Source organism: Letharia columbiana, assembly GCF_014066305.1.
Source record: "Letharia columbiana isolate WasteWater2 chromosome Unknown Sc0000042_s0, whole genome shotgun sequence".
NCBI classification, from domain to species: domain Eukaryota; kingdom Fungi; phylum Ascomycota; class Lecanoromycetes; order Lecanorales; family Parmeliaceae; genus Letharia; species Letharia columbiana.
The window spans coordinates 1-53,240 of NW_023501086.1; the positions used below are offsets into that span (position 1 = coordinate 1).

General features: G+C 38.5%; 14 protein-coding genes across 14 annotated transcripts in view; 7 read left to right on the forward strand and 7 right to left on the reverse strand.

Moving 5' to 3' along the window:
- Positions 1–1,652: 1,652 nt before the first annotated feature.
- Positions 1,653–4,064, reverse strand: HO173_009652 (uncharacterized protein; the record flags this gene model as incomplete). Its single annotated transcript, XM_037311541.1, has 4 exons — positions 1,653–2,535; positions 2,595–3,114; positions 3,448–3,950; positions 4,024–4,064. The coding sequence occupies 4 exons, from the start codon at positions 4,062–4,064 to the stop codon at positions 1,653–1,655; spliced, it is 1,947 nt and encodes a 648-aa protein (XP_037161488.1).
- Positions 4,065–5,232: 1,168 nt separating this feature from the next.
- On the forward strand, positions 5,233–6,170 carry HO173_009653 (uncharacterized protein; the record flags this gene model as incomplete). The annotated part of the gene is made up of 3 exons (XM_037311542.1): positions 5,233–5,592; positions 5,646–5,743; positions 5,798–6,170. 3 exons carry the CDS (start codon positions 5,233–5,235, stop codon positions 6,168–6,170), a joined length of 831 nt encoding a protein of 276 aa, XP_037161489.1.
- Positions 6,171–8,415: 2,245 nt separating this feature from the next.
- HO173_009654 (uncharacterized protein) lies at positions 8,416–9,174 on the forward strand (the record flags this gene model as incomplete). The annotated part of the gene is made up of 1 exon (XM_037311543.1): positions 8,416–9,174. One exon carries the CDS (start codon positions 8,416–8,418, stop codon positions 9,172–9,174), a length of 759 nt encoding a protein of 252 aa, XP_037161490.1.
- Positions 9,175–12,379: 3,205 nt separating this feature from the next.
- Positions 12,380–15,768, forward strand: HO173_009655 (uncharacterized protein; the record flags this gene model as incomplete). Its single annotated transcript, XM_037311544.1, has 3 exons — positions 12,380–12,682; positions 12,738–13,139; positions 13,198–15,768. The coding sequence occupies 3 exons, from the start codon at positions 12,380–12,382 to the stop codon at positions 15,766–15,768; spliced, it is 3,276 nt and encodes a 1,091-aa protein (XP_037161491.1).
- A 1,293-nt stretch (positions 15,769–17,061) lies between these two features.
- HO173_009656 (uncharacterized protein) lies at positions 17,062–17,633 on the forward strand (the record flags this gene model as incomplete). Its single annotated transcript, XM_037311545.1, has 2 exons — positions 17,062–17,068; positions 17,206–17,633. The coding sequence occupies 2 exons, from the start codon at positions 17,062–17,064 to the stop codon at positions 17,631–17,633; spliced, it is 435 nt and encodes a 144-aa protein (XP_037161492.1).
- A 1,173-nt stretch (positions 17,634–18,806) lies between these two features.
- On the reverse strand, positions 18,807–19,280 carry HO173_009657 (uncharacterized protein; the record flags this gene model as incomplete). The annotated part of the gene is made up of 2 exons (XM_037311546.1): positions 18,807–18,952; positions 19,025–19,280. 2 exons carry the CDS (start codon positions 19,278–19,280, stop codon positions 18,807–18,809), a joined length of 402 nt encoding a protein of 133 aa, XP_037161493.1.
- A 715-nt stretch (positions 19,281–19,995) lies between these two features.
- Positions 19,996–21,784, reverse strand: HO173_009658 (uncharacterized protein; the record flags this gene model as incomplete). Its single annotated transcript, XM_037311547.1, has 5 exons — positions 19,996–20,499; positions 20,566–20,733; positions 20,796–21,251; positions 21,307–21,546; positions 21,614–21,784. The coding sequence occupies 5 exons, from the start codon at positions 21,782–21,784 to the stop codon at positions 19,996–19,998; spliced, it is 1,539 nt and encodes a 512-aa protein (XP_037161494.1).
- Positions 21,785–22,345: 561 nt separating this feature from the next.
- HO173_009659 (uncharacterized protein) lies at positions 22,346–23,909 on the forward strand (the record flags this gene model as incomplete). Its single annotated transcript, XM_037311548.1, has 3 exons — positions 22,346–22,646; positions 22,788–22,949; positions 22,996–23,909. 3 exons carry the CDS (start codon positions 22,346–22,348, stop codon positions 23,907–23,909), a joined length of 1,377 nt encoding a protein of 458 aa, XP_037161495.1.
- Positions 23,910–24,011: 102 nt separating this feature from the next.
- HO173_009660 (uncharacterized protein) lies at positions 24,012–24,167 on the reverse strand (the record flags this gene model as incomplete). The annotated part of the gene is made up of 1 exon (XM_037311549.1): positions 24,012–24,167. One exon carries the CDS (start codon positions 24,165–24,167, stop codon positions 24,012–24,014), a length of 156 nt encoding a protein of 51 aa, XP_037161496.1.
- Positions 24,168–24,215: 48 nt separating this feature from the next.
- On the reverse strand, positions 24,216–25,129 carry HO173_009661 (uncharacterized protein; the record flags this gene model as incomplete). Its single annotated transcript, XM_037311550.1, has 4 exons — positions 24,216–24,293; positions 24,377–24,765; positions 24,857–24,961; positions 25,126–25,129. The coding sequence occupies 4 exons, from the start codon at positions 25,127–25,129 to the stop codon at positions 24,216–24,218; spliced, it is 576 nt and encodes a 191-aa protein (XP_037161497.1).
- A 555-nt stretch (positions 25,130–25,684) lies between these two features.
- On the reverse strand, positions 25,685–26,904 carry HO173_009662 (uncharacterized protein; the record flags this gene model as incomplete). The annotated part of the gene is made up of 3 exons (XM_037311551.1): positions 25,685–26,101; positions 26,152–26,427; positions 26,512–26,904. The coding sequence occupies 3 exons, from the start codon at positions 26,902–26,904 to the stop codon at positions 25,685–25,687; spliced, it is 1,086 nt and encodes a 361-aa protein (XP_037161498.1).
- A 652-nt stretch (positions 26,905–27,556) lies between these two features.
- Positions 27,557–28,481, forward strand: HO173_009663 (uncharacterized protein; the record flags this gene model as incomplete). The annotated part of the gene is made up of 4 exons (XM_037311552.1): positions 27,557–27,642; positions 27,796–27,852; positions 27,919–28,018; positions 28,074–28,481. 4 exons carry the CDS (start codon positions 27,557–27,559, stop codon positions 28,479–28,481), a joined length of 651 nt encoding a protein of 216 aa, XP_037161499.1.
- Positions 28,482–29,671: 1,190 nt separating this feature from the next.
- On the reverse strand, positions 29,672–31,193 carry HO173_009664 (uncharacterized protein; the record flags this gene model as incomplete). The annotated part of the gene is made up of 2 exons (XM_037311553.1): positions 29,672–31,054; positions 31,107–31,193. 2 exons carry the CDS (start codon positions 31,191–31,193, stop codon positions 29,672–29,674), a joined length of 1,470 nt encoding a protein of 489 aa, XP_037161500.1.
- A 21,035-nt stretch (positions 31,194–52,228) lies between these two features.
- HO173_009665 (uncharacterized protein) overlaps positions 52,229–53,240 on the forward strand; it is a gene marked incomplete at both ends in the record, with an annotated part of 1,516 nt that continues 504 nt past the window's right edge. Inside the window, one exon of the mRNA XM_037311554.1 lies at positions 52,229–53,206. Within this exon, the coding sequence (XP_037161501.1) occupies positions 52,229–53,206 (978 nt within the window). The remainder of the gene's footprint in view (positions 53,207–53,240) is intronic.

Genomic DNA, 53,240 nt, shown 5'->3' on the forward strand with positions numbered 1-53,240 from the left:
CTCTCAAACGGAACTCCTGCACTGGAGGATCCACCGGCTCAGCCCAAGGAACCTGAACTGACATTCCATATCCGCCTATAGACGGCACGGTGTCAGTACCGGAGCTGTCGTCGCGGTCGTCCTCCCCGCCGTCTTCGTCTTCATGGTACAAGTGCTCGTCGCCGTGATTCTCCATATCGTCATCCTGGGCCTCGCCGTGGCTCCTATTCTCAGCACCATGGGACACTTCTGTGTTGGAACCCCGAGAAGGACTGCGTGTTCTCCCTTTGCCACTTGATGCTGAATATGCAATCTCACTATCTTCCCTGTTGTTATACTCGCTTCCGCCAGAATCATCGTCACCGTGCTCATGATCTGCGGAGGGGGAGGTGATAGCATCTCCCACGTCTTCCTCGATGGTTTCCAGTACTCTACTCCTGTCATGAAGTGGTGGCGCTTCGTCTTTACCTTTCGAATCTGAGTCGTCCACGGCATCATGGTTCAAGACGCCGTTGGCTCTGCGCCTAGAGAGAGGATCTTGCGCCGCGGAAGGATGGATGCTGTCAACGTGAGATGAAGTGCTGAGCCGGTCATGCGGCATCGGTGGGGGTACTGGCTGGACATTGGGGCGAGAATTTGATGTGGTGGCTGATGGGGTGAAGCTACCTCCTATCTCTTCTGCGGTCTTGAATCTTTTGTCTCTATGTCTGTCTTCGTCTGGTGCCATGGGTGAAGATGTGCCGAGTGCGAAGTGGTGAGGAGTTCGATTTTGAAAAGCTAGTAAATAGCAGTTTTAAGTGTTTACCAAGGAAGCTAGCTGATGGGAGATGATTATAAAAGTGGGTTTTGTGTGGAGCTAGGCAACGGCAGAGATCTGTAAACAAAGAAAGTCAGAAGGACAAAGACAGAGACCCCAGAGAAGAAGAGAAGACTCACGAAGTCCACTGCACTGCGAAGGAATAACAAGAGAACAGAAGCAAGTGTATGGGTAGCTACGCGACGCCTAGGCGAGGTTCCTCACGTAGAAGCTTCATTGTTGGATAGTGACGAATAGGTCATGTGCTGCTGTCAACAATGGGAAGGCAGGAAGGAGACAGCCCTTCCCCGAGCAGCTGTGGTAAGAAAGCAATCCTTTGTATCAGATTCAAAACTCTGCATGACTGTGTAATACTCTGCACGTGTGACCTTAGTGGTTTAGGGCTAGCATGCTCGGAGTTCGCAATGCTATCGAAAAATTATCTAAAACAATTGAGTATACGTAATCACACAAATCACGTGTATGATCCTTTAACAACATTAAGACTAGGCTAAGAGCATTTACGAGATAGTTGATAACCTGCCCGCCGAGGATGCGACCATCCAATTCGGTAGACCCAGGGCTCCTGCGACCAGGAGACCTCCCTACGAGTCTCCGAATATGATTTCTCCTATGATATACGCTCACTTGTATCGAATGCGAATGTTGAAAATTTCAAGAGATTGTTTAGGGGCCAAGTGATATTCAATGGTAGGTCAGGAGCGTGTTATACGAGAAGCTGCGGCGATGTGATAGATCAGAACTAAGTTGCATCTAATCTAGACCCTCCTCTCGAAACCATCGAAAGGCTCGACTTGTTGGCCATCAATTGACCTGAAGGGACTATCTACAGTGTCCAGACCCGTCAACAAAACACTCACAGGAAGACGCTGGTTTTAAAGGCTGTCGCCGGATAGGTCATGACAGGCATTTCTGGAGACACAAAAGCAGATACAGTGCCGTGGGCGTTGGCAGAGGGAAGATCGTCGGTTGATTCTGCCAGAACGGGCGATACCTGCGGGCTCTCCGAAATTGGAGTTGGTGGCAACGACCTATTCAGATCGAACGGCTTTCGTATATATAAGGAATATATTTCTGCCTTTAGATTTGAAGTGGCGATTGAAGCTCTATCCATTTCAATCTCCTTTCGCAGAGCCGAGGCAGATATCACGGTTTCATTGCAGAGTGCGCCATCAGATGACGCAAAGCTTGGCCAACTTTTCCTCGCGGATTTCGTCGAGGCGAAGATTAGGTAATTGTTAGCGTTGCGCGTCTGTACCATGACATGTGAGCTCCGGTTGATTCTCAATTCGTGGGGAACGGTCGGAAGAGCCTCCGGCATCTCGGGGATCTCATTGCCTGATCCCGAGGGAGCCTGCTCGTTCAGCAATTCCACTCTGGCTTGCGCGCTATCAGGGAGCTCCCGAATTGGCTCATCTGTGCTGTTGTGACCGATTTCCTGCGCAAAACTAACGATGGGCTCTCTCGGCTCCTGGAAGAGCGTACGGAGCTGTGTGGCTTCGCTACTAGGTCGGGTGTTCGCTTTTTGTCGCCATCTTCGGATGGCGAAGATAGCTGCAAGGGTAGCTAGTAGAAGAAACAAAGCTGTTCCAACGCTGGTCCCTATGGCGACATTGCGACGTAGGTGACTGGGTGTTTCAGTGGCTGACGGAATGGCAACTAAGTCTGCAGGAATACCATCTTCAAATCGACATTGCGAAACAGAGAAGTTGGAGCGCTCATAGTCGACGATGATGCATCTGAAGATAACCTGATTAGTAATCGAAATACAGTCGAGACGAGACTGGAGAGCACTTACGCTTCCTGTAGAAAGGTTCGACCTAGAGTAAACTGGGACTCGTTGACAGCCCTTTTTAAGGGAAAATATCGAAGGGTATCTAAATCGGCAGGATAATCCACCTCTAGGTCGAAGCTTGCATATGGCAAGGTAATCTGTAATGTATGGTCGCCAGCTATGGCATCTCCGATTGTGAAACTGAAACTGAGGTTTTTTGATAACAGACTCTGGTGGAGAGTATCATTCACCAAATACATTTCCGCTGTACTATTCCATGCTAGCCCGAGTGTCTTTTCAAATTCTTGACATGCTTCGATGGGGAGGTATATATGTGGTAGGGTTGAGTCAATAAAAGTCAAGATTGGGTTCGGTAGTAACGACTGTTGATCAAAAGTGAGATCATTCATACTCGTTGAAGATATCGACTGTAGTCCAACCACGAGATCACGCGAGATATCGGCGGCGAGGAAAAGAGGGACATTATTGGGGACAAATCGTGAACGATCGTAGCCGCCAAACGTCAAGCTTCCAAGTACATATCCTGCTGGCCGTAAGCGTTCATGTCATCCCAAAGTTCTTGATTTACTGCTGAGCAACGAAGGATGAAATGTTTAGCAAGGGCAACTTTTCACAAACGAGTGCCTTGCAAAAAGATTGTACGCCCTAAATGCCCATTTTTGAAGTTACGACTTGCAATTCTTGTAAGCCATACGGACAACGGAAGACAGATCGAAGCGGAGGCATATGAAGACACCAAGTAGGGACTCGCGGCCACTTTGGCTAGCAACAAGTGTGAGGCTGATAGTTGTAGTGGCAGCAATATTGGTCATTGATGACGGTGTGCGCAGGTTGCTGAGCTAGGAAACTGACTCACGATATTGTGCCCCCGCAGTATATGCCCACGATAGGCTTGGAATCAAGCTCTCATTGTGCATTGCCGTTAAGAAAGTCGGATGTGGCTCGCTCAAACTGCTAATATTTGTCCCTTGGTGACCCAAACCGAAGACACCCATTTGAAAGTCTTCGGTCGCAAGAGCTGAGATGACCTGTGAGTTCAGTGTGGGTCCACCGATAGAATTGTCGAGCCCCAACGCTATCATGTCGAGCCCGTATGGAGCGCTCACATCATATCCAAGGTTTAGTTCGAGTCCTAGAGAATAGTTACCTAAGACTTGCCAGGAGCTCGACTGTGTTGAATCGAATAGACCGCCGCGAGATGCATTACAGGATGAATAGGCTAAATTCCAGTCAGGTGGACATCCTTGAGGGCTTACAACCCACGTCGCCTGGCCCGCGGTCGATGGCAGGACACGGACAATCTGCTCGGGGCTCCCAAGTCGCAAGGCGAACGAGGACCAAGGGCCATCATCACCATCCCTTTCACGAGTGTCAGCATCGTTGTTGATGAGCAGGCAATGGACGGGAAGAAGGAAAGAAATATCGGAGGTACCAGTATTTCGATGGGGGCCAACTGATAGGCGCCGGCGCCATTCCTGATAACTTAAATAAGGCTGAGCCGCGATTGGGGGTTTGTGGCTTCTATTCTTTCAGGTTAAAAACTGCAACTTGTTCTTGTCTTTGAGAACATAGCGGCTCTTCTTGTCTTTTACAGTAAATCTCAAAACATCTCGCGAAAGTCAGCAGTGCTGCACCCAAAGTGGTCACGTTGCTTTCTCTTCTTATCAGCTTCCACCCCACGCAGGTCCGTCTCTGCCGCGAGCACTGCCCTTTTTAACGAGCCCCTGCACTTTCGTTCCATCTTCGATACCTCCACATGCATCTAGATGTTGGTCCTGTTCTCACATTTTCTGCACATGTGGGGCATGAAATTCTGCGGGGGCCCATCTTCAAGTTGAGAGGAACGCATAGATGCCTGCTTCGCTAGCTCCAAAGGTGGGGCGTTCGTTCAGTGCTTGCAACTATGGTTCCACAAATGATATCGTCGGAGCATGCATAGCCTCCTCGCATTGCGCTGTGCCACTTTTCGGCCTTCGGAACGGCATTAAGGTAGATTCGTACATAAATGGAAGCACTCCGGGACCATGGTGACACTGTGCACACCCTGCAATCATAGTTTCTGCATATCATTTCGAGTTCTACGTGTCTCCCACACCTTTGAAACCTCCTCCAACCGGTCTAGCATGATCCGTTGAGAAACGAGTGACCGAGAGGGGGGGTAAGGCGCCGTCAGCCTCATGCAAAGGGTGTTTCAGAGACGGAAATTGGTTGTTTCCTTTCTCGACATGCCCCTATATGCACTACCTCACCCTCTGCTAAAGTTCCACAACGCTCAGAGATTGTCCTCGCTCACTCAAGATGCGTGGCAACTGTACAGCGTGTGAACGCACAACTCCAAGATGATCAAATCTGCAGGATCTATGGCCTTCTTCCATCATGCGCATCCATATTTCTGCATGCGAGCGGTTGACAATCTATACGGGCTCTTAATACCGCATCTACTCAGTATTGCGAATCTAACGACCCTTTCTCATTTCACTAGTTTCACAAGATGTCCCAGCAATGGGGTGTTACGTGTCTTCTTTCCTCGGTGTCCGCGGAAAGGGTATATGGCCTCACCCACTCATCAAGTATTGATGTCTCGTTGAACCTGCGGTCTTGACTTCTACGCTATTTCCATCCAGCCCGACCAGACTCAGCCATGTGCTGTCGGAAGTTCTTTCTCCTGTTGCTCGCGACCATCTTCGCCTTGATATGTCCTCCTATTAACGGAGCGAGTCTTGAAAAGAGGCCATACGACATGCTCGACAATCCTGGCGCTGTTCGTCCTGGCGCTGCTTCTCCGCCGGACCTGAACAGCACTTCAGTAATGTCTAATGAGACGACAGCTGCGGCTCCAGCGGCAGCTGCTACTCCAGAAACAGCAGCTACATCAGCAAACTCAGCCTTACTTGCGACACCCGCGACATTTACAGGGCAATCACAAATTACAGCGGCACCTCCACCTCCTTCAGGATCAGCGGGCTGTGTGCCATGGGCGACATGCAATTTGTTTTATCCAGTCAGCAATGCCCCTGTTGAACCTAAAAACAATGCAGACCTAATCAATCACAGTACGTCAACGTGTATTACTGGCCCGAAGACCCCCAAAATACCGCTTGTCTTTCAAAAGGTCCACAGATCACGACCTCTTCTCCTGATGTAACAAACATGTACGACTCAAACATCTGCCCCGCTAGACATGCCAACCTACTTACTCCATACAGTCAATCTCCAAGCGTATATGTCAATTTCCCCTCGATCCGCGCTCATGATGGGTGCAGCCAAATTGGCGCAACATTCACCAACTTGATTACTTCTTTCGCTTCTGGTGCGTTGTCAACTATTGGAGGCGATTCCAAAACATACAGCTTCAACTTCGGCGATCTTCCCTGTCCACCGGCCATTATAGGATGGAATTCTTCGCAAGGTCCATACGCGCCCTTACTTGCCCCTCCCGATTTCCTTTTCCACTTAGACCCAGCGTTCTCGAAGTGTATTCATGGTGCTTCTCAGGGGATTGATCCTTACACGGCTTTGGTAACTACCAATGCAGCCTCGGGTCCTGGAAAAGCCGGCTGTCGTAGACCCTGTAATTGAGCCAAGGGGGCATTGGAGCGGGCGCACCCGGTCCCATGAGCTCCACAGAAGACGGCCCAGCCAACAGCATGAGCGGAATCTTGGCAGGCACGGGTTGCAATCTCTTGGCAGACAAACATGTCGTTGGTATAGCGCAGTAGCATAAGCAGATAGGCATTCTCATGTATGCCGCTTGGTAGATTCAGATATAATATCACGGGTTCCTTCGAGCATTGGATGTTGGCTAACGAACGTTGGTATAAACTCGCAAATTTCCATCAAACCTGCCAAGCCTTTGCGTTGAGAGTTTGCAGCCACTCTCATTGCTGTTGGTGATCACGGTCTCCTAAGAATGGTCGATTCATACGGAGCACGATTGCGTATCCTCACCACACCATCAGCGCTCGTTCACTATGTCCTCTTCTATCACAACAGCCCTCCCAAAAATCTCTGCCGGAGCGGGATGTCTGGTTTGAAGACTTTATCTCACGCCGAGTTGAGAACATATAAATATCTTATCCTTACTATGACCTTGAAATGTAGCACTTGCCTCCATTGAGCCTCAGCTGTCATACAGAGCTAGCTCGCGTAGGTCACAGAGTTACGCATAAATTTAATCAATCTACCGATACTGCCAAGACCTCAAACTGGGATGTAACAGGTTTGATTAGGCGAAGAGCGCGGAGTGGGCGGGAGGAGGACGGTGAGAATAAGCTAATGGGAGGATTGAAGAGGATGAATCCTCGGATGACACGTTTGAGATGAGGGTATATTCTTGGTGGGTGAGGTTGTCTACCATCTGTCCAGACCTGTTCTACTTTCCACCTTTCCTGTACCGAGCTCGACACTAGAATTTTGCGCAACTCGACAGTCTCAAGGTTCCAAAAACCTCCTCCACCTAAGCGGTATGAGCGTGCGGCTTTCCCTCGGTACCCTCGGGTTTACGAAAATCAACACGTCGCGGAGGTTTTCAAAGATTTGCTAATTCAATTTGCCCGAACCTCAAGCGGGACTAGCGGTTTTCCTAAAGTTTTGCGTAATTCAACGGTCGCGGGGTGCCCAAAACCTCAAGTGGGACTAGCGGCTTTCCTAAAGATTTGCGTAATTCAACGGTCGCGGGGTGCCCAAAACCTCAAGTGGGACTAGCGGTTTTCCTAAAGATTTGCGTAATTCAACGGTCGCGGGGTGCCCAAAACCTCAAACGGGACTAGCTGATGGCTTTTCCTTCCATGCCAGCAAACTCACTCGGAGCGGGCCGTTGTCCGAGTGGACGCAAGAGTCTTGGCAAAGCGGACGTTCACGACCATCCGTAAGTACTGTACAGGGGCTCCGCAAGTGCCTTTGCTTCTCAAGGAGAGCGACTAGAGCGCGAGCAGTCTTGCGGTTGAGATGCCGTCAAGGGGAGACTGCCGGATCAAAGCTACATACCAGCCCGAATCTAATCTCCTCAATTTCCGCTGGAGAGAACGGCGCAACCCGATTGCGCTACCACTGTACCGGGTACAGAACTAGATGATGTACCTAACGCCGACACAATACACCTTGCGCTAGTACGCCATCAGCGTTGTCATCATCCTGGTTCTAAAAATCCGCGATCCGATGCGTGTCCACCCCCTCAGATCGAATCAGTGTTCGCGGTTTTGGCACACTTCGAGGAAGTACGAAGGACAATCTTTCGCACCCTTATCTATTATCAATGAAGCGGTTGGATCGGAATTTTGCGGAACTCCTTTGAAAAATTGGAGATTTTGATTCGCATTTCAGAAGATCCCCAGCAGTCGAATTGGGTTCCTGCAGAAGTGCATTAACCTGCACATTGGAAAATCTCTCCCACCTTTGCGTATGTACGAATTCCCATACGCGTGAGAAGTCTCTCGTCAAGCCTTATAAAAACAGTGAGTGTGATGGGGCAATCGAGTAAAGCATAGGACTACCCTACGGGAGAAGTGAAAAGATCTGCACCTAGTCACGTGTACATTCGATAAATACATGTTACTTTATTCCGTATCGCGTTTCCCGCGCGCATAAATTACTCCGAGAGTCGCGGACACTAACCCGATTCCGAGGGGTGGTACATATAACGAAAACCGGTGTACACGCATGAGATCGCATTGTCTGTCATCGAAAAAGTCGCAGATCGGCTCTGCAGTCGTATTAGCGATCATCACTCCATCGAAGAAAAAGTCGGCAACAAACCTTGAACCCTTTCCTACCCAGCACAACCCCTCCTCGAGCATACCACGATTAATCCACCCACGCAGCCCCAATGACTCCCGATAGAGCAACAATAGTCTGGGTGCCCGGCCTCCTCTACACCCCCGCGCACTACACCCCCATCATCGCCGCCCTCGCCGCCCTCCCCGTCCCCATCCCGAGCCTCAGCATCCCCATGCCCAACTACGGCCCCGGCGCCCCCTCCGCCCTCCCCTACGACGACCTCACCCTCGTCCGCGCCACCTGCTCCGACCTCGTCGACGCCGGCAAAGACGTCATCCTCATCGGGCATTCCTACAGCGGCGTGCCCGTCTGCCAGGCCGTGCGCGGCCTCGAGCGCAGTCTGAGGCAGAAGGAGGGCAAGGCCGGCGGCATCGTCCGCGTCGTCTTCATCGCCGCCTTTCTCCTCCCCGACGGCATGAGCACGATGCAGTATTCCGGCGGCCGCCTGCCGCCGCCGTGGGTGACGGTCGATGAGGGCGGGGTCCTTTGGCGCCCCAAGCGGGACCTGTGCATGAAGTTGTTCTTTCAGGATCTGCCCCCCGCGGAGCAGGAGCGCTGGGCCGACGAGCTGGTCGTTGCGAATCGCAACAATTGCACGACGCCGGTTCGGAGGGCGTGTTGGGATGTGGACGTCGCGAAGACGTATGTGGTCACGACGAAGGATTTGGGGATGCCGCTGGAGCGGCAGCGGACGATGATGAAGGACGTGTGGGATGAGAGTTGGAGTGCGGATGAGATTGGGAGCGGTCACGCGCCGTTTTTGAGCAAGGTTGCAGAGTTGGTGGAGATTTTGGAGAGGTATGCGTAAGGAACATAGTTCTCGTATGGCGGGGGAACTTTTCTCTTGGGTGAGAAACATGTCACTTCGTGCTTTGAACCATCTCGCAAGTTCTGAGACCACTCCACCTTTGCTACATGCAATGTTTCTGTACATTCTCCCCGTCGACATCCATCTTCCTGCCGATGCCACTCCACAAGTTTCCCCGTATCATATCGTCCATCTTGTTTAGAGCTCGCACTCGCTAGGGTTTCATGACCGCTCCTGTCATCCGGCGGTCAGCGATGGCTACTCGAATCTTTGGGATTGTGAGACCGATGGCCGAGCCGATCCTGTCTCAACGGTAAGCTTTTCCGCGAGGCTGGCGGGGCTGCTCAGATACCGAATGGTTACAGGCGAAAGGATAAGATTTCGCCTGAATAACAGCGATACTCGATCGCGTACACGGCAAAACGATCTTATACCAAGTAAGACGGCATGGTCTAATTATGTTATTTCCGAAGTCAAACGACAGTGACAAAAGAAGTCGGCGAGTCATCTTATCTTCGAACACGCTCCTACAATCGGATGACGGTGATCAGAGTAAACCAAGGGGCCATCTCTTCTTCAAACCTAAATACACACCCTCAGTTCGGGTCAGTATCCACGGTTTTGGCTCAGCAACTTCAATCCGCATTGAAAAGAATTCTCAGCTATTGTGTTAGTCGGATTCGCTTTCTTTAGAAATCTCAAAATATGATAGTTCTGACATGCATCAAAGTAATGTCTTACATTTCTGTGTATGTCCGGTCAATGTAATTGAAAAAGGAAGAAGAAAAAAGAAAAAACATATAATAATCGAAGCAATGCATCATAATACTCTACTGATAAACAAAGAGACCCTCATCCACTTAAGTGTGTTTTCCAATAGATGGAATTCAGATCAGGTCACCGTTCCCTACCTCCTTCTCAGAGCGTGTACTAGTAATCTCATCCGGCCGCATAAGCGCTAAAGAGTAAGCACCAAACCTTAACTCGTGACTCAAAACCAAAATCTCGCCATTATCCGGTGCCAGGGCCAATTGCTTGCGAAATGGATCGAGTCAACGGTCGCCGGTCCTCCGAGTGCTCCACCACTCCAAATGACAACTAGCAGTATGGTAGTACGATTGCGCTGGGGTATACGGCTGTGTTTGGAGCTGTGTTGTTGTCGATAGATATTGGAGTTAACGCTGTGAGTCGGATATTGACTGGGGTTCTGGCGGATGCTTTTGGAAGGCAGAACATACTTATCCTCTCGGTGGTAGGTAGTACTATTAGTGTGTTGGCGCTTTGGTTGGGTGCGGCAGTTTATGAAACGGAGGAGTTTGTGGTGCTCTATGGGATTCTTGCTGGTGGTAAGCGTTGCCGATGGAAGAAGACCTCAGTAGGCTTACTTTCCAACCTTTGGCTAGTTCAAGCCAGGGTACATGGCTCTCTGGCCTGTGACTGTATCCGACATCTTGGGTATACAGGCGTATGCCTCTGTTAATGGCTTTGTATTCTTCGTCCGAGGTTGTGGAGCAGCATTCGGCTCACCCGTTGGAGGGCCAATTTTGGGTGAATCGAGAGGCTTGAGCACGACTGGGGAGGGATGATGTCTTACAAGTTATTTGGTATGATGGGTTTTGATTGGGTTTTTATTGGGTGTCAGGGGTTTCGATGCACTACCAAAGAAACGGTGGACGTGGAAAGCCTGAGCGGACGAGATAGTCACGACAGGGAATGGGAAAGTAAAAGAAACAGTGCACCAAAGATCAATAGAGACAGCAGTGCTCGCAAACGTTAGCTTGAAAACCACTTGAGGAGATGATCAATGGATCGAATGGAGCCGAGAGCCAGAGCACAGAGCACGAAGAGATGAGAGACAGACGACGGCAAAGTTGGCTGAGCATCTGTTCAATTGCACAATCTTCAGCAATGCACATATATTATTGTACGGCAAATTCTTATTAGGACCGGCATAGAGCGAGTTGTATTGGCGTAGCAAGGAGGAAACTGCTGTTAAGCAGAAGTGTGTACAGTGGTGGTGGGCTAAAATATGTGAAGGCTGTGGTTCCCTTACCATACGCTCATACATAGTACATTTGCGATTTCTGCGCAGTAATTGTTATCCATGAGTCCTCATGTTCTACCCAACGATGTTCAACACTTCGCGCAACGATCATGCACTGTCAGTAGTTGGCGGAGATCTTTTGGTCTTTGCCCGAAGTTATTTACGCACCTCTTTCCGGATCCGAGATCTGGCTACTTTTTTCTTCAATGGATATTGGTATGACGGCTTCGGACCCGCACTCATGTTCGTAAAGTGGCATTTCAGAGAACCATCAGGCTCATCTTGTTATTCATGGAGCATGCTAATCCCAACGTTCATCAGTCAGGAACATGGGGGCGTGTTAAAGGTATGTCAAGTGTGGCAATTGGTCATAGGGCCATGCTTTGTGTCATAGATTATCCAGCCCACACACACACCTACTCCATAGTATAGTCAATCAGCAGTTACACCTTTCAACAGACCTGATATAGTTGGGGATTGGAGGGATAATGAGCGCTTTCATGATGTTAACACTCTGTAATGGAAAGCTCTAGACATTGAGCTCTTTATCTTCTGCGAGTTGGTTGGACGCCTCGATGGCAATGCAGACGTCGCCAGCGCCTGGACGGGTGACGAGTCCATCAGAAACGTGATCGGCGAGCCCGGGTAGGCTATCGAGGTTGAGGATGTAGCGAAGGCTGCAATGCAATGCATGCTGGCACATGGTGACGGATCCATAGATGAAACCTCGGAACTCGAAGAATATAACCCGCTGTTGGTAGAGCAGATTGGGTTGGTTCCACAAAATGGAGGGATTCCTAGAGTCTGGGACTGGGAGACCAATGGATCCATGACTCGTAAAGTACCTATAGGCTTACAAGACACTAGCCTTCTCGGCTCCAAGGTACTCCGTCAAGGTAATATTGACTCGAATGCTTTCAGTAATACGGTTCGGCTGGCACCCACTTATGATTTCAGCGTGATTTACTCCCCCTTAGACACACATTACACAAGGTATCGATAAAAAATACACTTTTCATACGTAATTTAGTGCTGCTCTCGATCTAGACTCAGCAGAAGCACTGCTTTGATCACCTTGTCGCCAACGGCATCAAGCACGACATTTGCTCACCTTTCCAAAGAGATCATCATAGGCTTCCGGTGCCGCTACTAGTGGTGACTATGGAGAGCACGAAAGCTCCCCCTCTCCAGTTCACTGGAGACTTGCTTCCACACCTCGTTGACAAGCGCGCCGCATTGACACCTGATACTATCTATTCAGAGTATCCAGTCTCGACGTTGACTTATGATGAGGGCTACCGCAAAATCACATACAAAGACTTCGCGAATGCTATCAACGCCGCAGCCGTATGGCTGGTCGATACCCTCGGTCCTGGCAAGGACTTCGAAACTCTCGCATACATAGGACCCAATGATATAAGATATCCTGCCCTCATCCTCGGGGCTGTCAGGGCTGGGTATAAGGTGTGACTGACCATTACTCACGAACTCATTCAAGCTGGCGGTGCTGACCCAACAGTTGTTTCTCACATCACCCCGCAACAGCTTAGCCGCTCAATTCGCTCTCTTCGGCACACTGAAGTGCAAAACCCTGCTCTCACCGGACCCGCGACCGCCAGCTGTTACTGCTATTAGTGACCATCAGGACTTTCACATCGTTGAAGTTCCTAGCGTCTCGCACCTCCTCAATATCCAGCACCAACACTTCGCATTTGACAAGGCTTGGCCAGAAGCTCAATCGGAGCCTTTGTTTGTTGTACACACATCTGGCTCCACTGGCATGCCTAAACCTCTAGTCTTCACTCATGCCTCGGCAGCTGCTAATACTAAGATGATGTCACTGGATCCGCCAGTTGACTACGAAAGCCAAGACCGGGTGTATCAGGGCAAGAGAGTCTTCATTGCTTTCCCACCTTTCCACGTAAGTCCACGAACATTAGCGAGAGCCTTGTGGGTCTTGGCTAAGGTTAATATTCAAGGGAGCATACCTTGCCAGTCATCTCTTCAACTCCGTCACCTTTGGGACAGTGATGATAGCTCCTACATCGGGCGCTATTCTTTCAGGTGAAGGGCTTGTCGAAAGTTTGAAAAAAACACCTGCAGACGTCGCCTTTCTCGTTCCCTCGATCGTCCAAGACCTAGCTCAGAATCCCGAACTTCTCGACTACTGCTCAAGACATCTAAGAGCAATCATCTACTGCGGAGGCGACCTTCCACAGATCATTGGCGATGTCGTAGCTTCAAGAATCTGGCTATTGAACCAATTTGGGGCGTCGGAGCTGGGTTTGACGCCTGCTATCATATCCTTGACTGATAGAGGGTCGGAGGACTGGAAGTATACTCAGTTCCATCCACAACTCGGTCTGGAGTTCCGTCCAGTTTCAGATGAGATCTATGAGCTATATGCGGTCCGTAACCCGGAAAAGATAGACAAGCAGCCAACTTTTACTATCTTCCCTAACGCGCAAGAGTACACCAGCCGCGATCTTTTCGTTCGTCATCCATCAAGATCAGAGCTTTGGAAGTGGCAGTCAAGGGCTGACGATATTATCGTCTTTCTGAATGGCGAAAAAACGAACCCGATCTCGATGGAGCAGCATATCGTATCACGTAATTCGGACATCTCCGCAGCGTTAGTTGTCGGTGCACGACGTTTACAGGCGTCTTTGCTAATTGAACCAATCGCTACTACCAAATCACTGGAACCAGCTGAGCGCGCTGCTTTCATCGAGAAAATCTGGCCTACCGTTGAGGAGTCCAACAAGGATGCTCCATCTCATGCTCGCCTTATGAAGTCCCATGTCTTGTTTACGCAGCCGCAAAAACCAATGTTGCGCGCCAAGAAGGGCACAGTCCAAAGATCTGGAACGCTTGTATTGTATGCGAGCGAGATTGACGCCCTTTACAGAGATGCAGACATGATGTCTACCAACTCGGAAGGCGAAATTGAAGACCCAAGAGGGACCCTGAATGAAGTGACCGTATCGAAGTGCGTCAGACAGAGTGTCCTATCGACCGTGGAGTGGCCCAGCCTTGATGAAGCAGCAAATTTCTTCGCACTTGGTATGGACTCATTACAGGCCCTGGTTTTGGTTCGTAAGTTGAGGCAAAGCCTGGCCATGCGCATTATTGCACTCAGTACTGTATATACCAATCCTTCAGTCCTGACCCTCACGGCTGCAATCTTGCACCTCTTGGATCAACACCAGACCTCAGAGGCCTCCCAAGAACAGGCGCGAACAAAGAAGCGCAATGATATGATTCAGGAATACAAGACACTGATCGACAAACGATTGCTGCCTAAATTCGATGTCAAATCCAACGTCCCTCCGAATCAAGAACAGGAGACTGTAATTCTCACAGGCTCCACAGGGACCTTGGGTTCGTACATTCTGGATGCACTACTACAAATTCCGACCGTTGCGCACATATACTGCTTGAATAGAGCGGAGGATGGCTTGTCAGTACAGATGAAAAAGAACCGGCTTCTTGGGCTGCAGCATCCTCCGAGTAATGAACGAATTTCTTTCTTGACGGTAGATCTAAGCCAAAAGAATTTCAACCTGACAAAAGCACAATACGACGAAATAGAATCGACAGCCACGCTCGTGATCCATAATGCGTGGACGGTGAACTTCAACCTTTCTCTTTCCTTTTTCAACCTTCAGCTTGACAATCTCGTTAGTCTCCTTGCTTTTGCCAACACCTCTGCAAGATCGGCACGATTTTTCTACATATCATCAATCAGTTCAGTGATATCATATCGCTCAACGTCTGGAAAAGCTCTGGAGAAGCCTATCACAGCAGACACTGCACCCGGTCCGAATGGGTACTCAGAGAGCAAGTATGTCGCTGAGCAGATTATCGACTACGCAGCGCAAACGGTATCCTCTGGCCCCTCGATCGCTTTCAGCCGTGTGGGGCAGATAGCTGGAGCTGCAAACCACTCTGGCATGTGGAACAAGGATGAATGGTTTCCAAGCATGATTACCAGCTCCGTCCAAATAGGTGGCCTCCCGGACTCACTTGGCTCAACCTTCGATCGGATCGACTGGATACCAATCGATTTACTCGCGGGTATTCTCGTAGAATTGGCACTAGTAAGAGGCCAGTCAGCGGCAAGTTGCACTGCGCCTGCACACCATACGGACGTCTATCATCCTCTAAATCCACACACGACTACTTGGACAGAGCTCCGAACCACCATCCTTCACGAGCTCGGCTCTCAGACGAAGAAACCGATGGAAATCGTACCGTTGCGTACGTGGATCGCTGAAGTGCGCAAGGCAGCGGAGTCCACAGTCGACCGCAGCGAGCACGCTGACGACGTGAGCCTCGAGGCCGCGCTACGGAGTAACCCTGCAACCAAACTCCTGGACTTCTTCGAACACCTCGTCGCGTCGGAGAGAGTCCCGACCAATCGGTTGGACTTCTCAGAGACTTTGAAGCTGAGCAAAGCGATGCGAGGACTGGAGCCGATCAAGGATGAATGGGTGCGGAAATGGATTCGTGAGTGGTTTGCGCCTGCGACGGACGGTGGCAGGGCATAAGCTAGAACACCACCAACCCGTGTGATCTCTCCCAGTTTTACCGCTCTTCGGTTGACGTACAGAAGCGTCTTGACGATAGCGCTAATATAGGTCTTTGGAGAATTTCCTTTATCCTCCCTCCCCGTGTTTCTGGTGGAATGCGCACTTTCGTACCTTCTCTCCATGCAATGGATTGCGATTATCAAAACTTCATGAGCGAGCGGCCTCAATTCACACGATTCCGAGCTTTTCGTATGTTGTCAGGACCTCGATTTGGGACAGCCCAGAGGCGCTAAAGGCATTGGTTTGTAAAGGAGGGTTGAGAGAATGGCGAGACATGCCTTGCTTGTTACAGCATCCGTCTGCTGTTTCAAATCTAGGGGCAAGGGCGCCGTGGTCGGATCTGAGCCGAGGCTTTCAATTTTTCAAGCCGGTGACTTGGGCGGCAGGGGATGCTCGAAGATGACACTCATCAATGGGGTTTTTGATTAAAGCGGAAAAACACAAAAAAAAAAAACCTTTTTAAAAAAAAAAAAAAAAAAATTTTTTTTTCAGTCATCAAGTTATGGGGCTTTTATTGATTGTAATCTCGTCACACCAGCATAATGCGCCTCGACGTCGTGTTGAGGGTGGGGAAGTAATTAGTTTTTGGGACCAATTAGGTCGGGTTAGGCGTCCCCAAGGTCGACCCAATCAGACTGAACCCAAAATTTAAGGTATGTTCTGAAAACGAGGGACGTGCTGGTGCCGGGAATTTGATTATTGGTTATCCGTTGGGGTTCTGTGAGGTGTGAGGTAGAGAGAGTAGGCTGAATGAAGTGGGTTGTGTGGACCATCTTGAGGCTTTTGGATTATGTTGTTGTAGTTCGCACAGGCTTGCTGGAGGTTGTAACGCTGACGTGTGTGGGGGGGGCTGTTTGGGAAGGTGGGTTGCAAGGTCAATGCAACAGCTGAAAAGCATAGCAAAGGAGAAAATCTTCCATGCTAGCATTCTGTGAAAGCAGATCCCTTTGATGATACTGACCTTCGTGAATCCCAAGACTCAGAATTGCAAAAACACGGTACCGTAAGGCAGGGGAATATTGTGGCGCGACTTTGAATATCTTCAGTGCTTGATAAATGTAGCTTTTCTGGCTTGTTTTTGGCGGTTTAGGTGGGCTTGGGTTGATGTGTTCGCGTGAGCTTCCCTGTATTCCTGTTACGCAGCCGATAGCGGGATCGCTGGACCGGAGGAAGAAATCAGTACGTATCACGTGACTGTCTCGATTTTCCGAGCTGGTCGCTTTTGGGGGGGGTCCGGTCTGGCTTGGCAGAATGAGAGGTTGGGTGTGTTGGGATCATCGGGCCTTGATCACATCATCAAATACCCTCTGAAAGCTGATCCTGTTGCACAAAACATTTAGGTCCCTTGTCGGGCCATAATCCAGTGAACGCTTCAATGACCAGAACTCTCTCCAGTTGGCACCATGGCTGCGGCACCAGCTCAGCTCCTGCCACGAAGGCAACGAGATGCTCCATGGCTGAGAGACTCAAATGCTGAAACCACCATGGACGTCTCCGCAGACCACACCGTCGACCGAGATACACCCTCATTCTCATCCTTTTCCAGTCATGCCCGCTCTGGAGCAGCAACAGCCCGCACCTACTACGACTCCCACGACGCGGACACCTTCTACCGCACCATCTGGGGCAGCTCCACCATCAAAATCGGCCTCTACGACTCCCCCAACGATCCCATCCACGCGGTGTTCACCCGCACAATCGAACGCATGGCTGCCCTCCTTGCGCCCATAACCAGCGCAACGCGCATACTCGACCTGGGCTCCGGCTACGGCGGCGCCGCGCGCTACCTTGCCCGGACGTACGGGTGCAAGGTGTGCTGGTGAACGTTAGTGGGGTGGAGAATGAGCGGAGTAGGAAAATGGTAGAGGAGGAGGGGTTGGGGCGGTTGGTCGGTGTGCGTGAGGGGTGTTTTGAGGATTTGGGGATGGTGCCTGAGGGGGGTTTGATGTCGTGTGGAGCCAGGATGCGTTTCTGCACTCTGGGGATAGGGAAGCTGTGGTGAGAGAGGTTGATCGGGTATTGGTGAAGGATGGAGGGTTGGTCGTGTTTACGGATCTGATGGTCGCTGTAGGTGTAGATCAGAGAGAGATAGGTTCGATATTGAAACGCCTGAAGTTTCAGAGTCTGGGCGATGTGGAGTCTTATAGGCGGTGGTTTGAGGAGGCTGGGTTTGTGGATGTAGGGTTTGTCGATTTGACTCGGGATATGGAGGTGCATTATGTGAGGGTTTTGAGGGAGATGGAGAGCAGGGAAAGGGAGTTGAAGGGCCAGATTTCGGATGAGTATACAGGGAATATGGAGGTTGGGTTGAGGAACTGGGTCGAGGGTGCTAGGAGTGGGAGGCTTTGTTGGGGTATACTGCAATTCCGCCGATGAACAGGTCTTGTGACTTGTGTTCTCCTGTGGATATCTCGCCATCCTTCATGAAGGCGTGAAGTGGCGATATTACCCATCATAAAGCCTTGTCCGGACGTTTTGCCCCGGTCCCTGAGGCCTTGTCCTTACGGACTAATATATGAACGAGATGTGCCTTTTCTGCCGACGGGAAGAGATTCCTAGTAGCATATCACGGGCTTACAGAAGCAGATGTGGTATGCATGCTGCCGGGGGTGTTGCATCGTATGGTGTGTTGTATGAGAGTTTTGCATCGACATGTCCTGCGGGAGGAGAGTCTGGATGTCGGGCAGAGATCGAGGTATAGGATTTTGAGATAAAGTATATAGCAGTCGATGTCACATTGAGACTTGTCAGCAAGTAGCTCGGACAGGCAAACATCACTCTTGGGGGCTTTCCCTGGGCGATTGATTCAATGGCAGCGACAAGGCTTCAAAGAACATAATGATATTTTGAACTACCAACCAACGCCTGCCAAACCATCGCTTCCCATATCAGATGATAAGCCCTGACTGTTCCTGTACCATATCAACTTTCGATTCCTTGGCCATCAAGGCGGTCCGACCATGTCACAGCGTCCTCGATTCCTCATGGCTCTCCACTCAAGCCGCAGCCACCTGCTCCACCTCGACCTTCGGCATCGCAGCCGCGGTGCCTCCAAGGTCGGTGCTCTTGGCCTTGGGGTTCTTGGTGTAGTAATTTGAGATGGCCGATTTGATTGCGTCTTCAGCCAGCATAGAGCAGTGCACTGTATCCCCAAGTCAGCCTTATCATTCTTGAGACTTCCAATTGTCTTTCCGATGACAACCGGTGAACGTACGCTTCACAGGCGGCAAACACAACTCCCTAGCGATTTCCGTATTCCTGACCTTCCCGGCATCCTCCAACGTCATTCCCCTCACCAGTTCCGTAAGGTAACTAGAACTCGCAATCGCTGATCCACACCCGAATGTCTTGAACTTTACGTCGGATATGGTATTGGTGGTGGGATCGACTTGAATCTGGAGCTTCATCACGTCCCCGCAGGCTGGTGCGCCAACAAGGCCTGTACCCACGTCCTGGGCATTCTTGTCCATTTTCCCGACATTGCGGGGCGCGGAGTAGTGGTCTAGGAGTAAGTGGATGTTAGCTGAGTGTGTGGATATTGTGGTGGTAGAGGCGGGGTAGGAGAATGGTTGTAGGTTTCTGGGGCGGCGCAGGTGGTGCATAAGCGGCAGAGCAGATGAAAGAAGGGTGGCTTATCTTTCTCATGGTAGCTTCGTTTCGCTGTTATTGATGCTGGTGCAGCGATGCGTGCTTGTGAATTGATGGCTGGTCGAATGGATGATGAGAGCGCTCTGCTGGCGCGAGGCGCGGTTGCAATGACTCTTTTGAGCATTGCGACTGTAGGTGTGAGGATGCAGCGAATGTGGACTGAATCAGGATTGAGGATTGAGAATCGTGGTACGTAGTATGGTGGTTGATGAAGCTCAAGTAGAGCGATGAACTCATAATTTGAAGGAAGATCCGTGATTTTGCCACTAATTAAATGTCACGTGATTGAAGGATTGGAGAGCCAACCAGGATATTCATATGGGAGAGTCATTTCCATAGCATTCTTCGCAAACATCTTCTGCATTCGTCTTCTTGTCTAATCTATGCAACTGCGAGCATAGATCGCAATACGCCAATGCTATGCATTTCGCTCGAAACATCGCTCATGCACGCTCATAAAGACATTATCCGCCATTTTCATTAACCCTCGAGATGATTGTGTAAACATCGGCAGTGACTGAGGGGAGCTTCGAGCGCTCACAGATCAGCCATCATATCCTCATCATGCTCATAAGCATCACCGCTATGCGCCATCCAGGGGCCCTCGTCCATGCCACCCTCTAGATCGTTCAGGCGTGTCTTTTTCGCTTTCTTGGCCTCCGCAATGTAGTCTTTGTTGAGACTCAGCTTTCGGTCAGCTTCACGAATGTGCTCCATGAGTGACTTGATCTTTCGGGTTTGTTTCTCCAGGTGTTGGTGCTGCTGCTCTTCTGTACGAGACAGTGGCCCGCTTGCAGAATCCGAAAATCGTAAGATCCAGGAAGCTGGATCATTCGATGGTTGAGTTATGGTAGCGTTCAAAACGCCAGTAGAAATGAGGTGGATCACGTAGTCTCCAGTGCCAGCATAATCGTTGGGATCGGGTGACGTGCGACGTGCGATGTCAGCTACCGTCAATGCGGCAAAGGTCTTTCCAAGCTGTACAACGGAAAATTGGCGGAAGGCATCGATCACTTGTACTATGAGGCCACGGTTGAAGTCCTGGTGATTGTCAGTGAGCAGTCGAGAAAGGAGCTCAGTGCTCGCGTGGGGTACAAGATGACTGACTGGAGCCCACCACGCTTCACCAGCAGTAGCTTCAGCGATGAGTCTCTGGTCAGACTCCTCGTTGAGGATACCATCTTTGAAAACCTCGGCCAGTCCATCATAAGCCTTGCAAATTGCGTGATACTGCTTTGTAGCCTGTTGACTTAATGTTTTCGGCAAGTCCAATGGCTGCGGATGAAACTATCAGAAAGAGCTTTGGTAATGCTTTTCAGGTACAATGTATCACTTACATGTCCTTTGTAAAGTAGGCTGACGAGCACCCATTTCTTGTAGGCATCCACTTGGATCTTGCTGACATTACTGACCACAGGCGACATAATGACGATTTCGAGGAAAAGAAGTGCTCGCTTCCATTTCTTCAAGCCCATGAATATCAGGGCACCGTAAAGGAAGTAGAGTAGGTGATGTCGGTACTCCAACTTAGCTGATAAGCCCGAGTCTGGTGTGATGAAGGTCGAACTGGAGTCGTGATGTGAAGAGAGGTGAGGAAACATGCTGTTCTCAGCTAGTTTGTTTGTGGTAGGTGGGAAGTGGAAGATGTTGTGGTCTAGTACGGGCAACGCTGCGGTGTAAGCACGTGCTTCGAGGCATAAGCGGGCAAAGGTGGTATGTGACGATGTGAAGGTGGAGCTTGACTCGTCCACGCGCAGTATGGCGGACCTAATAGGAGGGATAGCTGCCCAAGGCTTGAAAATGTCATTAGGCGCATATTCAGTTATGTTTGGCAGACTGAGAGCTTACTTGTGACACTCGCTCCGCTTTTATTGCCGTAACATCTATGAGCCGCCGAAGCTCAGTGCCTGCGTATCTTATTTGACGCTCATCAAAGCGTTCCATGAAGTCCAACATCTTCTGCCATAGTGCTGATCCTGGATGGAATGTATCTGATATTGAGCCCGACTTCTGCTTGCCAGCGGAGCCACCGATGTGAGCGAGTAATGTGTAGAGATAGGGGAGCGTGTTTTTCGAGGGATCGATGATCTGTGCACCAGTATGATGTCAGTCAGAACTCCAGGCAAGCTCTCATCCCCGACGATGTTATACGTACATCTAGAAGATCGCCGCCTCCAGGGACTCCCGAGATGAGCTTGCTTGCAGGTATTGTGTTGATGTGCTGAACCAAGTTCTTGATGTGTTTGTCGTATTCTGAATCTGATATTGGTTTGGCAGGTTCTGGATGAGGAGGGAAGGAGAGAAGCTGAGGGAGGAGTGCGTCCATGTTGAGTAGTAGTTGCCTTTGTGCCCTGGATCTTTAAAGTCTTGCGGGGACAAATTGTTTGGGCAATGCTGAAGCACCATTAGGAACTACCTAAGGGATGATGTGCCAAGTTATTCTTCTGATGAGTAGTAAGATGAAGATCACCCAAAGCGCGAAGAAAAAGCGGGAGTAAGCGAGACTTAGGTCACTTTGATCTAGGGCATAGAGGAATAACCCTGTCGACAGTTGAATAATGGATCCAAGCAGCCAAACCACTACCAAGTCGTGCGAACCAGGATTGCTGTCTGGTCCCATTTTGTTGTTGTGAAGTTGTGAAGTTGTGAAGTTGTGTTTTCAATTGTGAAGGGCCTCACAAGGACATTCTTTTGTACTAGGCAACGGTGCTAGCGAGGATTGTTACTTGCAAAAGGACCCTAGTAGTCGACTGCTCTAGTTCAACAGTACACCCAGTGTTTCTCCAATTCTCTAAGGCAGACTCTCTTTCCTTGCACGCTGCATTTGTTGTATGTCTTTCAGTGATCGGTGTTTCTCTAGTATTCTAGGCTGGTGTCCTCCGTGAAAATGTCGTTGACAGACTCATCTCCGCTGGAAGTCGCTAAAGCAGCCTCAATCTCTTCTCGAAACCTAGCCATACTATCAACCGAAGCTCGGAATGATGCCTTGACAGCTATACATGGGGCTTTGCAAGAGACAAAAGATATAATTCTAGCAGCCAACGCAAAGGACCTGGAGCTGGCAACGAAGGCAGCCGAAGAAGGGGAACTGAGTCAGAGCGTGCTGAAGAGGCTGGACCTGGGGAGGAAAGGCAAATGGGAAGACATGCTGCAGGGCATACTGGACGTTCGAGACCTTGAAGATCCTGGTGAGGGGTTTCTATGAAGTGCGATATACGGAGGCTGATGGATCGTACGGAGGGTCTTACAGAACCATGCACCACAATAGACGGCGGAGAAGATTCTCTGATTCTGTGACGCATGTGTTCTGTGAGATGTGTACGACACAGTCAATAAGATCACTCTAAGAACAAGATTGGATGACGGCCTTGAGTTGCAAAGATTTACATGCCCGATTGGAGTTCTGTTGATCATTTTTGAGGCACGTCCGGAAGTCATCGCCAATATAGCTTCTCTAGCTATCAAATCTGGAAACGCAGCTGTTCTCAAAGGTACTTACATACATGAAAGCACCTGGTACCAGCACTGACAACTCAGGCGGCAAGGAAACCACTCTCTCCTTCCGCGCCATCTCTACGACCATCTCCAACGCCTTGACCAACACCCTAGTCCCTAACGCCTCGATCCAACTCGTCACTGCTCGAGACGTTATAGCTTCCCTTCTTGACCTCGACAAGCATATCGATCTGGTCATACCGCGTGGTTCCAACGAGCTGGTCCGGTACATCAAGGACAACACCCGCATTCCCGTCCTTGGTCATGCGGATGGCATTTGCAGTACTTACATTCACAAGGATGCGGACCCGGAGATGGCAGTTAAGATTCTAGTTGATGCTAAGCTGGGCTATCCAGCAGCTTGTAACGCAGTCGAGACACTACTTGTCGACGAGGCCGCCCTATCCACCATTCTCCCGGCCGTAGCATCAGCTCTTCTCGAAAAAGGCGTCTCTCTTCGCTGCGATGCCGAATCCAAAAGCGCACTCGCAGCTTCTCTCCCGAAGAACGAATCAACAATCCTTCAAGACGCTACGGAAGAAGACTACACAACCGAGTTCCTCGCTCCAATCCTCGCCATCAAAACCATCCCCACGCCCCCAGACGCTTCCGCCAGCACCTCCTGCAGTCTCGCAATCGCCCACATCAACGCCCACTCCTCAAAGCACACCGACGCCATTCTGACCTCTTCCCCAGAGATAGCAAATCAGTTCCAATCCGGCGTGGATTCGGCCTGCGTTTTCTGGAATACGAGCACGAGGATGGCGGATGGTATGAGATTTGGTTTCGGCACCGAGGTGGGCATTAGCACGAATAAAATCCACGCGAGGGGACCGGTGGGGCTGGAGGGTTTGATGATTTATAAGTATCGCATCAATGGGTGTGGGCAGGTTGCGGGTGATTATGGGGAGGGGGGAAAGAGGTGGAGGCATGAGCGGTTGCCGTTGGATGGGTGAAGGAATCAGCATCAAAGTGTTTTACGAATTAGGAGTTCCGGCTCCGGAAAAGTGCTAAACGAAATATTGAAATCGTCCTTTTCAGCTTCCGTAGCCCTTGTCTCACAGCTCAACGTTGCGATTTGGAACATAGAGGGTTGGAATTTGTCCATTGCTAGCTGGGAAGCCATGACCTTTTGCGATTGCACTGACTGCTCCACTCGACCTTCCATCCCCAGCGAGGCCCGTAGCAAGCTGTCCACTCGTCCACCCATCCATTTGCAATCGAGCCTAGAGCACAGATAGCTGTCAGATAGTAGCCACCATCTAGACCTTGAAACCCCTGGATCGTCTCCTTCCACGAGCACGCTCGAACTTCCTGCCCTTGCTCTCAACGTAGGGTTTCTGCATTGTTGCACAAGTCAGCCAACACGTTCTCAAGTCTCTGAGCGATTCCAAAGCCATCCGTAGGCCAGAGCAAAACTCACCTTCCCTTTGTGCGGCCCAAACCCAAAATGCTTCACCGCCTCCCGCGCATTCTTCGGTCCCCGCAACAGCAACGTGTTACTCCCCGTCGGCGCCCTGAGCGCCAACTGATCCATCGTCAAGCACTCCCCACCCGCCTTCTCGATCCTTGCTCTCGCGGTAGCCGTAAAGTGGAGGGCCGCAATGGTAAGTTTCTCGGGCACTTTCAGCAGGCGGGTGTCGTCAGTGATGGTACCGATGACGACGATGGTTTTCTCCGTTGGGGCGAGTTTCTCGCGGGTGCCGCGGGAGGCGAGCATGCAGAGCCGGCTGAGGGAGAGTGGGGGACGGTTGGTGCGGGACATGAAGAGGCGGCGGAGAACGACTTTGTTGAAATTTGAGTCGGTTTTGCCTGAATTGTTAGTGTCAGAAAAAGTGCATGAGGTTGTTGCATCTAGGGTATAGAAGTGAATGGGATGGAAGTATGGTAGGATAGGACGTACGAGCTAGGAAGCGGTAGAGTTTGACAAGCAGCTTAAGGTAGACATTGTCGCTCTTTGGCGCTTTGCGATGCGTGCTGCGCACATGATGCCTGTCGAGGTCAATACCTGTAGGATTGCAACTTGGTCAGCTTTCTTGTCTCCCATTTCAGTTGCAGGCCTAGAGATGGGCATCGTTGAAGCTCCCTTGGTTGCGTCCGAGATCAGGAGAGCATAAGCACTTGAAGCTGAAACGTTGAACAGAACTGATGGTATCGGAATGAGGGACTCACCCATCTTTGCAGTTGTTGATTGTGGATGGTTGTTGTCAATGCTGAAGATGAGCTCGAAGTGCGGATTTGTTACGCTTTCTGCTAGCGCGATATCTTTGCGTGGGCTCGCTTATTTGGCCCGCGGTAGGGCTGAATGTTCAGTGGTGATATGGAAAACACTTGATTTGCGATGCACGGCAGTCTAACGTTGATATCAGAGCGGCTACTTACTATTCATCTTGGTTATAGTTCAAATCTTCAATTCTGTGTTGTCTTTTCAAGGTTTTGCTGAAGAGCCCTATTTTACATGTATACCGGACCTATCTACTCTAGCATTACCTCTCCAAATGCAGGGGCCCTCATGAACAAAAGGCTTCCTGATCGTTTTAGACCAACACAACAAGCATGCTCCCAATGCCGCTTGATATCAATCCCAGATGCTGCCAGCCATGCTCGATAAAGTGCGCGAGATATTCGCAAAAAAATCAGATCCTGAGTATCTTTATTGGGTATCTTCCCTCCGTAACGTGCATGATCGTATATCGATGACGTTCGCTATATTGGTGTAGCTGTAAATCCTTTAAGCATCGTCGTCTTCTCCCATGCGAACAAAGAAATCTCTAGTCACTTCAAAGCTCAAGAAGCTGCTGGCCATGCTTGGGGCGACCTTGAGCAGGTTTGGTACGATGCCCTTGTAGAAACCACGGAAGCCTTCTTGAGAAGCGATAATTCTAATGGCGTCGAAGATCCCTTTGTATTTGTAGCCCATGCTCTTCATCTTGTTGATTTGAAACCTGCGGCGGAGAACATCACTGCCAAGGTCAGTCATCATCTTAAGGAGCGCGAAGAGAATGTCATACAGAGGGTACGTGCAAGTCTGAGCGATGGCTCCTGAAACGGCGCCTGCAAGGAGCTTTCGCCAATTTGATGGATTCTTGTCACCTTCAGGTGTCAAGTACTGCCTCAACCACTCGTAGGTCATGAAGTTCAGTCCGACCTAGATACGTCAGCCGAAGATACAATGAATTGTAACGGGGCGTAACCCACATATGGTGCAACACCAGCTACGGTCGGAATGTAGCCACCATATAAGGCCAGAATGCCCCCTTCGGTCTTATATACGTTGACCATTATCTTCCACATCCCAGGCATATTCTTCTTTTCGGCCTCTGAGAGCCCACTGAAATCTGCGGTCTGCACAGAAAGCCGAGTTCTCACGAGATCGAGCGGGTAGGTGAAGGTCACGGAGGTTATCCCTGCGAGCCCTCCGCACAAGAGGTTCTTCCACGGCGCTGTAGGGACACCTTGCTGAATTCCCGCGAACTGTTTCGCACATTGATTAACATGGCTCTGATACAGAAAATTTGGGCCGCAACGACAAATTTTGCCCTAGCTTGGCCTGCTTACCTTCTTGTAGAAATTGTAGCTCGAAAATTGCACAGCAGAATAGGGTATTATCCGTATGCAATTGGCGCCGTTACCTCGCATAAACCCTCTCCAGCCTTCGTCTCTCCACATCTTCATGAGACCTTGCCCAACAGGCAACTTGTATTCCATCCTCCCAGCACTCTGTATTTGGAACAGAATCTTGAGGCGCTCGAGTGGTGACACAACCGTTCTGGAGACGGCTCCGGCTACACCCCCGGCCAGAAAAGCAGCGAGAACGGGCTGAGCGATTGTATGCCGTAACTGTATCATTCTTGACAGTGGAGGAGGACGGTGGGACTCCTGCCCTTCTACCCAAACCTTCTCGCCTTCTACCCTTGCCACGGGCGAAGGCGCTTTCCGATCGACACTCATCGCGAAAGACTCCCGAGTCCCAAACCCCTCTCAACCTCGATGTGAAGCAAGGAATGTATGTATTATGCGGTGGTTCGATGAACTTTGAGGTTGTGACAAACTGCAGCGCAGACCTTGGGAGCTTCTCGCCAGGAAGTCATACAGGTGTGGCCGACGCGGCGAATATACAAACGACACTACCTCTTCGCGATCGAAAGCTGATTCCATGAAATGCAACTTGGTTTAAGCGTGTTTGAGTTGTTTTCAGTTCGTCCGTACGGAGCAGAAAGTACTTTAAGGTAGCCTTATTTTTGGTTCTGGGCCCCTTGAAAAGCTTGGTCCGTTTCGGGCTGTGCCCACGGATTGCAGCGATAGAAGAGAACGTCTTGAATTTCAAGCTGACTGTTGGGTAAGATATCAACCTATTAAGTCAGTGCGTGCCTATCACTTGGAAGACACTGGGCGGATTCATAGGATTTTTTTCCTTGCAAAACGCAAGTATTCCACGTAATTGAATTTTCTGGAACGCTAACTCATCGTGCGCTAGCGTAGCGGAGCAACCTGTCGAGTGTTCGACGCCGATTTCTGACTTCAATCTCTTCCATTGCACAGGCATCTAGAACATTGTTCAATCTTTCTCTGGCCAGCACTAAAAACGCACCTCACCCTCATCATGTCGCGAGGAGGTGGTACAACCCTCTACGTCACTGGCTTCGGTCATGGGACGCGAGCCCGTGATCTGGCCTACGAATTCGAACGGTACGCCTATAGTCCATACGAATCTCCCTTCCCTCGTCCTAGCCTACCCTCCAAAACCATCGATAGATCAGCACGATGCCCACTCATGTCTTCCCGTCTCCGTCTTGCGGCCGTCCCGTCGCCTCAGCCGCCCCGAGTTTAACACGCCTTTAGCTATGGACGCCTTGTGCGCTGCGACATCCCCGCTCCACGAAGCGCTGCAAGCAGACTGTATGTCCCCCAGGCATGGCACTGTGGCTGCCGCGAAGGTCATGTGCATACTCACACGGCCAGCAGATTCGCTTTCGTCGAATACGAGAGTCGCCGTGATGCAGATGATGCCTATCATGAGATGCACAACAAGCGTCTCGGGCGTGACGATGTCTTGAAAATTGAGGTACGAAGCATCTAATCAATCCCCCTCTTTCGAGCAAAGCTAATCAGTAACTCAGTGGGCCCGTACGCCTCCTTCCGCATCCTGGCGGTTTGACTCCGGCCGTGACGCACGGGGTGGTGACCGTGGTCCAGGCAGTCGTCGTGATCGCTCTCCTCGTCGCCGATCGGCATCTCCACCTCGTCGTGGCCGAGGCGACTACTCTCCTCGCAAAGACGAGCGTCGTGAGCGCGACTACGATAGGCGTGACCGAGACCGCTCTCGAAGCCCAGACGATAGAGACCGCGAAATGAAGGATGTAGATCGTCGTCGCGACATTGAGGACGACCGTGACAATACCAATGGAGATGACCGCAAAGGTAGCTTTACCCGAAGTGAAGGAATTGGAAAGTACACTGATCAATCTCTTCCAGTCGACGTGGGATCTCCCGTCCCTGCTCATGACGAGCTCGATACCGCCGAGTAGACAGCTTTCACAGACATGCGCTCAGAGATTCTTCAGTAGTGGTTTCGATCGCACCAAAGGTGTTCGGATCTAAGGCTTGTATGGCAACAAAAGCGTAGGCATGGGGTCTATACATAGGTCAAGTATTGGGCTCTCATCTCCTTTTGCGTGGACCCCTCTGTCTTTTAACTCAAAAGCAAAGTATGCCGGAGTTTGGGTAGATTAAGAAGGCTTAATGGTTAGCAGCTCGATTCTACCTCTCGATCCGACGGCGGAGCTTCCGTATCCTGTACCATCGAGACGAACCCTTCCATAGACCCAGATCACCTCAACATAAGTTTGCTATACACTCCTGCCGCCGAACCTCCTCCCTTCCACCTACCGTAACCTCGCCGTCTACCTCCGCTCCTCGTCCTCGTCTTAACCCGCGTCCCTCCTTCTCTCTTACCTCCGCCCTTCCCTTCCGATCAAGACTTCCTCCTGCAATCGCCCTCTTCGGTCATCCTACAGTCGCCTCAGAGTATACTGGGTGGTCATGGGGAAACGCGGTAGTGTTCTGACTTTTATATTGCAGCAATATGTAGATAGCTTGGTCTGAATCTCTGGACTATATGTTTCGGTAGCCCATTGAGTCTGGTTTGTCAAATTGGTTTAGTACTATCCCTGTGTCCCACATGCCGTATCATGGAATCGCTGTCCTAGATCTCTCAGCACTTGACGGAGGCAATGTCTCCACCTTTGGCCGAGCCACCATGCCTTCTACAGAACTCCCGCAGCCTAATGATCACGGAACGCCAACTCGTGCGCAGGACATACCTTCGCTTTGCAGCCAAGCTAGTTGGTCTGATCTATGAGGGTCTCACAACACACCCCTTGAGTAGCACTTGATAGTGTATCAGAGTAAAGCAGTAAACTGGTTCAGATAGAAATAAATAGATCGCCGTTCCAAAACTCATGGTCTCTACTGGGCCTACCTTGACCTGCCCGCCTGGCGAGCTGGTAGGATCGTCGAGACTGTAAACCCACTGCAAATATAACGTATGGACAAAAAGTTCTTTAGACGAATCCAGTTGAGGTTTCTTGAAAGGGAAATCTGACATCATGGGATCCTGGGCCTTGAATGCAGTAGGTGTGTTACATTGATTATCAGATAAATGTGAAAGTCTCCTTTCAATGATGAAATGGTATTATGTAGAAGGGCAGACTTGGTTCTAGCGTACATCCTCCATCTCGACATCGTCGGCTGCTGCCATGCCAGAACCTTCCAAAGGAGCAGTTGCCGTTTCCGGCGCCGGTGTGCCCTGTTCTGCAATCACATCCTGCGCCTGCTTCTGCTGCAAGGGTTCGGTATCTGGTACTCCGGAAGCAGGTATAACGCTCTTTTCCATCAACCCCGCTGGTTGTAGCCCCAATGCCAGCGCTAGAGAAGGGCTCGGAGCGGCCAATGCATAGGAAGAGCTAGGATCGCCATGTATTGATTGTACTGGCCGAAATGAAGGTATGGGGGAAGCATTAGCGCTAGCAGACGCAGAGAGCGACCTGGTGCTTCTGTTCGCCGCTTGCGCTGGTTGATCAGCGGGTAACGGAGACGCATTGGCAATCCTGGATGCTGCCGTCTGGAAACCATCGCTTGCTCCACCCTCTAATTGATCCCAGCTGTCTGGCGTTGACGAGGGACCAGCTCTGATATCTGCTCCCGGCGTATCCCACAATTGCGGCCGATAGTCCCTGAATAAACCCCCTTTCGCTGTCCGTGGCCCTCTAGTCCGCTTGCTACCCCTTGGTCTTCCGCCCGTGTCCCTCCCTCTTTGACTTTGCGTTGGTGTAATCTCATCTTCTCCATCTCCAATAGCCTCGCTGGCTTTTCGCTGACTCCGCCACCCGGTTCCTTGGTTCACTTGCTGGGCGTGGATCGTTACGCTGTCTTTTTCGCCTTTCCTGGCTTTGATGGCAATGAGGCGTTCGAGGAAGTTGGCTTGGGTTTGTCGAGCGCGGCTGGGTGTTGGGCCGAGGGAGATCTTAACCGGCGCAGCCTTTTCTGAGCTAGCAGTGTTGGCTGAGGCGATTGAACTCTCAGGTGCTGGCGTCGATGATTGACCACCCTGTTCAGCACCATGGCGACTAGCTATTTGCGCTGGTCTGCCCATGAGCTTGATGCTTGACGTTGCCAGAACGGACACATTTGGCTTTTCTCGAAGAACGGGATGAGAGGAGTCGGGCGTGGGAGCAGTAAGTAGGATATCTGTACCGAGGGTTGATGTCCAATCGCAGGAGTACATCTGATTTTGGTATGAGATAAGAGGATTTTGGGTGTGGAAATCGAGGATTTGGATGCGGTCTTTGGGCTCGAAATGCGATGGATATTCTTTGAGCTGGCCCAGGGTTGGATCGATATCCATAGGCGCTGGTGTCTCTGGTATTGGAATTTCGGGTGGTTCTGACCGGCCTGCATTGTCTTGGGCTACGGGAGTTGTAGGTGCGATCGACGTAGCTGGCTGAGGAGACTTTGGCGGCGACGTTTCTGGCTTTCTCTTTCTGGTGCGAAGTTTGTTGTAGTCCGCAGCTGAGGAGATGTCTAGGGTTACATAGAAGCTCTGGCGGCCGCCGTCAGCTATAAGAACGGCGCTGGGGGCAAGATTCGCTAACCTCTGTCTCCGTCTCATGGTACTCGTAATCCCAATCCGAGTCGTCCTCCTCCGCTGCAAAAGCACTTGTTGATTGGATTCCCGCCATATTAATTGAATCAGAAGAAAGATAGGGATTTGTTCTCCTTTCCGAAAAGAATAATGTCGGACGGAAAGTGAATTAACGAGGTATGGTCCCATACGATTAAGTAGGAAAGCTGCCACCACCATCCAACACAGTGAGTCTTCTTACACTTCGGATGTCCATCTTGTAGAGACCAATCTTTGCCGTAGATCCTAGGCAGAGCCCATGTTGACCACATTTACAAGAGTAACAGCCCAACCTCGCCTCACAAATGACAGTCGAAAATAGTCTCAGTAATTCAGACTCACGGCTAGCCGGGGTACCCAAGCCCACCCCCCCCCCCCCCCCCCCTCCCGGGGCAAAAAAAAAAAAAAAAATAAAAAAAAAAACCCCCCCCCCCAAAAAAAAAAAAAAAAAAAAAAAAAAAAAAAAAATAAATTTTAATTTAAAAAAAAAAAAAAAAAAAAAAAAAAAAAAAAAAAAAAAAAAAATTTTTAAAAAATTTTTATAAAATTTTTTTTAAATTTTAAAATAAAAAACCAAGGGAGAAAAGAATAAAAAAAAAAAAAAATAAATATTTAAAAAAAATATATAAAAAAAAAAAAAAATTTTATTTTTAAAAAAAAAAAAAAAAAAATAATCTCCGCTAACGCTTATAGCACTTATCTTTAATTAATTAATCTCTATTAAGAAAATCTTAGACGATAGTATATTATCTTTAGTATTATTAGAAGATTATATTACGAATTAAATTAAGAAATCTCTAAGATAAATTCGTTATATTACTTTTAATTAGAAAGTTAGATATTTAAGATACTTTCTCTATAGAAATATATATTAACTTAAATACGCTTTACTTAAGAGTTAGAGGAATTATAGTATATATATCTTAAATAATATTAATACGATTAGCGCGTCTAGAACGAGCTTATATAGATATAGAATATATTAAGAATATTTAGATATTTAACTTTCTTTATAGCGATAATAGCGAGATATCTTCGAATTATAGATATTAATCTCTTTATAACTTATAGTAATATTCTTTCTCTATATAATAATAAAGTCTAAAAACTTTTAATAATTTAGATCGAAAGAAATTTAAAAATTTATATATTTAATTTCTCTATACGAAAGTAAAGCGGATATTACTTTAACAATTTTATAAAATTTCAAAAAACGAGTAACGGGTTAGACTCTTCCTCGCTCTTATTAAGGCGATATTCTAGATATCGCGAAAGTACGAAGAAGTAAAGTGGTTACTGTGATTTTAATAGTATCTTATATACTATTAATAATATTAATATCTTCTCTTATACTACTTTTAAATTTAATATTTAATATTTTACTTCTAATACGACGATAGCGACTAGCTATAAGATCGTCGATATTTTAGAATATCTAGATAATATGAATATCTAGTAATATTATATTTTAATCGAGTTATAAAGTTAATAATAATATATAAATCTAAGCGAGGTTAAAAATAGACTTAAATTAAAATAGATATAAGTAATCTACTATTTATTTAACGGTAAAGACGTTATTTTAATAGCAAGAACGGGCTTTAGAAAGAGTCTTATCTTTTACTCTCTTTCTCTATTAAAATTAAACGGCGTAGCGATAATCGTTTATCTATTTAATATATTATAGCTAGATTAATAAAGAAAGATTAATATACTATTTAATATTAGAGCTTTTATTCTAAACGATAAGAGTAATAATAAAAATAATCTATATAATATCGCTAAAGGATTTTATATATACGTGCTTATTAGCTCTAAAATCTTTATAAATAATAATATATTCAAAATTATTATAATAAAGAATATCGATTTTATCTCGCGATTTAGCTTTATTACTATTAACGAGATATATATAATTTATTAATAAGGCGATAACTTTTATTCTAAATATAGTAAGCTTTATAGTATAAAAGTATTAACTTTAAATATATCTTAGTTCGAAATCTCGACGATATTAGATAATTAGTTATTAGATATCTATCGATATCTAGTTAATTTCGAAGACGATAAACTTATCGAGATTATAAAGACTTCTATTAATTATAAGAATATTACACTTAGTATTAAGACCTTATAAAAATCGAAGAATTCTTTTAAAAATCTTTATTTCTTAATATAAAGATCGATTTATATATCTAATAAGATTATTATTTACGTCGATACTATTTATCTTAACTATAAGATTATTAATTAGTTAATTTAATAATATATAAATATAGATTAAATAGTAAAAGAGACGAAAAGACTCTTTTAGGCTTATAATAGCGAAATAAATAAAGAGGAACTAAAAATTATAGCTACCGAATTTGAGATATTAATCTTTAGAATTCGATTTCTTATTATCATCGACGCGTTCGAAATAGATATCGATAACTCGAATATATATCTCGTCGTATAGTAACTATTATCTAGAAGTATCTATTCTCTATTAAGTATATAATAACGAGCTAATTATATAACTCGTATATTAAATATATATAATAATTTTATCTAATTTATCGAGAAGAATTTAATTAGCCTACTATCTATAGACTTAGCTATCTCTTTAATAAACGAATAAAGAATAAATATTAAACGGCTTATAAGGATATTAAGGGAATAATATATCGTTATTAATCGATCTTAATCTAAGTATATTCGAGAGATCTTTCTAGAATATTTCGATGAGACTAAATTAATAATAACGATCTATTTTATCGAATACTATAATTACTATAAAAATGTTATTTTTATAAAAACTCTAGTCGTATAACTTAAAGAAAGAGTTATATTATATATATTACTCGGAGATTAGATAATATATAAAAGGGTTTTTTTTTTAAAATTAAAAAAAATATATAAAAATATATTATAAAAAAAATAAATTATTTTTTTTAAAAAAAATTAAAAAAAAAAAAATAAAAAAATTTTAAAAAAAATTTATAAATATAATTTAAAAAAAAATTTTTTAAAAAAAAAAAAAAAAAAAAAAAAAAATAAATTTATTAATATAATTAATTAAAAAAAAAAAAAAAAAAAAAAAAAAAAAAAAAAAAAAAAATTTTTTATTAAAAAAAAAAAAAAAAAAAAAAAAAAAAAAAATTATACTCTAATATAATATAAGTTATTAAGATTTATAGAATTTCATATCTAATATAATATGAAATCTTAGCGATATATACTACGATATAATATATCTATAAGATTATATTATAATATAATATATATATAAGATATTTTAATTAAGATTTCTATATTTAGAAGTAGCTATTCTAATTATTATTCTAATTAATAACTACGCTAAATTAATAAGATATAGAATTAAATATAATTATATTTTATTACTCTATATATATAAAAGAAAGCGAGCTATATCTACTAGTAATAAGAAAAGCTTATCTTTCTCTAATATTAGTCGCGCGAAATCCGCCGACACTTCGTAATTAAAGTCGTCGACGATAATTTTATATATCTATTACGTATTTTCGATATCGCTATCTAATATAAAATTATATATATTATAATTATAGCCTTTTTATTAAATCGCTAATTTAGAAAAGTTAATATATTTCTTAGTATTCTCTTAAAAGTATCGTAGCTTAATATAATAAGCTATATTTCTTTAAGCTATCTTCTCGCGATATATAAAAAAAAGATTAAATATAGAAAGTATATAAAAGTATATTTAATAATTCTAGAATAAATTAATAATATCTATAATAATAATTAGAATTAAGAATTAGATATACTTAAATAAGAGATAGCTTTATATTACTCGTATAATAGCGATAATAATAATTAAGATTAAAATATTAATTTAGATAGCGTAGCTTTTGTAGTAAACTTTTTATTACTATATATTAGATTAATTATATATAAATAAAGATTTATAATTTTATCTTTTAGGCGTAATTATATTTAATATTTTAAGATTTTTATAATAGCTCGATATTTATTAGCTAGCGCGTTAATATTATTATATCTAAACTATAATAGCGCTTATTATTAAATTCTATATTACACTCTTAAGTAGCTTAAAAGATAAAATCTATTTAATTATTAGCGCGTATAATAAAATTATTCTTAATACTTATATCTTATTTAGCTTCGATATTATTTATTTCCTCTTAATTCGAGCTTTTATCTTTATTTATATATACGATAGTTCGCGTAATAAGTAAAACTTTAGACTTCTTCGTAATTACGCTCGCGTATTTTTTTTATATAATATTATTAAAATATAAGTTTACTAGAATAATAACTAGAACTAGAAATTACTTATTATTTATCTATTATATCTTATCTAATTTACTTAAAAGCTTACTTCTATTATAATAACGATATATTAATATATTTAATTTTATACTTTTTAATAATTATAGCGTAGTTAATAGCTAAGATATTAACTTTCTTTATTTTTTTAATTAGCTTCTTCTTAAATATAAATATATTTATTCGCTATCGCGATCTCTTAATATTTTTATTTTAACTAAGTTTATTCTTCCGTTTTTTATTTTAATTAAGAGTCTAATTATCGTCTAATTAACTTATATTAAAACTCTTTAATATCGCTATTATTATTAGTATTTAATATTTATTATAATAAATTATTAAACTTAATCTCTTCTACTTTAATTACTATAAAAAGATAAATTAGTAAATATATATAAAAGAATTAAAGGGCTTATACGAATATCTACAAATATTAAGCTATTCTTAATTTTAATTAAAGCTCGTTTTATTAAAAAGTGCGTTAATTCTAGTAAGTATCGATATTAGAAATAAAGAGAATATATATTACGCGTTATTATAAGTATATTATTATAGAGTTTAATTTAAAGAATAATTATTTCTATAAAGATAGTAAGACTTAAAAATAAGAAAGTAAGAATAAAATATACGAAAATTTTAATAAGTTATAGTAGTTTAATATTAGCTAAATTAGATAAAAATAATTACTTACTAGCTCGCTCTTTTAAATCTTTTATCTTTTAATCTATATAAGCTATAATAATAATTATAATTATTATAGAAGTAGCTAAGATTATATTAGATAATAGCGCTTAATAAGCGTAATTCGCTTAAAGCTTAAATCTTTAAAATTAAAGAGAAAGCGCTTTATTAATATCTAATTTAAGCTAGATAATATAAAGTAATCTAAAAATTTAATATACGCGATAGATATCTAAGCTTTTCTTCCCCTCTTCTTTTTCTCTAAAACTTTCTTTTTATATTAACTCTTCTTATTATTAGACTATCTTCTTTATATATTAAACTTCTATTTAAGTAATTTAATATTATTATAATTATATTAAAAGTATAACGTAGTTATTAAGTTATATATTTATTCTTTATCTTTTAATAACTTTAAGTTAATATATAGATAGACTCGCGTAAAGAGCTTAACTTATATACGCTTAATCTATTATTAATAGCTTTTTAAAAAAGTTAATACTATTCTAGAGTACTAGATATAGCGTTAAAGTAAAGTTTTTATTAGATATTATTATCGCTTTAATCGCTACCGCCGTCACTTTAATAGATATTATCTCTACTTTAATAGATATCGTCTTTACTTTAATAATATTAAGGCGTTAATAGAAATTAGATAATATATTTTTCTAGTTATTATTATTACTTATTATATATAACTAACGCGAGCTATAGCTCGAGCTTTACGCGAGATTTATTATTATTAAAAATTAACTAATCTTATAATTTTAAAGCTTCTCTTTTAGTATCTAGTTCGTTAGATTATACTTAATTAAAATCTATTAAAGCGCTATCATATTTAAAGATTTATTTTTAAAGTATTATATAAGATAATAGAAGTCTTTCTAGTTCGTTAGTTTAAGAGTAAGTCTTTTATTATTACGCTTTATAATTAGCTCTAATAATTTCTATTTAAATAAATATTTATCTTTATATAATATATAAAAAGCGAGTTATATTATAGAAAAAGAATCTAAATCTTATAATTATCTTAGCTAAGTCGTTTAAATTAAAGATAAAAGCGAATTTATCTTTATATAATTTAGTTAATTTATTAATTAATTATTATATATATAACTATAAGATATAATTATATATTATTAATTATCTAAGTAATTATAAAAAGTATAAAAGAAATAAAATTATATAATTAAGTACTTATAAACTTTTCTCTTCTAAGTATTTATTTTAATTTAGAGTTTAATCGCTATCTAATAAAAAAAAGATAAGATATAGAAAGTATATAAAAGTATATTTAATAATTCTAGAATAAATTAACGATATCTATAATAATAATTAGAATTAAGAATTAGATATACTTAAATAAGAGATAGCTTTATATTACTTATATAATAGTAAGAGTAATAACTAAGATTAAAGTTTAACTTAGATAGCGTAGCTTTTATAGTAAACTTTTTATTACTATATATTAGATTAATTATATATTAATAAAGATTTATAATTTTATCTTTTAAATGTAATTGTGTTTAATATTTTAAGATTTTTATAATAGCTTAATACTTATTAGCTAACGCGTTAATACTATTATATTTAAGCTATAATAATAGAGCTTATTATTAAATTCTATATCGCGCTTTCGAATAGCTTAAAAGATAAAGTCTACTTAATTATTAGCGCGTATAGTAGAATTATTCTTAATACTTATATCTTATTTAGCTTCGATATTATTTATTTTCTTCTAATTCGAGCTTTTATCTTTATTTATATATATAATAATTCGCGCGATAAGCGAAACTCTAGACTTTCTCTAAATTACGCTCGCGTATTTTTTTTATATAATACTATTAAAATATAAGTTTACTAGAATAATAACTAGAATTAGAAGCTATTTATCGCTTATCTATTATATTTTATCTAATTTTCTTAAAAGCTTACTTTTATTTTAATTGCGATATATTAATATATCTAGCTTTACGCTTATTATAGACTATAGCGTAATTAATAGCTAATATATTAACTTTCTTTACTTTCTTAATTAGTTTCTTCTTAAATATAAATATATTTATTCGCTATCGCGATCTCTTAATATTTTTATTTTTATTAAGCTTATTCTTCGCTTTTTATTTTAGCTAAAGATCTAATTATCGTCTAATTAACCTATATTAAGACTCTTTAATATTCATTATTATTATTAGTATTTAATATTTATTATAATAAATTATTAGACTTAATATCTTCTACTTTAATCGCTATAAAAAGATAAGTTAATAGATATATATAAAGAAATTAAAGAGTTTATATGAATATCTATAAATACTAAGCTATACTTAATTTTAATTAATACTTATTTTATTAAAAAGTGTATTAATTCTAGTAAGTATCGAAGTTAGAAATATAGAGAATATATATTATATACTATTTTAATTATAGTTTTTAAATTAAAAGAATAATTATTTATATAAAGAAAAGAAAATAAAAACGAAATACGCGAAAATTTTAATAAGTTATAATAGTTTTATTTTAATTAAGTTAGATAAAGATAATTATTTATTAATTCGCTCTTTTAGATATCTTATCTTTTAATCTATACGAGCTATAATAATAATTATAAATATTATAAAAGTAGATAAGATTATATTAGATAATAGCGCTTAATAAATATAATTCGCTTAAACTTAAATCTTTAAAATTAAAGAGAAAGCGTATTATCTATTAATACTTAAAATAAGCTAGATAATTTAAAATAATCTAAATATTTAGTATACGCGATAGATATCTAAGCTTTTTCTTCTCTCTAAGACTTTTTTTTTTATATTAACTCTTCTTCTTATAAGACTATCTTCTTTATATCTTAGACTTCTATTTAAATAATCTAATATTATTATAATAATATTTAAAGTATAATATAGACGTTAAGTTATATATTTATTTTTTATTTATTAATAACTTTAAGTTAATATATAGATAGACCGCGTAAAGAGCTTAATTTATATATATTTAATTTATTATTAATAGCTTCTTAAAAAAGCTAATATTATTTTAGATTACGCGAGGTAATAATCTATTTAAAAGCGTTATAGTAAAGCGTTTATTAGATATCGCCGCTACTTTAATAGATATCGCTATCACTTTAATAGATATCGTCGTCACTTTAATAGATATCGCCTTTACTTTAATAATATTAAAATATTAATAGAAATTAGATAGTATATTCTTCTAGCTATTATTATTTTTATTATATATTACTAACGCGAGCTATAGCTTAAGCTTTACGCGAGATTTATCGCTATTAAATTTTAATTAATCTTATAATTTTAAAGCTTTCCTTTTAGCGCGTAGTTCGTAAGATTTTATATTATATATATATTATATTATTCGACTATTATCTTTAAAGTTTCGCTTTTAAAAGATAACTCTATATTCTTATAATAAATAAGATATTAAATAGAATAATTAATAGAATTTAATCTTTTATTTACTAGCTAGTAATAAGTCTTATAACTTATATATCTAATTATATTTAAGATTATAATTATAATTATCTTTATAATTAAAATTAATATAAATTAAGACTTTCTATTAATATATAGCTTTTTTTAAAAGATTTATATAAGCGTAATTAAAGATTAATATTCTTCTTTTAAGCGTTAAACGCTTAGCGAGAAGTACTAGAAGATTTATATCTAGATATTTATTAACTATATATTAGAATTTACTTATTTTAAATTCTAGATATAAATATCTTTACTTCTAGATAAGATAAAGAAGCTATAGATTTAAAATCGAATATTACTAAGAGTTATCTACTATTTTCTATTATATTTTAGCTATTTACGATTATTAATATACTCGTTAATAAGAAAGATATACTATTACTATACGAATTTAATCGCGATATTAATAATAACTATTAAAATTAAAGCTATCGAATATAGAAATATCTCGTTAATAAGAAAGGCGTACTATTACTATATACGAATTTAATCGCGATATTAATAATAATTATAGAAATTAAAGCTATTAAATATAGAAATACTCGCTAATAAGAAAGGCGTACTATTACTATATAAATTTAATCGCGATATTAATAGTAACTATAGAAACTAAAGCTATCAAATATAGAGATACCCGCTAATAAGAAAGACATATTATTATTATACGAATTTAATCGCGATATTAATAATAATTATAAAAACTAAAGCTATCGAATATAGAGATACTCGCTAATAAGAAAGATATACTATTACTATACGAATTTAATCGCGATATTAATAATAACTATAAGAAATTAAAGCTATTAAATATAGAAGATACTCGCTAATAAGAAAGACGTATTATTATTATATAAATTTAATCGCGATATTAATAATAACTATAGAAATTAAAGCTATCAAATATAGAAATACTCGCTAATAAGAAAGGCGTATGCTATTATTATATAAATTTAATCGCGATATTAATAATAATTATAGAAACTAAAGCTATTCGAATATAGAAATACTCGCTAATAAGAAAGGCGTACTATTATTATATAAATTTAATCGCGATATTAATAGTAACTATAGAAATTAAAGCTATCGAATATAGGGATATAATCTTTAATTTAATATAGATTTTAGAATAAGAAGCCTCTTTTATTAAAGTAGTAATATTTTTATAAATATATATCTATATTTAAATCGATTTAAAGAAGTTTTATTCTATAAATATAAAATATATAAAGTTATTAGATTAAGTATAATAGTTAAATATTATTAATTAAGCGTAATAAGTAGAATAATAATTAGAATATCTTATTCTTAACTTAGAATAGTTTTTCTTTTATTTATTATATATTTTCTTTTTATAAAAACTACGTCTAGACTTTAATAATACTATATTATTATTTATAAGCTTATATCTTATTATAATTATCTAAAAAGCTATATATCTTTTAATTATAAAGTAATTCTTTTTATATAAAATATATATAATTAAGTCGCTAGATATTAGTTAGTAATTTTCTTTATTTATAATTATTAAAGAGTAAGTTATATTATTAAAATTACTCGCTAATTTTATCTTTATAGCTTCTTAAAGTACGTATAATATAGAGAATTAAATTTGAAGCGAATTAATCGATTTTAAAGTTATATAAATTAAGATCTTCTTTATTACTTAAGTAAATATAATTTAAGAAATAATTAAATTCATTAATCTCTACTATTCGCGAATTTTCTTTAATATATAAAGCTTTAAAGTCTAATTAGTAATAATATAATTAACGTATATAATTAATTTACTATCTAATTTAGATATATATAATTAATATAATTACGCACTTTTCTTATTTATAATTATACTTTTTAAACTTCGCGTATAATCTTCTAATCTTCACCTTCGCGAAGTCTTATCTTTACTTTACTTTCGATAATTTAAATAAGTCTAAATTAATAGTTAATAAATTATTAAGAATTTTCTAAGCTTTTATAATTATCGAGTTAATAGCTTTAATAGATAATAATACTATATATTAATAAATTATAATTAATATTATAATTAATTATTATATTAAGAGATATAGCGCTATTAGATATATACTTACTTTATAAAAATAATATTATTAATTTAATTTAACTATAGAATATAGAGAAAATAATTTTATTTTCTTTAGATATAGATAGTATTATAATAAACGAGCGTATTATAATATAAATACTATAATAATAAAAAGAATTTTTAAAAAAGAAGAGAGTAAATTAGAAAAGAATAATATTAAATATTTATTATCGAGCTAACTAATATTATATAACTAAAATCTTATTAGAATAAAATACTATTTAAAGATAGATTAAGTTTAAATATTAATTAGAAAGCTAATTAGAAAAAAAGATTAATTTTTTTTTATTAATATATATCGTAGAGCTATATATAAGCGCTTCTTTCTATATTTTAAATATACTTTAGATATTTATAGCTATATATATACGCCCCCTCTTATATTTTATATATATTTTATATATTTCGATATTCTTTATATACGCGATATATCTATTAAAGATAATCTTATTAATTTAATTAATTTCTATTTAATCTTATATTTATTAGTTATAAGAAGAGCTCTTTATTTTAATATTATAACTTTATTAATTCGTTATTCTTAGATATTAAATCGCGTATAGCTTATAATTAATTTACTTACTTTCTTCTCTTCTTCTATTATAAAGATAGAAGAAGATATTATTTCTTTTTCGCCTTCGCCTATAACGAATTAATTATTATTTTTATAAGATTAAAGATATCGACTTAAAGACGATATTATCTAATTAAAAGCGAAGAATATAATATTTTAATATTTTAACGTTTAAGTAAAAGATATTATAATATTACTCGAATAGAGAGAGAGTTATATTAATAAGAAAGATATTAATATTTAAAGAATAATCTTAGCGCGATAAAAGATTTAATTTTTATATATAGAAGATTTAGATAATAATTAGTTTAGTTAATTAAATTATTAAAGCGTTTAAATTAGATTTTAATTCTATATTAATATCTAATAAAATAAATTTAATAGTTTTAAGATATTAATATACGCTCTTATTAATATAGCTAGCGATTAGAATATTAATTAAATAAATATAATTTTTAATTCTAATAATTAAAATAATATAATAATAAATAAGTATTAATATTAAAGTAAATAAAGTATATATTATATTAAGTAGAAAAGCGTTAATAGCTAGAGCTAATTAGAGTTTTAAATTAATAAAATTAAATATTAATTCTATATTAGCGTTATTATATACTTTTAAATATATAATTACTAATTATAATATTAATTAGAAAGAATTAATCTTTAATTTAAAATATCGAAAATAATATAGCGATATATTATTAAAGCGATATAAGTTATTAAAGCGATATAAGTTTCTATTATAGCGAGAAGATAGAATTTATATATTAAATATTAATTTTATTTTATTTCTAATATTTTATTTATTTATATATCTCTTTTAATTTCTCTTTAAATATCTTAATTTTAAGATATTAACTAGATCTTTATTTAGCGTAAACTTAACTTTCTTAATCGACGATACTTAATATAAGATATTAATAAGTATATTTCGATATAAAGATAGTAATAAATCTTACTTTCTTTTTAATATTAATAATAAAAAATAATAAATATAGTAATAAATAAAGATAGTATAGATTATATAGAATTAGTTTAAACTTAATAGCGATTATTAACTTATTTATTAAGAGCTTAGAAATTAGAAAATTCTAGAAGTAAATATAATTTAACGAATATACGCTTATCGATTTTTAAAGAGTTATATATTATTTATTATTACTACGATAAGATTCTAATTTACTTATTTATAGATTATAAAATAAGCGATATAATAATATATATTAAGTCTAAGAGATATATTAAGAAATCTAATTTAAGTAGTTTATAATAAACAAATCTAGTCGATAATTATAAAAATTAGATATATTTCTAAGCTAGACGATATAAATTATTAATAAATAAAACGATAAATAGAATATCTAATTTACTATTTACTCTAGAAAAGATAATATTAAGATTCTCTTATAATATTAGAAGATCGAAAGTTTATACGCGAAGACTTTTAAAATAATTTTATCGCTAAATTATAAATATTAATATTTTATTTATAATCGCTAATAATTCTAAGATATTATAACTTTTACGCTATCTCGACTCTTAATATATAATTAAAGTTAATATTTATTATAAAGAATTAATTAATAAGAAAAGCTATAGAGCTAGAGATAAGAATTATTAAAGAATTTATTAGTCGATAATATTAAAGTCTCTCTAGCTCTAGATTATTAATTATCTTATAATTATTAATTATTTATAATAATTCTAATCTTTTTTATTAATATTAATTAGTAATAATATAAGATTTTTATAGACTTTAAGTATATCGAAGATAAATATACTAGTTAGAAACTTATAAGTATTATTAATTTAATTCTTATAGAATATAAGATTTAATTTTATATATTTAAATTTATAACTAATAACGCTAGTAATAATAATATACTCTTTAACGATTTAATTACTTATCTTTTTATTTTTATAATAAATAACTCGCTTAATATTAAAGAATTTAAGTTTTTAAATTATTTATAATATATTTTTTATATAATATATATTATTTAATTAATCTTAAAAGAACTTCTAGATAATATTAAGATTATTTTAATAAATAAAAAATTTTAGAGAAGCTAGAGTAATAAAGAAGATAAGAATTAAGTTTAAATAAATATAATTAATCTATCGATAACTCTAATAAAAATATAATATTTCTTATTATTATTCTAATTATTATATTATTAATTATATTAAAATTTAAAAAATTATTATATATATTAATACTAGCGATTAGCGTAAAGAGATCTTTTTTATATTATAAGCTAAATAACTTTAAGATAAAAATATTTTAATATTAGATAAATATTAATCTTTTAAAAAGAAGTAATATTATTAAAAACGCTCTCTTAAGCTCTTTTAGAATATTAAGACTCGCTAAAATTTAATTTATTAGATATTAATCCGCGCTCTACTTCTTTATATTCAATATTATATACTTTTTAAAGAATAGATTAACTATCTATTTAAGATTAAATAATAAAAAATAATTATAAATAAAAATTATAGTCTAGATATCTAAATAATTTTTAATTAATTTCTAATAGATTTAATATTTAATTTAGCTTATTAGATCTTTTTATAAATTTATAAAATTAATAAGTAGAGAAAAGAAGATTATAATTTACTACATCTTTAATATTTATAATTATCTATTTAATTATATAGATAAAAAGCTCGGAAAATTAAGAAGAAAAAGAATTTTTTAAAAAAAGAACTTCTTAAAGCTCTTAAGACGGCTTACGAGAAATTAGCTATCTATTATAATCGAACTTAATTAAATTTAAACTATCTATATAAATAAGTTACACTTTTATATTTAAGTTATAATAATATAAAGTTAAAGAAATTAAATTAAAAGATTAATATTAAGAAGAAGTTATAGATAAAGATCTACTAGAAAGCGCTTAAAAGAATATTTTAAAATTATTAAAATATTAATATAAGTAGTTAATTATAAAGAGCTAAGCGAATAAGTTAATTAAATAAAAATACGCTTAATTAAGCGATAAAATTTGAGATTAAGAATTTAGATAATAAGAATAAATATAATTAGCTTTAGTAATATAGAAGAAATAATAAGTCTTCTAATTATTATTCTAATTATAATCTTACTTCTAATCTTTATAAAGCTTCTTTTAATAATCTAGCGAATCTTTTCAATTCTAAAATAATAAAAGAAATTAAAGTTTAAATATATTATAATTACTCGAATAACTTATAATATTCTTTATTCTTTCGCGAGAGGCTATTACATATAAGCGATATTTCTTAATAATTAAAAGATATTATAATACTTAGAAGTATTATTTATTAGCGATATTTTATATTTTAATAATAATTCTTTATATAAAGTATTAAGAAAATAAGTTTAAATAAGCTAAACTTAATCTTAAAGAAGATCTTAATATATCGAATTAGATTAAAAGAGCTAATAATACTTTATATAAAAACTTAATTAATATTTATAATAATTATATTAACGAAGATAATAAGCTTATAAAAAGTATTTTGATAAGTTTAATATTTATAAGTTTATTAAGATATATTACTAATACTCTATAATATATAAAGAAATAATCGATAAGTTTATAATTAGAGAGAGTTAGTAATAATAGATTTAATCTCAAAGAAGAGATTTAAGATAACTTAAAAAGCGAATTTATTTATAAATAGTTAATAAGTTTAATTAGATAAAGATAGACTTAGAGAATTTAAAAGAATCGCGATAGAGTAGAATAGAAGAGTAGCGAAGAGTTTAAGAGAAGAATAAATATAAAGTTTATTAAGCTTATCTAACGCGTTAAGACGAATATATAAATAAAGATAATTATAGAATTTTATTCTTATAATATTTAAAGATTTAAAATTTAGAATATTCTTTTATATTATAATTTTAAGAAGAAGAATAGAGACGCTTATAGTTCTAATTATTATTCTAATTATTACTATTAATAAGAAGATAAATAGCTATATTAAATTACTCTTTATATTCCCTCTCTCTTAATAAAGAAGAATAAATATATTCTATATATCTCAGTCGGATTATTCTATAAATATAGAAATCCCAATCGATATATCTTATATATATACTATTTCATAATATAATATCACAAATATACTATATCGTGAAATATCCCGCCAAGATCCCGAACCCATATTAGAAAAATGGAATGATATTCGACTCTACTTATATTATACTCGAGTACGATATAATATCACTTAATATGAAATATTTATAAAATATATTATATTTTTAAAAATTAAAAAAAAAAAAAAGATAAAAAAAAAAAAAAAAAAAAAAAAAAAAAAAAAAAAAAAAAAAAAAAAAAAAAAAAAAAAAAAAATAAAAAAAAAAAAAAAAAAAAAAAAAAAAAAAAAAAAAAGATGAATAGCTTAAATATAATTAGAATAATAGTATTTTAAGATTAAGACTAGTATAGAGAAATATCGATATAAAGATAGAAAATAAGAATTTAGCTATAGCGAAATCCTAGTATTATTTCTTTATAAAGATCTATTATACTTATTTATTAACCGTTTAAGCTATCGCGAAGACTATTAATATTTTAAATATAGTATTCTTTTAAGTATATTAAAGTTCGCCACTTTCTTAATTAAGTAATTATAAAGTTATTTAATAATTTATATTTTTAAATATAAGCGGAGAAGAAATCTTCTAGCGAGGTTCTTCGATAGCGATAATAATAGCGATATTACCTTTTTAGATACGCTATAACTCTTATTATTAGTATAATATCGTAGTATTATAAAGCTTTAATTTTAAAGAAGATTAAAGAAGAATCGAATAAATAATAATTAAATAGGTGATTTACTATCTAATAATTACTTGAGATTATATTTCTAGATAAAGAAGAAATCGTTAAATAATGCGATCTAATTAATTTAGATACTCTCGAGCTATAAGTACTAAACTCTAAATCGACGTTATAAGAACTTCTAATAAGTTTTAAATACTTTTCTCTATAGATCGCTATATATGAGAAATCGTTAGAAGGTTTAAACGGCGATAGTGAGGTTTAACGATAGCGTGATATAGCTTTAAAAGTAATTCTTAGATATATTAATAAGAGATGTATACTTAATAGATCTTCTAAAGTATTACTATTAATTAATAAGAGCCTAAGTAATCGAATATTAATAGCTGAAAAATAAGATTATAGCGTATCTTATAAACTTCGAAGTAAACTTTAAATAAAGTCTATTTATTTAAAAACGACGTTTATTTATCATATATATTTAAATAGAAGTCTTTCGTATTATTACTATTACTTATATCATCTAACTTTTAATTTAACTCTCTTCTTTCTTTTAATAAGATTTTATTCGTAAGTGGGTTATTAAATAACTATTTATTATACGTATTAACGGTCTTAGCTATACTCGCTACGCCGTCGAAGAATAAATCTAATACTACTTTTATATTAAATCGATTATTATCTCGTTATATAAAGTCTACTTATAACTCTCTAGTATATTAAAATAAGTTAATAGCGAGATTCTTTATCGAGTAATAGTCGTTCTAATAGATCTTAAAGTATAATTAAAACGACTTCTTAATATTCTTAAAAAATCGAGTATTAAGAGAGATATACTTAAATAGATAGTTGAAATCGAATAAAGAATTACATCGCTTACGAAATATGATTTTTATTTTATTATTAAGATACTTATTAAATAGATTAATCTCTTTTTATATATCTCGTTATTTAATTATATTAATAAGGGAGTTAAAAAGAATAGCTTAAGCTAGTCTTTTATCGATAGCGGAGTTATCGCTATTATAATTAGTATAATACTTTTATTAGAGTATTAATTTCGCGTAATAATAGAATCTTAATCTATAGAAGAAGAAATATATCTAATTTAAAGTATAAGAAATTAAGTTAATATTACCCCATTTAATATCGTACTTTAAAATAAAATATAACTTTATACTTTATAAGAACTTTATATAATTTTAGTAGATAATATTTTTTTTATTAGCTAGTTTTCTAATAAATAGATCCTTTCGAATAGAGATTATAATCTCGTTTACCTCTTCGATTATATAGATAATAAGCTAATACTCTATTATAGTATAACTCTACTCGCTATTAAAAGGCGAGATATATATCTAGAATATTATAATTATTTAGGTCTAAAATAAGTAAGTAAGAAACTTATCTAATATCTAGAAGTTATTCTTTTCTACTAGCTTAATATTTTTTCGACTTTAAAAGTTCTAAATATATCGTAAGTATAATAAATTATTAGATTTATAGTTTGTTTACTTAGACTTCTAAGAATAGCTATCTCGATTAATTATTTTTAAATTAATCTTATTTATCTTTTCGAGATTAAGTAATAAAGTACTCTTCTAATAAACTTTATAAATAACTGTTAAATAGATTATTTTAGTATAAAATAGGAATAATATAGATATTAACTAGATTATTCGGCTAAAATTAAAAGTCTCTTACTTAGTATAACGTTATTTAATACTCTATAATCGAGCGAATATAAGTTAATCGCTATATATAAGACGTAAGCTAATACTTTAATAGAGATCTTCTTATAGAATTTTAATTTGCTCTATATAAATATTTTTAATAATCTTAAGATTTCCTTTTATAATACTCTTATTAATATTAATAGAATTAAGGGAATAACTCTTAATCTTATAAAGAAATAGTCTATTTATCTCTAGTATATAAGTAATTAACTTATTTTTATATAATATACGTTATTATATAGAAAAGGCGTTATAAATAACGAGATGAATAAGATAATTAATATACTAAAATAAGGCGATTAGCCTATATCGCTCGTAATACGATATACTCTTATCGAGAAATTATCTTATTTATTAGCGAGTATTATCTTTATATAGCTTAAATATATTTAATATATAATATAAACTTAGAGGTTTTAAGTAATTTATTATAGAGGCCTTTAGTTTATTAAAAGATATATTATCTTCTTTAATAATATAGCCGATAACTATCGACTTTAGCTTTCTATTATTATTTATCCTCTATTTCTTAACTCTCTATATTTACTTTAAATTATTATACTATATATAATAGTTATTAAAATAGCCTATAAACTAAATTCGATTAATATCTTTAGCGCTAGATTTTCGAATATATTATAAGATTCTTTAATAGAGTATAATTAACTCGAGCTTATTATAAAGTTTTAAAATTAATTATTTAACTCTACGTAAATATATAAGAATATTTAATTAAATAGAAATTAAGCTAGTTCTAGTTTTTTATTATTAAAAGTATATAATATTAAATAGTATAGTAATAAATTCGAATTGAGATTATTCGAAGTTCTTCTTTTTCTTTATATATTAAGACTAAATAATAATTGATAAGAGATTAATAAAATATAATACTCTATTCTTAATCGCATTATATAATTAATTTAGATTTATATTATAAAGTCTATTTAAGTTATTTATTACTTATTATTTAAAAAGATCTAAATTATTAATCGCGAGAATCTTACTACGTAGTAGATTCGAAATCTATTCTATTCTTTCTAGTATAATCTTTTAATAACTCGATTAGATACGCTTAATAGGCTTATTAATCGAATTATCCTTTAATAGAATATCGAGTAAAGAATCGTTTTTAGTTTAAAGTTTTATAAAAAGATTATACTATAAAGAACGATCAGCTATAAAAATCCTCTATTTATATTTTTATATATCTTTTAATAAGTTATAGATACTTAACTCTTTCTTTAATAGTATATCTATAACCTTCTTAATCTTTCTAGCCTTTATCTTTTTTAACTTTCTCTTCTTAATCGTAATAATCGCTTTTAGCGAGATATTATTATCTCGCTTATTATCTAAGTACTATATCGGCGTAAGAGAGATAGAAAGTTTTAGTATATATTCGTAGATAGATAAGGTAGACTCTATAGCGATAATAGATAGATTAGATATTAATTAGTAATATAGAAAATAATTAAAGATGAGATCTATTTAATAAAATCTAGAGATTCTTACTAAGACCTCGCTAAGACCTCGTTAAAACCTCGATAAGATCTCTTCTTAATAAGATCTCTTTTATATTTAAACTAATTATTTTTTATTAATTTATCTTTTTATCTTATTAGTCTTCTAATTAGTTATAGTCTCCTTTCTCTTTTTATTTAATATTATTTAAATTAGAGTTATTATATATAATAAGTCTATTATATTTAATCTTATTATACTACTCTTCTAAATAAATCTCACGCGTAAAGATCTATTAATAAATTATTTAACGACGTATTTCTAATATAGTCTAGTTGTTTAATACGCTATATATAGAAAGTGTAATTATAAAACTTTATTATCGCCTTAATTTTTTTTATATAACTTTATATAAGGAGGTTCTATTAAAAATTTTTAAAGTAAAGAGAAATATTACTTAACTTCTAACTTTCTTTAATAAGAAATATATTAACTACTAATAAATATAGAGCTTAATATCTCTTATTATTTTTTTGAAATTATAGTATTAAGATAACTAAGTAATATTTAATTAGATCGTTTATAATAATAATATAGATCTTTCTATATTTAAAAACGTCTTTTTCTATATTTTATATATCTATAAGAGACTTTAACGCCGTATAAGATATTCTTATTTATCGATATCGCCGCTATTAATATCTAACTTTATATTAAAAGAATAATTTATCTCCGCTTCGCTCTTCGCTCTACTCTCCGTAAATTTAATTACTTATTTATTTATATATATCGCCGCGGCGATACTCTACTTACTTACTTACTTACTTACTTATTTATTTATTTATATATATTATCGCGACGACTCTTATAAGTCTAATTATTTAAAAAATAGAGAAAGATTATAAAAAATAAAGAAAGATTATAATATTTAATTAAAGTAATAAACTAACTAGTAAGACTATACATTTTCCTTAATACGCTATATCGTTAATTTAGCGAGTATTATAATAGTTATCTCGAGAATTAAACTATAAGAGAATTTTTATATAGTACTATATATCTATTAAGATATATAATATTCTTAAATACTAGTATCGCTGCTATAACTAAGTTAGCTGAGTTTTTTAGTAAAATAGAATTAGAGGTTTACTTCTTAACTACTATATCATAGCTTCTAATTTAACGAAAGCCTATTTAACTATTTATTCGACTTTTTTCAAGAATTTCAAAAAAGGCCATATCACGTAGTTGCGTATTTTTGTTAAGGATCATATGTACGCAGGGTGTGAATATTACATATCGGGTAATACACCAAAAAAATAAGTCTTGGCAGGGTTTCCTGCTCAGACCCACTGCGTGGGGCCTTTCTGAGACTAAGTCGAAAAGCCTGTGTAGTGTGTGCCGTCATGTCAAGCATTTGCCAAGCCTGTCAAGCGTCGCGAATCTGGGAATCTCGGGTGATCTGCAAGCCTCAAAGCTTGGCCTATTGAATTGTGTAAGCGTGCATTATCTTGTGTACACATTGCATTGGCATATTGCTACCATTCATCAGCTGCACGAACAGGCTATTATGGCTATATTCTCCAATATGTATTAGCAAAATGCGTGAGTATCCGCCAATCTCCTATTGCTTTTCGCGGTCATCAGGTACAAGTACATTGTACACCTTGCGCGTAATCATCATCCAATCAACGCCCGTATTCGCATCACGGTCACTGCTCAGACCGAGCACCGCCTGAAGCTTCGTATCATGCTCTGCTGGGCGAAAACACTCAGTCCCACCTTCAAGGTACGTGCAGTTGCTGACATTATCTTGTCTCATAGGTTCGGATCCTATTGTCCACAGTCTCGTGGTGTATTACTATGACCGGCCTTTGATGAGTTCGCGGATACTACATTAGGAATAGAGGGAGTGATCGTCGTGCTGCAGAATATAAACGGGGGGTAAAAGACCGCAATGGGCCGTTCACCTAGGTCACTGGATGGTGGGCTCGGTGATGAGGAGAACGTATCCCGGGAAGCCGTGCTTATGATTTTGGAGAAAGAGGGTGACGGTGTCGAGAAAGCTCCGCAGAATTATTCATCGCCATTCAGACGTTCCCATGATGTTGCAATGAAGAACCGCAGAACCTCTGTGAAATTACCAATCTTGCTAGGCTTCATCTTGGTAGCCTTCATCTTCACAACTCCGCATACCGTTCCGGTCATACCTACCCGGCTCAGGGGTCAGGTTGGCGCTTGGTTGAAAATGTGTGGCTCCCATCTTGATTGGCAAGATCCCTCGGTCATCGATATCAGGACAAGGCCAGAAGATCTGGCCAAAGACCCTCGCGTGATGCATGAGATCCCTCAATACGTCCTCGACTACGCACCATTAGTCCACTTGTACTCAGAGGAACAATTCTGGCCGTGTGACATCAAGGAGCATCTCTTTCATGTCACGCCAGAGCTGAATTACACACCTATACAAGGGCTACCACAGCTGAACCTATCAAACCTCGACCAGCTGAACGAATTTGAACAGGGGCGCCATGTCTTCTTGACGAGCAATGACAACGTTGAGGATCGACCAGATTGGCTTGGAGGGCAGATCAACATACCTGATGATTTCAGTGACGATTCGAAGACTGACTGCTCCGAATCTCGAGCTACTAGCGCCAGGTTTCGGAAACAGAGCCACGGGGGGCACAGTGATGCCCCAGCTGTTCTTTTAACGATTAACAAGGGTGACGGGATTGTGGATGCTTTTTGGTTCTTCTTCTACAGCTACAACCTGGGCAACGTCGTTTTCAATATCCGATTTGGCAATCACATTGGCGATTGGGAGCATACTCTTATCCGATTTGAGCATGGGAAACCCAAAGTCGTCTTCGTCAGTGAACATTTTTTTGGGTCGGCCTATAGCTACTCTGCCGTGGAGAAAATTGGGAATAGAGTAAGTATGGAATGGTCTTTGATCGACCCCGCCC